Source organism: Apium graveolens, chromosome 10, assembly GCF_009905375.1.
Source record: "Apium graveolens cultivar Ventura chromosome 10, ASM990537v1, whole genome shotgun sequence".
Taxonomy (NCBI): domain Eukaryota; kingdom Viridiplantae; phylum Streptophyta; class Magnoliopsida; order Apiales; family Apiaceae; genus Apium; species Apium graveolens.
Window position 1 is genome coordinate 191,332,441 of NC_133656.1, and position 72,089 is coordinate 191,404,529.

The 72,089-nt window shown below is 34.8% G+C and overlaps 1 protein-coding gene, 1 long non-coding RNA gene and 1 other non-coding gene across 3 annotated transcripts; 2 read left to right on the forward strand and 1 right to left on the reverse strand.

The window, feature by feature from the left end:
* Positions 1-28,601: 28,601 nt before the first annotated feature.
* On the forward strand, positions 28,602-28,708 carry LOC141694561 (small nucleolar RNA R71). The gene has a single exon (XR_012563854.1). It is a non-coding gene; the product is annotated as a small nucleolar RNA R71 (small nucleolar RNA).
* A 3,928-nt stretch (positions 28,709-32,636) lies between these two features.
* Positions 32,637-36,474, forward strand: LOC141689410 (uncharacterized). The gene is made up of 5 exons (XR_012562374.1): positions 32,637-32,805; positions 33,438-33,480; positions 34,298-34,387; positions 35,277-35,351; positions 36,099-36,474. It is a non-coding gene; the product is annotated as an uncharacterized LOC141689410 (long non-coding RNA).
* An 11,878-nt stretch (positions 36,475-48,352) lies between these two features.
* LOC141691496 (uncharacterized) lies at positions 48,353-50,712 on the reverse strand. The gene is made up of 6 exons (XM_074496233.1): positions 50,317-50,712; positions 49,960-50,247; positions 49,289-49,899; positions 49,064-49,190; positions 48,793-48,988; positions 48,353-48,678 (listed from the first exon to the last, which is right to left on the reverse strand). The coding sequence occupies exons 1-6, from the start codon at positions 50,710-50,712 to the stop codon at positions 48,353-48,355; spliced, it is 1,944 nt and encodes a 647-aa protein (XP_074352334.1).
* Between the last annotated feature and the right edge of the window lie 21,377 nt (positions 50,713-72,089).

The window sequence follows — 72,089 nt, forward strand, 5'->3', positions numbered from 1 at the left end:
TGAAGTTTTCCAGTTTCCGGCGAACATCGGAAAACTTCAAAACACAACTCCCTTCTCTACAGACCTCGTTGGTTCATGAAACTTATACGACTAGATTGCAAATTTCACAGAGAACACAACCCACAATAACACAACATCAATCTATCACAGAATAAGAAACCCCCAAATTTCAATTAAGAACATTCATACGGGTTATAAACCCTAATTTTGAAATTCGAAAATTAAACCCACTTTTGAGCACATTATTGAACTCCAAATCAGACGTATGACATATGAAAATCATCAGGAAAACAAGCTCTACAACATGTAATCATCAAATCATATAAACAATCATCCGAACAAAAATTCATATTTTTAATAAAATAAATTCAAAAATTAATAAATTTTTAGAAAAATAACCTTGATTTCTGCAGTGAAACAAAGCTCAGAATCTGATAGAACACCTTAAATCCTTCGTTTTGGTTACTCAAGCTTTGAAAACAGAGATCGGTAACGCCTTCGTTTTGCTATTTGATTCTTAGAACAGTTTATGTAATTAGGGCTTTTCTCTGAAAATTATATAATTATCTCTCTGCAAATGATTTTGATACGAAATAAAATACGGTAAAAGGCTATTTATAATTACGGAAAATTAGTATCCCGTTGGATCATTCCCGATATTAAACGGTACGTTTATTTGTTAAAACTGATCCAAACGGTATCGGTTTTCGGGATAATTATCCAAATCAGTACAATTTGTACTGCGGTCTTGGTCTCAGCCCCTGGTTACACGTATTACGAAGTGATAATTGGGATAGTTTAATAAAAAGCTCCCGTTTATCGAAAATACGGGTTTTATTGATTTACCGAAACGAATATTGTATCGAAAATGTTGCGCCGGGACCCGCGCAGGACAAACCGTACGCCGGATCGAAAAAGTCGAAACATGGAATATGCTTGAAATATTATAATTAGGTTAGGAAGGAGTTCTCGAAAGAGTTTCGGGTTCCAAAAACGTAACAACAGTTGACGTCGGTTGGTTCCCGTTTTTATAAAATAGATTTTAATTACCCAGAAAAAGATTTTAGAAATTTCATATGATTCTTATAAATCCATAAACCAACATAAAAATAATTAGGAAGATATGACAATTATCTATATTTTATTTTGGACATATAAAAATTAAAATTCTCAATTAAATATTATTTTTGAATATTTAAGTACAGATAATACTTAACAATTAGCTCGCAGAATAGATACTGAACAAACATAATAATTATATAATAGCAAAAATAATTACACGATATATCCCGGATATTACATGTTAGATACTGAAAGAGGAAGTCCTAGAATAGAAGACATTTCAATTGTGTGCGAGTTTCCAGACGTCTTTCCAGATGAGCTTCCAGGGTTACCACCAGATCGAGAAATTGAGTTCACAATTGATCTAGCACCAGGTACAGAACCAGTTTCGAAAGCTCCATATCGGATGGCTCTAATCGAAATGAAGGAATTGTCAACGCAACTGCAAGATCTTCTAGACCGAGGCATCATACGACCTAGTGTATCCCCATGAGGTGCACCGGTGTTATTTGTGAAGAAGAAGGACGGCAGCATGCGATTATGCATTGACTATAGGGAATTGAATAAACTCACTATCAAGAACAAGTATCCCTTACCGAGAATCGACGATTTGTTCGATCAGCTAAAAGGAGCAGCATGGTTTTCAAAGATAGATTTGCGATCAGGCTATCATCAATTGAAGATTAAAGCTGAAGATATTCCAAAGACTGCGTTTCGTACAAGATATGGGCATTACGAGTTTTTGGTAATGGCATTCGGTCTGACAAACGCGCCAGCAGCATTCATGGATTTATTCAAGAAATATTTGGATAAATTCGTGATTGTATTCATTGATGACATCTTGATTTACTCCAAGTCAGAAGAAAAGCATGCAGAACACTTGAGAATAGCTTTGGAAATTCTGAGGAAAGAGCAACTATACGCAAAATTTTTGAAATGTGAATTCTGGTTAAGAGAAGTACAATTTCTAGGGCATATTATCAGTAGAGAAGGCATCCAAGTCAATCCAGCAAAGATTGAAGCTGTGTTAAATTGGGAAAGACCAAGGACGCTGACAGAAGTTCGAAGTTTCTTGGGATTGGCAGGATATTATCGAAGGTTTGTCAAAGATTTTGCGAAAATAGCAATGCCGCTGACCAAGTTAACTCGAAAAAGTGAAAAGTTTGAATGGAGTGATAAGTGTGAAGAAAGTTTTCAAGAGCTGAAAAATCGGTTAGTAACCGCACCAGTACTTGTATTGCCAGACGAGCTTGGAAATTTCGTCATTTTCAGCGACACTTCGTATCGCGGGTTAGGATGTGTACTGATGCAGCACGGTAACGTCATCGCATATGCTTCGAGACAACTTAAACCTCATGAACAAAAATATCCCACTCATGATCTAGAATTGGCAGCAATCGTATTTGCATTGAAGCTTTGGAGACATTATCTCTACGGTGAAAAATGTGAAATTTACACAGATCATAAAAGTTTAAAGTATATCTTTACGCAAAAGGAGCTGAACATGCGACAACGTCGATGGCTGAAATTGATAAAGGATTACGACGTCACGATTAGTTATCATCCAGGGAAAGTAAATGTTGTAGCAGATGCGCTGAGCAGGAAAGAAAGATTGAATCGGTTAACTTCATGTGAAGACTTAATCAAGGAATTCAACAAATTGGAAATTGAGATTCGTATTCCCAATGAATCTGCAGAAGTTATCTACACTATGACTTTCCAACCGGAATTGTTAGAAAAGATTCGCCGCTGTCAAAATGAAGTGATGAGTCAAGATGATGACCTGACGGGAGAAGAAATCACAACTCAGAAAGATAATGAAGGAATTTTACGCTTTGCGTCGAGAATCTGGATCCTTAACGTAGTAGAATTAAAAGAAGAAATAATGCGAGATGCGCACAATTCGAAGTATTCCATTCATCCAGGAAGTACAAAAATGTATCGTGATCTGAAAGAAAACTTCTGGTGGCCGAACATGAAGAAGGAAATAGCTGAATGGATAAGTAAATGCTACACATGCCAGCGAGTTAAAGCGAAACATCAACGTCCAAGTGGATTATTGCAACCATTAGACATTCCAGAATGGAAATGGGAACATCTAGTGATGGATTTTGTGGTAGGACTACCAAGGACAAAGGCAAATCATGATACGATATGGGTAATCATTAACAGACTCATGAAGTCGGCACATTTTCTACCAATCAATGAAAGATTTTCACTCGACAAGCTAGTGCACATATATCTCAAAGAAATTATGATGCGACATGGAGTTCCAGTATCTATCGTGTCTGATCGAGATCCTCGTTTCAACTCAAGATTTTGAGACAATTTCAAGAATGTCTTAGAACTAAATTGAACATGAGTACCGCTTATCATCCGCAAACCGATGGGCAAAGTGAAAGAACTATCCAAATGATTGAAGACATGCTACGAGTTTGTGCGATCGATTTTGAAGGCAGTTGGGATGAACATCTACCCCTAGTGGAATTTTCTTATAATAACAATTATCACGCCAGCATTGGAATGCCACCGTATGAAGCATTGTATGGGAAAAAATGCAGATCACCAGTATATTGGGATGAAGTTGGAGAATGCAAAATTTTGGGTCCAGAACTAATTCAACAGATGAAAGAAAAGATTGAACTCATTCGAAGACGACTCGATGCAGCGCAAAACAGGCAACACAAATATGCAGATCAAGCCAGGAAAGAAATGGACTATCAGGAAGGAGAAAACGTACTACTCAAAATATCGCCATGGAAAGGATTAACCAGATTTAGCAATAACGATAAATTGAAACCACGATACGTTGGACCGTTTGAAATTTTGAAGAAAGTGGGAAAAGTTGCATACAAATTAGCTTTACCGCCTCATATGCAGCATATTCACAATGTGTTTCACGTGTCCATGCTTAAGTGATATAATCCTGATTCTAGGCATGTAATCGAGTATGAGCCGATAGAAATCCAACCTGATTTGTCTTTTATAGAACAACCGGTAAGAATTTTAGATCAGCGAGAGAAAGTGTTGAGAAATAAGTCTGTATATTTAGTGCGAGTGTTGTGGAGAAATCCTATGGTTGAAGAATCAACCCGGGAACTCGAAAGTGAAATATTAGAGAAATACCCTCATTTGTTTTCATAGAAGATTCTGAGGACAGAATCCTTTTAAGGGGGGAAGGATGTAACGACTGGGAACTTAACGTTTATATTATATTATGATTATAATAAAATATGTGAATTAATGTGTCATTTATGTATGATTATCTGATAAACCCTAACTGTTACGTGATACGTGTATCCCATGTCATTTCTGTATTTTTAAGGTATTTTCAGATATTTTTTTATGCATTTATAGGTTTTATTTCAAACGTCTTACGACCCAAACGATGATTTTAAAGCCAGTATTTCAAATAAAATAATGGGCCTTATTTTTCATCAAATGGCTTTTACAATCGCCTTGTTCTGAACATCCAGATAATTTATAAATTTTCTCGTTTTGCGAAAAATGATTTTTCTGGGCCCCATTGGGTGTCAAAAACCCCACAAAAATCACATTTTTATTTTTATAAAATTATAGGACTTTCATTTATATTATTTCTTTGCATTTTTGCATTATTCACAATTTTTGGGAATTTTTGGCATATTTATTGCATATATAAAATATTTATAAATTAAATTTTAATACTCAAAAATTATAAAAATTAGGGACCAATATTTTTATTTAATGTATAATTAGCCCCTTAATTTTAATTAGGAGTATTATTTTTACTACTATAAATAGCCTAATTTTTATTTAATTAATAATAATTAATCATTAAAATCTACAAAATTACCAAAAATTCTCTGAAATCGGGTCGGGAAGAACAGGTTCGGGTCGAAGAATCAAGTCGTGATTTCTCACTGATTACAGCATCAAATCGTGTGATTCAAGTACTCAAATCGAAGGTTTTGATCCGTTCTTTCTGTTTCTTGCATCAATTTCACGTTTTATTGCATCGTTTTTGATTTTTGATTTCTAGGGTTTATGTTCGAATTAGGGCTTTTTGATTCTGAGGTTATTTTGATGTTTTGATGATTGATATAGCTTTGTTAGATGATTTACAGTCGATTCATGGTGTTTAATTGAACAAACGATGCTTGGATAATGATTCACAATTTCTAGGGTTTAGGTCGAATTTTCAAAACACAACTCGATGATTTCTGTGAATATTTGGTTCTTGTAATGTTAGGGCTTTGATTGTATATGTTATTAGCTTCATTTTGCACTATATAACGTTTGAATTTATGTACAAATGAATGATTTGGGTTTTTGGCCGGAGTTCATGTCGATTTTGATCAGAGAAGATGACCCAAGGGTTATTCTGTGATGTTATTGCCAGAATTAGATTGCCAGAACGATTTGGAATTGAAACCCTGTGAAAAATGAACCAAACGGTTCCGTTTTTGGCCTGAAAGTGGCTCACCGGATTCTGCACCGGTGGCCGGATTCTGGGCAAAATCCGGCGTGTTCTTCACGACCCGGATTTTGACCCGTTTGACCCATGTAAAATACCCGGGTTTGATCTGATTTTGTCAGGGATGGTTTTCTGACAACTGTTTCTGGAAATTATTTTTACATTTTATTTTTATTAATTTTAAAAATCAGTTTTATTTATTTTGTAAATTGATTAATTAATTATTTAATTAATTAATTTATATTATAAATAATTCTGAATTATTTTCTAAAAATCAGATTGAATTATTTTCTTAATTATTTATTATGTATTTATTACTCACTAATTATTTAAAAGTGATTAATTATTTTGATAATTAATCAAATAATGTTTAATAAATTATAATAAATTCATTTTAATTTCAAAAATTATAGAAAAATTATTTTTAATTCTGATTTTCTAATATAATGATTTAAAAATTATTTTTGGGTTTTAAAAATTAGTAATAATTATTTATAATGATTAATAAATGGAAATTAATAATAATTCAACCGTTAGTCCGTTTTGCGTGAAACGAAAGCCTGTTAACTCAGAAAAATGAATCCTTTTCATTAAAAATAATATCAAAGCTTAATTTCTTTTAGAAGTTAGTTGATTTTGTGACTTGTTTGATTATCAGTCAAGTTACGTGCCGAGACGAGTCCGAAAAATTCCGGAAAAATGGGAAACGAGTCAGATAACGATCAGTTGAGCGATCAACGAGTCAATTTTGGTTTTAAAAATTATTTTAACCATAAAAATGATTATGTGCTTATGTGTATTACGTGGTTAATCGAGTCTTACTTGCTTATATATAATATATGAGTCAGTCATAAGCGCATGGGTAGATGTTAGGATCGGTTTGAAGTCAATTCAAGATGCAAATGAAGTACGACGTGACTTAACCAGTCTGTTTTGCCAACAGAAGCTAAGCCAGCCAGGCCAGTTGAGTCAGTAATAGTCCAAGGTGATAGACATAAGTGATTCAATTGCAGTAAGTCGCGCAGAAGGCAAGTTTTTCCTCTATTCTACTTTCAGAATAGTGATATTGATTCAAATATTTATCACATTTACATTCTCTTGATTATTGTTTTTGATCACTAATATATAATCCCTATTCCTTTGTTCATATTTCATTTCAATTCTTGATTTCTCCGTTTCTTTGGATTCTTGATTCATATTCTGTTGGTAACACATGGAGATTGATATATTCTAGTGTTTGGAATATATCAAAGCATACCGATTGTCCCGGTTGCTAAGCGATGGACTGGATAATGATATTTTGGGATTGAGTGTGTCTTAATCCTGAGGACCGGGATGACTGGTGCCTCGACGTCGGCCGTAGTGCCTGGGTACCCGACTGGATCTATATATTGAGATATGGATCTGCATTATATTCTGACTGATCAGCAGAATATAGATGCAAACTTGTGTCCAGTTTAGTTTATTTGTACTCGCCAGTAATGGCCTTCTTTCTATTCTCGTGAGGTTATATCTTGGCAGATATACTTGGGATGACGGATTCATTTAAAATGCTTTAACCCTGTTTAAATGTTTGTGGACTTGTTGAGCAACTTTTGGCTCACCCCTTTTGTTGTTATTCACCTTATTGTTTTCAGTTAAGAAGGAATATGAAACCAATCAGGATTCGAGTGGTAAAGAAGCGAGTCAAGCCTCGGGATCCTCTTATACCTAAGTTGTTGATCCCAATCCAGGAAGAAAGCTTTGAGTTGCCCGAGCAGGTGGAGTGTTGATAGATAGTATGTATGTGTGTTTGAATAAAAGTTGAACTTAGTTTAAAATGAATTAGACAATGGTTTGTAATAAAGAGAGTTTGTGAGACTTTGAATGTTGGTTTGTAATAAAAGTAGTTAGTGGTTCTTGTTTTCATACTTCAACCTAAAAAGATCCTGGTTAGTGTTAAAGGGGTTTAATTTCATTTCTTTATTAATTGTTAATCAGATTGTACAGGTTTGGTGATTAGCTAGTAACCCCCAGACTTATACCCCGGGTCTGGAGGGCGTTACAAAGATTATCTATGTAATAGCCGTGTTTTTTATTTTTTAATAAATAGAGATAAGACAACAGTTTCTAAGTAAACTGATGTACCCATTTTTTTTTTATTTTTTTAAATAAAGATTAGGCAACGCTTAAAATCAAAACCGATGTCTAAAAGGGTTTTAACATCATTTAAAACTCGACCGATGTTAAAAGTACTATTAACATCGGTGGCTTTCCGAATCACTGTTAAAGGGGTGATGTCTTTTACCCTGTTTCTTGTAGTGATTACCAAGTTACATAATAGTAAGACAAGATAATAAGACAAACTATATCTAGTCTAACTCCATGTTGTTTCCCTACTCTATTCCAGCATCTTTGAATATCTTCATACTTGCATGAAAATGATAATGCTTCTTTGTTCTCAAAAACCTGTAATTAGGCTGCCACATTCCATTTGCTAACACCCGACGCATGTGACTGTATTGTCACTGTCAACTGCTATTTTGAATATGAACATCCGTTGGGACTATGTTGGTCATCTGTCGGGAGCCTTGTTGATTATCCGTCGGTAGTCTTTGTAGATCATCCGTTGGTAGCCTTTCTGTCACTTGACTCTATTTTACTTATACAGAATTACAAGACGTCTTATATTTACAATTAGCCAACCTATTCTGTATATCAATCTAGTAGTCAACATGGCTTAAAGAATCCTACAGAATCTACTAGACTAAATATTATTGTTTGCAGAAATGTGCTACAAGACTTATTGTTACATAAGCTACACTCTCGATGGATGTTCAGTTGTCATCCGTTGGGACTAAAAAGATTATTCGTCGGGACTATGATAAAACATCCGTTGAGAGCTACAAAAATACTAAGTTAAATCTACTAAGGTGTTTTATATAACTTATCATCAAGTTCACAACATAATCCTAACAATCTCCCCCAATTTATGTCTACTAGAATTGTAGCCATAAATTAAGAGAAACTTGATGATAACAAAACACTCTAAATGTACAGATTGAATAATAGTAGATGAAACTAGTAAGTGCTATAATTTATTAAAAATTGAACAAAGTAAAGTGTACAAAGATTTCTCACAATCATTATCAAGATGCTCCTCTAGTCTGAGAAGATGATTTCTATTTCCTTGATGGTCTTGATTTCTTCCCAAGCTTCCTATTGTTTTCTTCTATTTAACTTTGGAGTTGTCTATGAAATTCAAGTTCTTCAGCATTTGATAGATCCAGGTTTTCTTGCATTTCCAATAGAGTCTCATTGCTAGAGATACTCAATTGATCATCCAGTCTGAAGAATCTTCTTACACCTTTATCATCCATGAATTCCATCAGCCAGTGAGGCCTCAAATGCACTCTATTTCCAGTGAAGGGAATTGATAGAGTCCTTGGGAATGCATCTGAGGCTTTATTGCTCCTTATATCTTCTATTTTTTTTAGTACCATTCTCTTAGCAGTCACAATGAACCCAAATATTTTCTTGAATGATGAGAAGATTTTTATCAAAACAGAATAGCTTTCTTGAAGAATCCTATGAAGGGGCCATATGATCTCTTTCCCACCCTTGTACTTGAACACTAGTCTTTCAGGGAGATTCCTGTGAGCATCAATTGCTCTCACTTCTTCTAGTTCATCCATGTAGAGATTTATATCTAAATTTTTTTTAATGTCACAAATGTTTAGAAGATCCCCCTTGTTAACAGTTGATTGAGCTTTGGTTAGGGTTTTGGATCTGAGACTCACATGCTTGACCTTCTTGATTGCTCATGTCTTTGTCTTCTTTAGCTTGTTGAAGATTGGTAGATTGAGTTCAGGAATAGGCAGACTTTCCCAGTCTATAGGCTCATCCTTGGGAACTATTGCCTTACCATGAAAGTTCTTTATAGGATCCACCTTAAAGTCATCCTGCACTTCTGAAGGCTTGGATGTTTGAGTTGAGGTTGTAGACTGTTTGGGAATGTAATCTTCCATTTCCTCATCACTAAAGTCCAATTTTCTCTTGATTCTTTGTTTGTATCATGGTTTCCTTGTCTGTTGAGGTTCCTTTAGCATTTTCCGATCCCGAGCTTCAGAGTTTCACCACAGGTTGTTTTTCAGATTTTTCAATTGCAGCTTTCACAACTTGAAGCTTGTCTACTATAATAGCTTGCTCTTTCTTCTATTTGAGCTTTTTAGCATCTAGAGGAGCTTGCCTCTTGTAATATCCGGGACATGACGTGTAATTATTTTTATCAATAAATAATTTTTATGTGATTTTACGTGATTTTTGGTGAAATATTTGATGATTGTTGTGGTTATGTGGATGTTTATATGTGGTAAAGTCTAGGTATGTTAATTTTATTATGTCCAGAATAAAATATAGATAATTAAGGAATTTTTCTGGTAATTTTTGGAGTATTATATGATTTTATATTGATTTATGAATTTATTAATTATTTTCTGAATAATTACAAAATTATTTTATAAAGCCGGGAATCGTCCAACATCAACCGTTTTTACGTTTTTATAACCCGAAACTCTTCCGAAAACTCCTTCCTAACCTAATCTGGTAATTCCGGACATTTTCCATGTTTTGACTTTTTCGATCCGGATTACGGTTTGACCCGTACGCGGCCCGGCGCAATATTTTCGATACGCTAACCCTTTTCGATAACATTATCTTCGTACAAATCGTTTTATAAAAGCCCGGTTTTGATAATTATCCGAAATAGGATAATGCTTATCCAAAACATGATATTGCTTATCCAAAACAGGATATTGCTTATCCAAAACAGAATAGATTTATCGATCCAACACGATCCAGAACATACTAATATTTCGAAAATATAAATAGCTCTTTTCTTATTTCATTTTACGCATAAAATCATAATCAGACAGTACAAACCCCTGAAAACTATCATGTTCTTGAAAATCAATCGCATAAACGAAGGCGTTATCAAACTCTGATTTGGGCGTGCAATATATCAAAACGAAGCTCTCGAAAGCCTCTTTCTAAATCAACCATTTGTTTTTGCTCAGAAATCAAGATATTTTTCTGATTTAATTATCTTAATTCGAATTAATTATGGGTTAAATTATGAATTTTTGTTCTTGATGTTTTTGATATAATTTGATGGCATAATCGTGTAGATCTTTTCTTTTTGGTCAATTTGGTATATAATATGTCAAAAAAAGAGTTTAATAACATGCTTAAAATGATGTTTGATTCTCTGATTGAAGAACTAGCGTTTATGTTCTTGAATGTTTTTTAATTCGAAATTAGGGGTTTTAATTTCATTGATTCTGGGTAAAATAGGTTACCACCACTGCATTCAGGACGTTCCCAGGAATCAAACCATAATTTTTATTTGATTTAAGGACTCGTAGTTTAGCAGATCGGAAAATGAAGTTCAGCGGCTGCGGAAATTTTCCGTCAAGTTTTCCAGCTGATTCAAAGTTTTTCTGTTGATTTAATTCGCATATTCACGTTCCTGGAAGCTTCTACTTTATCCCCAGTTAATCTGCAGTGTTTCTGGGCGGTTTTGCAGTCGCCGGAAAAGCTTATGGACGGCGTCCATGGCTTCCAGCGAGCTTGGGGGAGATGACTGTAAAATTTACAGTTTAGTCCCCCAAGTTTTGCAAACTTTGCATTGTTCATACTTCTATTTTAAAACTTTCAAATATCGAATTTCAGTTTTAAAAATACTCAAAAATCATATTTCTGTTTTGGTTATTTGCAAAAATTTTATTTTTCTTTTTATAAAAGTTTCAGAAATTGATTTTATTATTTTAAAACTTTAAAAATTTATTATTTCTTTTCTAAAAATCATTTTTTATTTACAAAATAAATCTTAATTATTTAATTAATTGATTTTAGTTAATAATTATTTATTTAATTAGTCAATTAATGTAAATATTAAATGATTAATTAATTTAATTATTTACTAATTAATTTTAATTGATTATTTAATTGGATTTAATTATTTAAAATTGATTTAAAATTCCTGAAAAATAGTTTCGAGCTTTAAAATATTATTTTATATTATTTTCAAAGCTCGATAATTATTATAAAATTATTTTAAAGCCCAATTCGAGTGTTCGAACCCTATTATTTAATTATAAAATGATTCGGAGTTAAATTTTAATTCCGAAAAATATTCAAAAATTCGTATTAAATACTTGGAAAATTATTTTGACCCCGAATCTTCTTTGAAAAATTATTTTGATCAAATATCTTACGTGCTGTATGCTATATGTGATCTGATTGTTGTATAATATGATTGTATGTGCATTGTTTGACTGTTTCTGCTGTAAATTTCAATCCATACGTCGAATTTGGGTGAAACGAAGGGTAGATAGAAGCTTGTATTGAATAGAATGAGATGGGAAATAGTGTTGATGAGTATATGTGATGTCAAATAGAGGAAGCGAGAAGTAGAAAAGGAAAGCAAATGGTCAGTGAGTGGGAACCAATTGTCAAGTGTTAGTAAAGTGAAAGTGAATTGATAAGGCAAGTGTCCCTGAACTTTCTTGTAGTATACTTGCGAATACTTTTGAACTCTTTTCATTATGTTGCAATTATTCCCAGTAATTTCTATTCTATGTTGCAAGTACTTTGAAGTACTTAACCCTAGACCCTGAATCTTATTGATCTTGATCCGCGAGCCTGATTTATTGTAAACCATTGATTGTTGAATTCTTGGATACGAACCACACCTATCCTATACTACTCCACAAATACATATGTAACACATATTTATTGTTCATATGAGATTGTTTATCAGACGAACCTTTATTCCTTGTATAACAGAAGACTATTCCTTGTAACCTTTGCACCCTTGGTCTTTTGCACTCTGATTCTTTCCCTGGATTGAAAGTCAATCTTCTTGTTTACCTTGTTATACCTTCCTGGTGTTGTGAATAACCTTATGCTTCAAGATAAATGTTGTTTATGATTCAGTTTATTGAATTACATTGTTTATCATGTTATTATTATAGAATTGAATTATTTTTAAATATGGACCAGATTCGTGGTCGGACCAGATTCGTGGTCATAATAGGCCAATGCGTGCCTTAGATCCAGTATATTGAGCAAAGCTGGGAGCCTTTCTCGGGGTTAGTGCGTGACTGATCAGCAGCCTAACCTTGGTTTTTAAAATAAAAGTGAATATCTAATTCTAATCATTGTTTATCAGGAAACTTGATTCCCTATATCATTTCAATTTATCATTATTTAATCTCAGTGCTGTCATAATAACTTGCTGAGCTAGTTTGTTCACCCTTGCGAATCTGTTTATGTTCTTTTCCAGTTAAGAACGAAACTGATAATGGCGAGGATCCCTAGTCGAGTGTGCCAGCTAGGTTTTCAAGTTGAAATAGAATAAGCTAGCGGAAGTTGTATGACTTGGTGTGTGCTAAAAAGTTTGTAATAAAGTTTGACTTCAGATGTAAGATAAATAAATTTGGGATTTGGTAGGTTTGTAACAAATAAGATTGTGGCTTGTGGACATACTTTAAACTGTTGCGATCCTTGATCATGGTAAGTAGGGTCATTACATATATTATTATATTCATAAACAGGTTTAAACATGGTGTATGTGTGTGTTGTGGACCCCAAACTTCTGACCCGAGTTTGGAGGGCGTCACACCTCTTTTCTTGCTTGATTATTTCCTTTTCCTCCTTTTTAGCTGCTTCAAACTAAGGGTGTCCAGCTACCACAGAAATCTCTTTTACAATATTCCTGTAGATTTTGTCAATTATCTTCTTTTGTACTGAATCAGTTGGATCTTTGAAGAATGCAATGGACCTTGCCAACAACTTCTTTTCATCTGGTTTTGCAGTCTCAAGCATGAGATCAAAGGAATTTGTTAGTCGCTTAACATGCGTTAAAATACACGTAAGTATACGCATTCGCAAGTAGTATAAGATTTAGATCAAATTCGTTCCCACATAGACTCTTTGGTTAATTTAAGAATATGCACCTATGCAACAATGATATGGTTATTATCCAAAGCTAAGACGATTAACAAATTGAGATTGTTTTAACTAAACTTAAGCCATCAATTATAACTAAGAGAATAAGAATGGTTGAATTAATATATATGAAAAACATGGGATTCTAACTTCATTAGATACTTCATTCAATAGCCTTGTTGTTCTTAACCTTAGCATGTAATGGTGATGACACTAATCAGATAACACGAAACTGAAAAACGCCAACTTTTGTTGTACGAGTACCATACTACTAGACATCCACAAAAGAGATAGAAGCTGAATATACACCAATTATATTGAGACCCTATATGTCTATATAATTTGACAACATAACGGTTTAACACACAAGTTATCTATCGTGATTATATAGGGCAAGTAAGATGGTTAAAATTACTTACGAATCATGCATAATAATAACACATAAACCTATGCTAGCATGGCAAGTTCTAAACCCTTAAATTCACTTTTGCTTTATTAAGAATTAAAACACTATCTTATAAGTCCGTAACGCTCATAAGATGAATAAGCACAACCAATACTAGGTTATCATACAACCACCACACACTAAGGCATCGAAACGAATCAACTATCACAACGCGAGCGCACTGACCTCCTGATTAAAATTATGACTTCTTTATTTTTCCCTGCTGATTTGAGCCGGTTTTCCACGAGCTTTTATTCCAACACCTTCCTAACACAAAATTAGCACTAAAATAATGCTAAATCACCTGATTACCTGGAGGATGCGTAAAAATGCAAAAATACTAGCAAACACATTAAAACACCAACAATTTGAGTACAAATACACCAATTCAAAGCTTTATGATGCGTAATAAAGTGTCATAAATGCCACTCAACATACCCCCAAACTTGAATTGATGTTTGTCCTCAAGCATAAACAGACTCAAAGAACAAGAAATAAAAATGCATGAATGCAACTAAATGAATGCCACGATCCCCATAGAATAACTAAACCAATCAATAAGCAACATCTCAACAAATCCAGTTATTTGCATAAAAATCAATCAAACCCCATAAATCAATCTACAAACCAGAGACGTGCGTGTATGCAAATGCTTACAGATATACTATCGTAACTAGATCAATAATCATAACTCACTACTCATCAAAGCAATCACAAGTTTATAAATAAAATAAAATCTAGACTCAAAATATCTCTTAACAATTCAATTCTTATATCGGAGTTTACATGAATTCACGCTTTTATTCACACAAAACAACACAAGCATGCTTATTTGACCGTGCAATGAGTGAGGTCCACAAAAGACTTATACAATAGTACCCATGTAGCGAGCGTTAGGGTAGCGGATGACTATAAAAACCTTTGGTCACTAGGAACAAAGTCCCCTAAGAACTGAATAACTCGAGTACTAAAGAGCCCACTCGTGATCAGTTATACTTAACACTTAAATAATTTTTTTTCTTCTTTTTTTTTCTTTTTTTCACAAATTTCTGAACGAGTGCATTTCGCTCCATCTCGCTCAACCCTAGACTATTCATATAAATATGAGCCGACTACTAGCCATTTCACACCTAGCCACACAACTAGCAATGAAATCCAATTTTCTCCAAATTTTAAATATCCATATTAATTTATTATTAAGAGAATATCCTAAATTCTAAATATAAACAAGAGATTAAACCTCGACAAATAAACAAACCATGACCATGATCTAGCACTCGAGATACCTATAAGACTTAGTGAAATACAATTGTCTCTAGCATGTAAATTCGATAAGACTTAACATCACTAAATACAACATCACTACACTAGCATCAGCATCACAAATCAACCGGGAAAATCATCTAAGGGATCATGTTATTATGCAAATGCATGAAACTACATGAACAAACTATCATAAAAACTACCAGAAAATAAAGATAAATAATAATAAAAAAACTACTACATAGCAAATATACAACTATATGTACTAAACTATCATGAAATGCAAACTATATACGACTCACACAAAACATATTCCTTTAACTACTACCCCCAAACTTAAAATATTCACTGTCCTTAGTAAAGGTAATAGTAAGGAATCAGGTATACCTACTCCGAATCAGGATCATCACCCTCAACGGGTTGAGTGTCAGGCGTGTCTAGAGGTGGATACACGGAGTCCTCACCAAATACTGGCCACTGGATGTCAACATCTGTGGCTCTGAATGCAGTCCCTAGTGCCTCGGTGAGATCACGTGCAAACCTGTTATGGATGTCATGCATAGCATCCATCCTCCTCGCCAGACACCTATACTGCGTTGTGCTCAAACTAGCTCCAACCTCTGCCCCTGCTTCCTCCTGATCCTGCTGTGACGGACCAGCTTCTGCACCCAATTCAGCTCTCCAAGCCGCCTTGCTAGCCTGCTGTGTACCACCAACATATGACTGAGGAGCTGGATGTCCTCCTGGTAGATGTTCATACGAATAACCAAGCCCCTTAGGATCGGGCTTGCCGCCATACCACTCAACCATGCTCACAGCGTAAAATTGTTGATAGGAGCACTGGGAAGCTGTAGCTACTCATGTGCGGGCCAATGAATACCAACTGTCACGCACAATTTCGTCACAACGGGCACATAGGGTATAGAACCCGTAGTACCTCCTCACAAAAATCTCAAAATCCCCTGATATATAACCATCCCCAAATCAATATAATCGCTTAGAAGAATACCCCATAACAGATGAGCACGCTCCACAATAATCTCATGCACATGTGATGATGGCATGATGTTAGCACATATAAAGGAGTTCCATACACGACGTAGAAAATATGGAGTAATCAGTTGTATCCCTCTTGAACTTCTAGTGAGTCTCAGGCACACACAAAGTTACAACAATCAAATCCAGATTAAAGTCCTCTGGAGTCTTATCATTCCAGGTGTCCTGACCGGGCTTCCTCGCGGGCTGCTCAATCACCCTCCTTATCGCATCAGCACTATACTCTACAGTCATCCCCCGTACCACAGTAAAACCATTCTTCTCTACCTTCGCGTTAGCATAGAACTCTCGAACAACACTCATGGGCACAACAGTGGGAGCCTCGCAAAAAGAAACCCAGCCCATATCTAGAATCATCTCCAACAACTTACCATCCTTTCCTGATGGCAGAAAACCTCACTCCTTTGTTATAGGCTTCGAGAGAAGCCTCGTATACTCCACTTCAGCCTCGGGAGTTGAAAACCTTGGCCTCACACCACCCTCACTCGAAGAATCAGTGGTTCTACTGCTTACTTGAGTTCTTTGTCTCTTGGGTGCCATTGGGATAGAATAAGAGAGAATAAAAGATAAGTGTCTGAGAGAGAATTGTGTTTGAGAATTTTTAAAGTGGTGGAGAAGTTTGTGTATAAGTTGTGTATATATAGGTGGTGAGAAGAGAATTAGATATGGAATAGAAGTGGGAATTGATTATGTAAATCGTGGGAATAATGGGTTTAATTTGGAGAGGGAAATTTGGGATGTGGAAGAGTAAAATTTGGGTAGAAATTGATTTTATAGTAAAAATCCTGATTTTCTCTTCACAAACTGCTGTTTATTTATTTATTTTTTTTAGTCAGAAATCCGGCGCGGCCGCGCGCAAGACCAGCGCGGGCGTGCTCACCTTCTGTCAAATCGTCGCGGCCGCGCGCTAGATCAGCACGGGCGCACTTCGTTTCTGGAAAAATAGCGCGGCCGCACGCTAGATCAACGCGCGCGCGCTCAGCTTCTAAAGTTGGCCCTGAATTTTTTTCTTTTTCTGATTTTTTTGTGTGTTTTTCTCCTTTCTTCTTGCTTCCTCTACCTATTAATGTACAACAAACTTGGGTTGCCTCCCAAGAAGCGCTTGTTTTACGTCGTTAGCTCGACATAGAATCTTGAGATCAAACGGACAATAAAATGACACTAACCACCTCGCGGTTTGTCGTGTCACCATAGTAATGCTTCAACCTCTGACCATTGAACCTTGAATGCTTGGCCCTGATCATTCTAAAAAATTTCCACCGCTCCATTTGGAAACACAGTTTGGATTATGAAGGGCCCGGACCACCTTGACTTCAACTTCCCTGGAAAAAGACGGTGACGAGAGTTAAACAAAAGAACTTGTTGCCCTAGCACAAATGATTTCAGCACTAGACCCTTATCGTGCCATCTCTTGACTTTCTCCTTATACATTTTGTTGTTTTCATAAGCTTGAAGTCGAAACTCGACGAGTTCATTTAATTGAAGCATCCTCTTCTTTCCAGCTACATTCAAGTCCAGATTCAACTTCTTCAAAGCCCAATATGCCTTATACTCAAGCTCCACAAGTAAATAACACCCCTTACCATACACCAATTGAAACGGAGACATTCCCAATGGAGTCTTATATGCTGTTCTATACGCCCAAACAACTTCATCAAGCTTCAAAGACTAATCTTTCCTCGATGGACACACAACTTTCTCTAAAATGCGCTTAATCTCTCTGTTAGACACCTGAGCTTTCCCATTTGTCTGCGAATGATAAGCTGTAGTAATGCGATGATTCACATTATACCTTTGCATCATAGTAGTGAACTTGCGATTGCAAAAATGCGACCCCTCATCACTGATTATGAATCTTGGAGTTCCAAACCTTGTGAATATCTGCTTGTGATGAAAATTAAGCACCACCTTTGCATCGTTCATTGGCAATGCCTTAACTTCAACCCATTTTGACACATAATCAACCGCCAACAAGATGAACTGATTATTATAAGAGGAGACAAATGGCCCCATGAAGTTAATTCCCCAAACATCGAAGACTTCAACCTCGAGAAGAACATTAAGAGGCATCTCATCCCTCTTAGACATATTACCCACACATTGACATTGATCACATTTCAAAATGAACTGATGAGCATCTATAAACAAGGTTGGCCAAAAGAAACCCGCTTGAATAAAATGAGCTGCTGTCTTTTCTCTACCATAGTGTCCTCCATAAGCCGTTGAGTGGCAATCTTGCAAGATCCCCCCCATTTCGCTGTAAGGAATACATCTCCTAATGATTTGGTTAGCTCCTTGTCGAAAAAAAAATGGCTTTTACCATATATACCACTTCACTTCATGTAGAAACTTCTTCCTTTGAGCATATGATAAGTCGGGAGGCATGATATTACTCACAAGGTAGTTCACAATGTCTGCAAACCACGGTTCTTCCTCTTGCACTCCAAACAGCTGCTCATCGAGAAAAGACTCATTTATCAATGTCTTGTCCAGTGTAGTAGCATTAGGGTTCTCTAAATGTGAGAGGTGATCAGCGACTTGATTTGCAGTCCCCTTTCTGTCCTTAATCTCTAATTCAAATTCTTGAACAAAAGAACCCATCTAATCAATCTAGGCTTCGAGTCCTTCTTTGAGACGAGATATCGAATTACAGCGTGATCAGTGAAAACTGTCACTTTAGTCCCAAGTAGATAAGATCAAAATTTCTCAAAACCATAGACAATAGCCAAAAGTTCTTTCTCCTTAGTAGTAGAATTCAGTTGAGCACCATTCAAGGTCTTACCAGCGTAGTAGACCGCATGAAATTTGTTGTTCTTTCTCTGCCCAAGAACTACTCCAACTGCATAGTCACTTGCATCGCACATCATCTCAAAAGGTTCATTCTAGTCAGGTGCAGTTATGACAGGTGCTGTGATTAAACTCTTCTTCAATATCTCAAAAGCGGCAAGACATTCGTCATCAAACCTGAAAGGGACATCTTTCTCTAGCAAACTGCATAATGGCTTCGAAATCTTAGAGAAGTCCTTGATGAAACGCCTATAGAATCCCGCATGACCAAGAAAACTGCGAATTCCCTTAACAGAAATAGGTGGAGGAAGATTTTCAATGACCTCCACCTTGGCTTTGTCCACCTCAAAACCTTTACTAGAAACCTTGTGCCCAAGAATAATGCCCTGTCGCACCATAAAGTGACATTTTTCCCAATTGAGAACCAAATTGGTCTCAACACAATTCTTGAGAACATTTCCAAGATTCTGCAAGCATTCATCAAAAGAATCGCCAAATACAGAGAAGTTGTCCATGAACACCCCCACATTCTCGCCAATCATATCAGAAAAGATGGCCATCATACATCTCTGAAATGTGGCTGGTGCACCATACACACCAAAAGAAACTCGTATAAAGGCGAAAGTACCAAATGGACAAGTGAAGGTAGTCTTCTCCTAATACTCTAGAGCGATACAAATTTGATTATAACCTGAATAGCCATCCAGAAGACAGTAGTACTTGTGACCAGCCAACCTGTCGAGCATCTGGTCAATGAAAGGAAGAGAGAAGTGATCCTTCCTAGTGGCCTTGTTCAGCTTCCTATAGTCCATACAAACTCTCCACCCCATGACTATTCGAGTAGGAATGAGCTCATTCTTCTTATTAGTAACAACTATGATACCTCCTTTCTTCGATACACAGTGAACTAGACTCACCCAAGAACTGTCAGAAATGGGATAGATAATCCCTGCATCCATCCACTTAAGAATTTCCTTCTTCACTACTTTCTTCATGATTGGATTAAGTCTTCTCTACTGCTCCACCGTAGGCTTGCTACCTTCCTCTAGCAGAATTTTATGCATGCAATAAGAAGGGCTGATTCCCTTAATATCTGCTATGGTCCAACCAATTGCCAATTTGAACTCTCTTAGAATCCTCAAGAGTTTTTCCTCGTCACTACCTGAAAGGTCAAATACAATAATCATAGGCTGATTAGATGCATCACCTAAAAAAGCATACCTCAAAAGTTCAGGTAAAGGCTTAAGCTCAAGAGTAGGAGCTTCCTTAATGGATGTCTTGAGGCGTTTAGGAGCGTTGTTCAACTCCTCCATTCCCAGAGATTCAAAAGGCATATCAATCTTCCTCTTCCGAGGAAAAACATTCAGTTATTGCAATTGCTCTTCACCTTCGTCATCTTCATTATCTGAATTTCCCAACAAGGCCTTCTCTAAGGCATCAGAACTTAGCAATTAATCAAGTTCCGATGTCTATCACTGACTCAATCTGCCTTGATGGTTTAGCTTCTGTTAAACAAATAGACTGGTTTAGTCATTTCGTACTTCAGTTGCGTCTTGAATTGACTTCACATCGTTCCTATTATCTACCCATGCGCTTATGACTGACTCGTATATTACATATTAGCAAGTAAGACTCGATTAACCACATAATACACATAAGCACATAAGCACAGAATCATTTTTATAGTTAAAATAATTTTTGGAATCAAAATCGATTCGCTGATCGCTCAACTGATCATTATCTCACTCGTTTCCTATTTTCGGAATTTTTCGGACTCTTTTCGGCACACAATTCGACTAATAATCAAAAAAATAACAAATTCAACTAATTTTTAGAAGAAATAATGTCTTAATATTATTTCTAATAAAATTATTTCATTTTTCTGAGTCAAAAGGCTTTTGTTTCGCTCGAATCGGACTAACGGTCTAATTAATATCAATTAAATACGGGTAAATATATTTATTATTCAATATAAATAATTATTACTAATTTTTAAACCCTAAAATAATTTTTAAATAATTATTCAAAAAAAAATCAGAATTAAAATTGATTTTTCTATAATTTTTGGAATTAAAATGAATTTATTATGATTTATTGAAAATTATTTGATTAATTATCAAAATAATTAATCACTTTTAAATCATTAATAAATAATTAATAATTAATGAATAATTAATAAATAATTGAGAAAATAATTAAATCTGATTTTTAGAAAATATTTCAGAATTATAATAATATAAATAAATAAATAAATTAATTAATTAATTAATTAATAAAATAAATAAAACTGATTTTATAATTAAAATAAAGTAAAAATAAAAATAATTTGCAGAAACATTTGTCAAGACACACTTGATTTACTGGAACTTGGTCGTCATTCGCTAATTTTATAATTAACGTCTCGCCCAACCATTCGATTTCGCATTGTAACTCATTAAGGAATTCTTCAGAAATAAATGAACGAGTAGCTCCAGAATCAACTAATATTTTTGAATCTACAGAATTCACCAAAAGCATACCTGCAATTACACTAGGACTCTGCACTTCTTCTTTCATTATCTTGTTGAAAGTTCTTGCTCTGGGTTGATTAGGCGGCGCTGGAGGAGGTATTGCCAACACTTTACAATTTCTAGCGATATGCCCTTTCTTTACAATTTCGGAATACTAGCTGTCATTGCTGGTCCTTTACAATTTCTAGCGATATGCCCTTTCTTTCCAAACTGGAAACAATTAATTTCTGCTATATTTTCCATTGGACATTCGTTAGAATAGTGCCCTTTCTGCTTGCATTTGAAACACGTCATATCCGCTTTGATACATACGCCAGTGTGCTTTCGTCCACAAGTTCTGCAGTACGGCACTGGGACTCTGATAATCCCCTGCTGTTTGGGGACTTGGAAACGATTACATGTTTTCTGGATACCATGTCTTATATCCTTTTAAAATTCAAATTTGTCAGGGCTTGAAATCCCGCCTTCCTGCTGGAGCGGTCTTGGAAACTTCCCTGTCCTCTATCCTTTTGAGATCTTTCACTTTCCCCTTCGATGATCAAGGCTTTCTAGACCACGGCGGTATACGTCGTTAACTCAAAAACTGCAACTTGTCCACGAATCCACGGTCGTAACCCTTCTTGAAACATTTGGACTCATTTCTCTTCAGTATCAACTTGTTCTAGAACGAACCTAGCCAATTCAGTAAATTTGGCTTCATACTCTGTCACGGACATACTTCCCTGCTTCAGTTCAAAAATTAATTTGCATTTGATTTCTCACATAGCGAGGAAAATATTTCTCTAAGAACAGCTCTTTAAACCTATCCCATACAATAACATCTTCACCCTCTAAAGCATTTTTTGATTCCCACCAATAATTGCTTCTCCTTTCAACAAGTAACTAGAAAAGTCAGTCTTCTGTACTTCACCTACCTTCACTAGTACAAATGATTTCTCTATTTCATTCAACCAAGTGGTAGCCTTAATAGGATCAACTGTCCCATCAAATTCTGGAGGTTTGACCGACTGAAATTATTTAAAAGTAACAATAGGTATAGATGGTGGTATCTAGGGCTCAGGACGAGGTGGCTGTTGTAACATTTGCTGTTGCATCTGCTGCTATTGTTACTGCATCTGTTGCTGCATCATTACCATCTGTTGTTGCATCAGATGGAACATTTGGTTCATGGTATCATTGGTCTGTTCTTCAGAATTGCTGTTGGAAGTCTCAGTCCTAGTCTTTCTCTTTGGTGCCATTTGCTGATAATAAAACAAGTGATGTTTCTTTAACAGTTTAATAGTTAATTGACAGTAGGTAAGAAAACAATTTATCCTGTATTAACAAGGTTTAGATAATGGTTCCAAGAAAGAAAAAAGTTTGCTTAATATAAAACAGGAAATGTAAACAGTTAAATGAAATGTTTGTTATCTTTTTTTTTTCTTTCTTTTTTTTTGACAGAATTTAAAGTACGAAAAGCTGTAAAATAATAAAGTAGAGGTAAATGTGGTAAAAACTATAAAGACTGAAATCTAAACAAAAGAAATTTGAAAAAGTTTATTTTATATATGACACCAGCCTCAGGTGTAAGTGCTTGGTACAAAAAGTCTAGCTCTGCAGGCCATCACTGCAACTACAAGTCAAACTAACTGCTACTAGTCAAACTATTACTACAAGTCAAGCTACTACCACACACATACACACTACTCACTATGTTATACTAGACTGCATCTATATACATCTGTCCTTTGAAGTCAATATCTCAGAACCCTGGCAGAATACGACTCAGCTCCTCCCTAAGTGTCTGAACCAAAGTCTGCGCCAAATGGAATATCCTGTAAAACTCCACAAAAGAAGGCGGTCCTTCATGGGTCAAATCATCCAGCTCCCAAGTAGCACTCATCAAAACCGACTGTAATCTCTGCCTCATAAAATAATCTGGCTGTAGGGCAGCTAACGGTCCTCAGTCTCTCTGGTCAAATAAATGCATAATCTCCCTGCACTGAGCTCTCCAATACTCCACATCATCTCTCATAACCCTGTACTCATGGTATAGTACCATATGTGGCTGTGCAACCTGACCCACTGACTCCTGTGACGGAACCTTCGGTATGCCTGTACCCTGCTGTGGTAACCCCAACTGTAAATCTACATCATGCTCTCTCGTCCCCTCAACTGGGATCATCTGGAATATGTCAGCCTCTGGGGCATGTACTGGTATAGGAGCCAATAATGGTGGTGGTGGAAGCTCCGGCTCAATCCCCGGTATAAACTGATGCTCTACCGGTAGTGGAATCATCGACTCAAAGAATTCCAATGGATCAAACATCTCTATAGGGTCATGGACTATCCCCTGTACTGGAGGTACTGGCTCCTGTGGTAATGGTGGTGGAGGTGGAAGAGGAGGAAACATGAACTCAGATACTGGTGGCACAATTGGTGTGGCTGGACCAGTCACTGTCCTCTCAGAAGAAGCCGAATATCCTGACGACGCCATCTGATAATATACCAAAGAAAGAAGAAAGGAAATTATTCCTAGAACTAATACCTTCCTATCCTAATATTATCTAAATCCTAACACTACTCTTCCTATTTGACTATTCCTATCCTATGTGATCTCCCTATCTTATCTTAACCCTAATGTGCTTATTTTCAGGGACCAAACCTACAGCTCTGATGCCAAACCTGTAACGCCCTCCAGACCCGGGGTATAAGTCTGGGGGTTACTAGCTAATCTCCAAAACTGTACAATCTGATTAAAAAATAATAATGAAATAAATCTAAACCCCTTTAACACTAACCAAGATCTTTTTAGGTTGAAGTATGAAAACAAGAACCAGTAACTACTTTATTACAAGCCAAATTCAAAATCTTACAAACTCACTTATTACAAACCATTGTCTAACCAGTTTTAAACTAAGTTCATCTTTTATTCAAATACACACACTAACTATCTTCACTACACCTGTTCGGGCAACTCAAAGCTTTCTTCGTGGATTGAGATCAACACCTTGGGTATGAGAGGATCCCGAGGCTTGACCCGCATCTTTACCACTCGAGTCCTGATAGGTTTCATATTCCTTCTTAACTGAAAATAATAAGGTGAATAACAACTAAAAGGGTGAGCCAAAAATTGCTCAACAAGTCCACAAAATAAAAATAGTGTTTAAGCAGTTTAAATGAAACAGTAACCTGGGTATATCTCCAAAGATATAACCCTGCGAGAGTAGAAAGAAGGCCATTACAGGCGAATACAAACGAACTAAACTGGACACAATTTCGCATCTATACCCTGCTGATCAGCCAGGATATAGTGCAGATCTATATCTCACTATATAGATCCCGTCAGGTACCCAGGAACTACGACCCATCTCAAGGATCCGGTTATGTTCCGGGCCTTAGGATTAAGTAAACCTAATCCCCAAAGTATTATTATCTAGTCCATGGAATAGCAACCAGAACAATCTGTATGCTTTGACATATTCTAATCACCAGAATACATCAATATTTGTGAGTAACAATTGGAATATGAACAATGGATTCAAATGAAAAGGAGAAATCAAGAATCGAAATGAAATATGAACAAGAGAATCAAAAGAGAGCAAGCGTAATAAGAATTTGAAGAAATATCACTATTCTAAAAGTAGAATAGGGGAAAAACTTGCCTTCTACGTGACTCACTGCAATTATGTCACCTTTGTCTATCACCGACTCAACCTGCCTTGCTGGCTTAGCTTCTGTTAGAGAAATAGACTGGTTTAGTCATTTCGTACTTCAATTGCATCTTGAATCAACTTCACATCGTTCCTATTGTCTACCCATGCGCTTATGACTGACTCGTATATTACATATTAGCAAGTAAGACTCTATTAACCACATAATACACATAAGCACAGAATCATTTTTATAGTTAAAATAATTTTTGGAATCAAAATCGATTCGCTGATCGCTCAACTGATCATTATCTGACTCGTTTCCTTTTTTTTGGAATTTTTCACACTCGTTCCGGCACGCAATTCGACTGATAATCATATAAATAACAAAGTCAACTAATTTCTAGAAGAAATTAGGTCTTAATATTATTTCTAATGATATTATTTCATTTTCTGAGTCAAAGGGTGTTCGTCTCGCTCGAATAGGACTAACGGTCAAATTAATATCAATTAAATACCGGTAAATCAATTTATTTTTTTTGAAAATGGTAAATCAATTTATTATTCAATATAAATAATTATTACTAATTTTTAAACCCTAAAATAATTTTTAAATAATTATTCAAAAAAAAATCATAATTAAAAATGATATTTCTATAATTTTTGGAATTAAAATGAATTTATTATGATTTATTGAAAATTATTTAATTAATTATCAAAATAAATAATCACTTTTAAATAATTAATAAATAATTAATAATTAATAAATAATTAATAAATAAATAATAAATAATTGAGAAAATAATTAAATCTGATTTTTAGAAAATATTTCAGAATTATTTATAATATAAATCAATTAATTAAATAATTAATTAATTAATTTATAAAATAAACAAAATTGATTTCATAATTAAAAAAAAGTAAAAATAAAAATAATTTGCAGAAAAATTTGTCAGAAAACTATTCCTGATAAAAACAGATCAAACCGGGGTATTTTACACGGGTCAAACGGGTCAAAATCAGGGTCGTGAAGAACACGCTGGATTTTGCCCAGAATCCGGCCACCGGTGTAGACTCCAGTGAGCCATTTTTAGGCCAAAAACGGAACCGTTTGGTTCGTTTTTAAGCTGGGATCAATTCCAAATCATTTTGGCAATCTAATTATGGCAACAACATCACGGAATAACCCTCAGGTCACCTTCTCCGATCAGACCGACTTCATCTCCGGCGAAGTATCGATTTTCTTCGTTTGTACATGAAACTTCGATGTTAATAGCTTAAATCAAAGCTTGGTAAACACATAATCAAAGCCCTAACACCCTATATACCACATCTTTCTCTAAATCAAAAATGTACAAATCAAAATTGACTATAAACCCTAGATATCGAACTATCAATTCAAGCAATTATCAGTAAAATTAATTAGCAGAAATCAATCAGAAATCATCAAACAAAGCTATTCATAACATCAATTTCAACAAATAACCCCGGAATTAAAAAGTACCAAATCGGACATAAACCCTAGAAATCGAAAATCAAAAATAACAACTCAAAACTTGAAATTGATGGAAGAAACAGAAGGAACAGATCGAAACCTGTGATTTGAGTACTCGAACTGCTTGATTTGGTGCAACAATCAGATCAAAATCAGTGTTTAATTGTTTAACCTGAATTCAAAACCCGACCTGGTTTTTGAGAGAATTTGCAGAATTTTCAGATTTTTAATTAATTAATTAATAATAATTAGGCTATTTATAGTAGTAAAATTAATACTCCTAATTAAAATTAAGGCCCTAAATTCTATACTTTTTAAAATTAGTAAGCCCCTAATTTTATAATTTTTGAGTATTAAAATTTAATTTATAAATATTTTATATATACAATATATATGCCAAAATTTCCCAAAAATTGTGAATAATGCAAAAATACAAAGAAATGGTATAAATAAAAGTCCTATAATTTTACAAAAATAAAAATATGATTTTTGTGGGGTTTTTAACACACAATGGGGCCCGGAAAAGTCATATTTCGCAAAATGAAAAAATTTATAAAATACCTAGATGTTCAGAATAATTTCGTAAAAGCCATTTGATGAAAAATAAGGCCTATTGTTTTAGTTGAAATACCTGTTTTAAAATCATGATTCGGGTCGTAAAATGTTTGAAATGAAAGTTATAAATGAAAAATAAAATACCTGAAAATATCTTAAAAGTACCGAGACGACACATAATGCACGTAACACATAGCAATTAGGGTTTGACAGATAATTTCACATAAATGACACATTAACACACATAATTTATTATAAATATGATATAATACATATGTAAATTTCCCAGACGTTACAAAATACCTTTCATAAACTTTGCATAACTAGGCATCTGCTCAAGAGACTCAGTGAAAGGTATGTTAATATGAAGTTTCTTGAACACCTCTAGAAACTTCTCAAATTGCTTATCCGGCTTTTTCTACTACAACCGCTTAGGAAAAGGCGGTGAAGGATAGATCTGTTTCTCCCCTTTATTACCCTCAGGAGGAGTGCGCTCAACAGTAGTCTTCCTTGGTTCCACTTCTGCTTCCTGCTGCTCTACGTCTTCTTCAGCCCCAACTTCTTCCTCCGTAACTTGAGTTTGTTCGGGGGTTGAAACCTTCCATGACCTCAAAGAGATTGCCTTCACCTGCTCCTTAGCTTCCCTCTTTCCTGGTACTTCAGTGTCACTAGGTAGTGTACCAGGTTGACGATTTAGCAAGGCATTGACAATATGTCTAATTTGATTTTCCAAGGTCTTGATAGAAACAACTTTGCTTTTGCACATATCCTATAATTCAGATTTTTCATTAGCTTGTTGTAGCTGAAGTTGTTGTCTTGGTGCATATTGCGGTTGCTGGAAACTAGGGGGTTGTACTGCTTTGCTGGGTACTGCTGATAAGGCTGTTAAACAACATTCTAAGTGTTGCTCCAGCTGAAATTAGGATGATTGCGGTTGTTAGGATGATAGGTGGCTTGCACAGGTTGTTGCGACCGCTGAAAGTTACTCACGAACTGAGCTGATTCACTAGAAATAGGACACTGATTAGTGTCATGGGCACCAGCATAAAGCTCACAGACACTAGTGATTTGATTAACTACATAATTAGCCAAAGTGTCCACCTTCATAGTCAAAACCTTAAGTTGGGAAGCTATAACAGTTGCTGCATCCAACTCCAGAATTCCTGCTACTTTTCCCTGAGTCAGTCTCAGGGAAGGATTCTGGTATTCATTAGCAGCCATCAGTTCAATTAATTCATAAGCTTCATTGTAGCTTTTAGAGCACAAGGCTCCTCCTGATGCTGCATTGAGCATCGGTCTAGAAGTAGCACCCAATCCATTATAAAAATAGTTTATAATCATCCAATCAGGCATGCCATGGTGTGGGCACTTCCTTAGCATCTCCTTATATCGATCCTAAGCCTCACACAGAAATTCTCCAGTTTTTTGTGCAAACTAAGTAATAGCATTCCTGATTACAACAGTTTTCGCCATAGGGAATAATTTAGTGAGAAACTTTTGAGCAAGATCCTCCCATGTGGTGATAGACCCTGGTGGTATAGAATGTAACTAGCACTTTGCTTTATCCCTCAGAGAGAATGGGAAGAGTCGCAGCTTGATAGCATCTTCGGTCACACCATTGAACTTGAAAGTGTCGCATATCTCGATGAAGTCCCTGATGTGCATGTTAGGGTCTTCTGTAGGAGAACCCCCAAACTGAAACGAGTTATGTATCATCTGAATCGTGCTTGACTTGATTTCAAAAGTGTTAGCCGAGATGGCTGGTCTGATGATTCTTGACTGAATATCATTCATCTTAGGCTGAGAATAGTCCATCAAAGCCTTATGAATTTCTGCTTGATCTCCTATCACTACTAAAGCTGGTTCCTTGACTTTCTCTTCTTCTGTTACTTTCTCTTTGTCCTCAAAAACTTCCCTTCGAACCACTACAACTTCTTCCTCGACTTGATCCAGAGTTCTCTTACGAAACCGAGAACGCGTATTCATACACGCTCGCTAGAGTACCTGAAATAAGACAATGAAACAGATAAGTAACAATGTCTGAGTCAATGAACTTTAACGACCACTAATGATAAACACATAAACTAAAAATTAACACTGAGTCCCCGGCAGAGGCACCAAAAACTTTTTAGTCGCTTAACACGCGCTAAAATAAACGCAAGTATACGCGTTCACAAGTAGTATAATATTTAGATCAAATTTGTTCCCATAGAGACTCTTTGGTTAATTTAAGAATATTCACCTATGCAACAATGATATGGTTATCATCCAATGCTAAGACGATTAACAAATTGAGATTGTTTTAACTAAACTTAAGCTAACAATTATAACTAAGACTATAAGATTGGTTGAATTAATATATATGATAAACATGGGATTTTAACTTCATTAGATACTTCATTCAATAGCCTTGTCATTCTTAACCTTAGCATGTAATGGTGATGACATTAATCAGATAACATGAAACTGATAAACGCCAACTTTTGTTGTACGAGTACCATACTACCAGACATCTACAAAAGAGATAGAAGCTGAATAGACACCAATTATATTGAGACCCTATATGTCTATAGAATTTGACAACATAACGGTTTAAAACACAAGTTATCTATCGTGATTACATAGGGCAAGTACGATGGTTAAAATTACTTACAAATCATGCATAATAATAACACATGAACCTATGCTAGCATGGCAAGTTCTAAACCCTTAAATTCACTTTCGCTTCATTAAGAATTAACACATTATGTTATAAGTTCGTGACGGTCATAAGACGAGTAAGCACAACCAATACTTGGGTATCATACAATCACCACACACTAAGGCATCGAAACGAATCAACTAAAGAAATCCATAAATAAATCCGTTAGAACCCCACGATGACAATTAGCCCATAATCGGACTTATCATCAATGTGGGTTCCGATGAAAGCATGGTATAATAAACGTAGTCTTTAATTAACAAATAATAAACAAAGTACGAAATCTAGAGTATTAGGTTCAACAAAACAAGAAACGAGCATCGAAGATTACAACTCAAAATAAAGATTCACAAGAATAAACTAGATCGTCTTCGCCTTTATTGAATTGTGTTGTAGGTCTCTTGCCGTCTTCTTCTTCAGCTCCAATACGTCTCTCCTTGAAAAACGAGCTTTAATTTTGTATATATAGCAGCCCCATGCAGAGTAGAAGTCTTCTGGATCAAAATTAGAATAGAAACATAATTGCTTTTCTCGACCTGGCGCGGCTGCGCGCTTGACCAGCGCGGGAGCGCTAAGCTTCTGGACTTTGGGCGCGGCCGCACGCTATTATAGCGCGGGTTCACTGACCTCCTGATTAAAATTCTGACTTCTTCATTTCTCCTTGCTTATTTGAGCCGATTTTCCACGAGCTTTAATTTCAACACCTTCCTAACATCAAATTAGCACCAAAATAATTCCAAATCACCTGATTACCTGGAGAATGCCTGAAAATGCAAAAAACACTAGAAAACACATTAAAATACCAATAACTTGAGTACAAATACACCAATTCAAATCTTTATGAAGCGTAATAAAGTGTCATAAATGTCACTCAACAGGATTCTTGTCTGATGACTTTGGATAATTCCTTTAAGGCTTCCAGACCAGGTTGGCTTTTGGAGACTTAATGCGTGAAGTTTGGCCCTTTTCCAAATAACTCAGACTCATTTCATTCACAGAAATTTTCTTGACTTGAGAGTATTGATAAAAGATCTTGTCTGGTTTCTTTATCTGACCAAATTTCTTCTGAATTTCTTCATCAATCTTCTTCCATTTATCATCTAATTCTTTTTCAACTGCTGCAACATCAAGCTTTTTGAAATCTAGCTTTGAATTTAGCTTAGCGGTTGCTATCTGGATCAAATCAATGCTATCCAAAACTGGTGGCTTAGGATAAGTAATTTTTGGAACAATTACTTGACTGACTTGAATGTTAAGCACATTCTCCCCCTCACTGATTGGCTCTCCTTGACTAACTGGGACAAGTGAATCATTCTCCCCCTTTTTATTAGCATCAAGTTGAGTAGAGGTAGAATTCTGTGCATCCACTAGGTTTTGAAGCAACTGAGTTTGTTGGGCTTAATATAAATGAATTGCAGTGATGGAGGCTTCAAAGTCTTGGATCTTGTATCCAAGGAGTCCACTTTGGTTGCAAGATTAAAGTTCTTCCTCAATTGTCTGTTAATGTCATGCATGGTTGTGTTGGGAAATTTAGCATCCAATCTCTCAGAGACATCCTTCTTAACTTGATCAATCTCTGTTTTAATTGAAGTGACATCCAGATTGTGTTGAAGAGATTGAATTTGGTGCAGGTGGATAGAATTAAGATGTGCTTGAAGAAGCTTCTTGGTGTTAGCATTGGTGGTGGCTTGAATAATTGTCTGTGTTTGTTGAATAATGTGGAAGAGAGTAGTCTTGATGTGTTGCTCATCAAATTCCTTGGAAAACACCCAAGATGGAATGTTTGATCTTGAGTTAGGGCCTGCTTCTCCGCTATATCCATTGGCTCTTATTCATTATCATCTTCATCTCCAAAGAACTCTTTAGAACCCCCAATTCCATAATCAACATCATCACCAGCTGTGGGAGGTATGGCTGAGATGGCATCTTTGGCTCTTTGCATGGAGGCTGTTGTATGCACCAGATTTAGCATACTTGTATCCTAACTCAAACATGATGGCATCACTAAAATTGTAGTACTTATCAGTAAGAAGCATGTAAAGCATGTTAAGCATTGTAGTGTAAATAGAATCAAAGTTACTTATTTTACTAGAAAACACCTTGGTAACTACATCACACAAATAACTCCACTCTTTCCTATGACCTAGCCTCCTAATTTCACTTAACTTAGTGGTAGGAAGTACATAGCCCATATAATATAGCAAATTAACTATATCAGCATCTGTGTGTGGCTTAGTAGTAGTGTTATCAGGAATTTTAAAGCATGCTTTGATAATATCACCATTAGTGCAATGTTCTTTAGCATTAATGGAGAGAGTGAAGGTCTTGTCAATTGCTTGGTATAAAGTAGTAGGCCACATCCACTACACCATATTTGACCTTTAGCAACACTTTTTTTGGTGTTACAAGTAAAAATGTTACCTTAAATCACTAAAATTTAATCTGAGGTAACATTTTTTTTGTGTTACAACAGAGGATTGTCGATGTTACCATAAACATGATAAAATGGCTATTGTAACACAAAATATAGTGTTAGTATTGATATTACAATTAGTGTTACCATACATCTAATATTTAGGCGGCATGTAATGACGGGCCAAATTTTGACCAAATTTAAAGCGGCCTAATAATAAAATTTTGACCCGCTCATTTTATTTTGTAAATAAAAGACACTTTTACTTATACACTCACGAATATACACTCTCAAACGAGAAAACACTCTCACAATCTCTTAGCCGGGGTTGATAGGTTTGAGAAGAAATTGAGCTTTCTTCTCGATCGGGGTCATAGCTTGAAGATTGTAATTAGGAACTTGAAGATAGGTTCTAGCAATTTGGCTTTCTTCTCAAATGAGGTTAGTAATGGAGTTTATAATTAGGGTTCCAGCCGTCGTTTTCTTCATAAATTTGGGTCTTTCTTCTTGTTCAATTTAACATTTAGTCTAGTATGCTCATATTTTATGCTTGGTAGAGCTAATTATAAGCGATTAAATAGTTTCTTATCATTAAGAGGCGTTGGCCTGTTATTAGGTAGTTAATTGTAAGCGCCCCAAATCTCTCTCTCTCTCTCTCTCTCTCTCTCTCTCTCTCTCTCTCTCCCCCCCCCCCCCGCCCCTTCTCTCCCACATTATTTACTTTTAAAGCAAGCATTTTGGTTTGTGGGTTTATGGGTTTTTGCTCTTTTTTCAAGTTTTATATATACACTGTGTGTATTATTTGTGTATATTATGTTTGATGTTTAATATATATGTGTGTGTGTGCATGTTTAGGGGGTTTTAGCAGGACTGATTGTTATGTTCTGTTTCCTTTTGAGTTGGTTGTTCTGGATTAATTTTACGGAAATGAAAATTGTGGGAAGTACATTTTTTGATTATTTTTGGGTCTACGTGCTTGTTTTTCTTGTGGTATTAAAAATTAATAATAACAGGTACAAATAGTAAAAGTGTGTGTTTGATGATTGTTTCTCTTTTGGTAATTTTGGTTGCAGGAAGGAAAGCACAATAAGGCCTAGGGAATTGTTCAAAAAGAAGGTGAGTTTATTTCTTTGTTTATACTATGAATGCTAATTTTGGTTTAATAGAAGGAATACTATTTGAATCTTTATGGTTTTCTTTAGCAAACCATAAATTTACAAGATAAATTTAGGGATCAAGAGTTCATTTTCATTCATTTGTTATTTTCTAGATATTCTGATGTATAGGGGATGTCAATGGGTTTTCTGACTAAATATTTCGCATCACATTTTATTGTTGCCTCACATAATTTTTTATCTCTTGAATTCTGTACACACTGGCGAATTTTTTTCAAATTTTCTTATTCCAATATGAATTAAGTTTGTCCAAGAGTCTATTGTTTTGCTATTTGGTTGCTAAACTTTTCATGTCAAGTGAACGGCTCAAACTTTGATCATATGGCAAGATACGCGGAAGTCAAAGATCAGTAATATTGCTAGTAATGTGATAGATCTATAGCCTTTACTTTAATTATTCATAAAGTTGGCGGTTATAAAATTACTCTAAAATTACTCTAAGCTACTGACCAGATACAACTTTGCCAGGTTTGTCTTCCGCCACTCCAACAATTTCTTTTAATTAGCTTGTGAATGTATGATAAAATGAGCAACATCACCAATGCTTTGAGCCACATTGTTGCTATATGTTCTTGTTGATTTTATTTTTAAATTTCTTGATTACACAAATTCATTCGAATTTAAATGATGTGAATTAGTGAAAATATTTCCTTTGCTTGTTTATATAATTAAGATGTCTAGAATAATAATATCTGGTAATACTCGCCACCTAAAGCATGTCTTTCTCAAGTTATCCTTTCTATTCTATGTCTTAGCAGGTTTTCTTGTGGCATCCACACTTCTCTCCAGTGTCGCGCACTGGAGACAGAACAAATATGAGGCTGGAAACAGAACACTACGTGAACTATGTAAGATAAGAATTTAGGTTTGTAGCTATGACAAGCGGTCTCTGTTATACCTGTCAAATTCCAAATATGTGTAACACGTCTAAGAGACCGACTGAACGTAAACACGGATGTACATTTCTCAATCCCAACTCACATGTGCGAATCTTAACAGTATAATTTTTAAATTTTAATATTTGTCTAATCAATTATTCATATTCATTCCGTTGACATGACTCATTCCTCGAGTAGTATATCAATGTGACTACAACACATAATGTGTCTTCTGCAAATAGTATTACTCTTCTACATACACATAATGTGTCTTTTGACAATCCTTATCATTGAATGACAACATGTGCATATAACCTTTTGGTTGTAATGATCTACCATATTGGGGATTTCAACCAGGTAATATTTTTTTGGCCTTGATAGGGTAAAATTGCCTTTTGTTTCACCACTACTGATGCTTGTGCTTATGTACTAATTTGATATTGGTGCAAATCGCTCTCTTATGCTCTTTTGCGGTGTTTCTAAAACCTTTGTTGTAAATAAGAATGTAGGATTATGTTTGTCTAATAGTTATTTGTTACATCTTTTAGAATAAAAATTAAAAAGGGCAGAGGTTCAAAGGTACCAACATGAAGAAGTAGAAGGAGTACTTGAATTGTAATTCAGCCGAGTGTATTTAAAGTTTTAATTTTATGGAATGGATGGAATGGATTTGTAGCTCATGCCATACTTCTGTTAGAGATTGCTCTTTTGGATGAAAGCAGTGCAACTCATGTTATAGCCTTAATTTCTTAAACTACAGTACTAGACTGATCTGTGTGAATATTTCCTGCTTCCTTTTCAAGTATATTTCACGCAGATGCGGGACGGTATATTTATTTTAATCTTTTTTCCTTTCCAGGATCAACAACTCCGAGTTATCTGACAGCTCCGAATTCAGAACCGACAACTCAGAATTCTCCGACAACACTATTAGGTAATCATTTATTTTTAAGCATCAATAGAACTTGGGGAATTTCTTGTGTCACTTTCACTCTTATTTTGAATGTTATATATACAGTATTGTGCCTCCCTACCTAGACAATTTAATTTGGTGCTAGATCTCATTATAAATACATGATGGTCAGTACATAAGTTTCATGAATGGACTATTTTATTAAGCCCCTAACAGTAGAGCTGATCATGTATCTTTTTACTCGTTAAAAGTCAGAATAGGAAGCATCACATGGTTCAGCCATTCAAGTAGCATTATAATTCGGCAGTTAAATTGTCTTTACAGATCGATCTTGATTACAAATTTGTTTCAATTTTGGTTTGCTATGCAGCACCACAACCATCAAGTGACAGTGGCCGAATCATCGACAACTTATATTTTACACGGTTCAATATTTCTCTAAATTTAGTTTGTTGTTAATTTTAAGTCAAAGTTCATTCTCTTTTTTTGCTAAATAGTCGAAGTTTATTTATTCTTATTTAAGCTTTGGAAGACCAAAAAAACAGATTTACAATACTTAAATGACTTTGATAATGATTTTGCTTTGACCTGAGCTTACATTACAAGCCCATCTAGTACACTGACATAATATCTGTAGTCAAGTTAACGGCTCCATAATCATTATAAGTTGTATTAGTTGAGTGAATTGCTTTTTTATCTTGTTTTGCTGATGCACTTGATTTCTCAGCCTCCCTGCAATACTGATTTTGTTTAAATGTTTGTTTACAGGGGCTGTTAGGTTGTTAAAGTATTGGGGTATAGGGGTAGAGTTAGTGTTCTTTTGCTGGCAAGTAGATGAATTTTGTGATGGTGTGAAGGGGATTTTGGTTGCTGTTGGGCCATATGGGTCAGGGATGTCTTTGGGCTCTCTTTTTTGGAGATGGTGGGCTGGTATTTCTTTTTAGATTGCTAGCTAGTGGGCTTTTGGTTAAGGTTTTTAGCTTTGCCTTTCTTATTTTAAGTTAGGTTTGATTTTTGATGTAATTTATTTTTGTTTTTTGTTTTTTCTCTTTATTTTTCTTAGAGCCTGTTATAAGAGAAATTTTGAGAAGTGACTCGTGTAAATTCTTTCTCTTTTATATATTTTATGAGGCTTAGACCTCATTTACCCAAAAAATACCAGAGTGTTAAAAAAAAATGTTACAATAAGAAATAAAAATATTACCAAAAGATTAAATTGTGTGTTACAATAGCTAATATGATGTTGTAAAAGAGTCTATTCCAACACATATTTAGATGTTACTAAAGGGTTAGGTATGTTGCAACGAAACTGTGGTTACATTTTTAACTTTTTACCATAGAAATTGAAAATGTAACTATAGGTAATCTATTGTAACACATTGAGTGGTGTTACCAAAATTTCAAAAAATGTAACTGTACACCCCTATTGTAGCAGGCTCAAATCCAATACTCCCTTATTTTTAAAAAGTATAACCATAGCCAATAATTTGGCTTTAGGTAACATTTTTTGGTCATTTTAACACTTTTTTTTTTGGTTTTGCTACATGTCAAATATGGTGTAGTGATCTATTCCACAACTTCACAATAGATTGTGGGTGATTCCAGCATGACATAGTTAAGCTTGAATCCCTTCAGAAAATCCATTATTTTATGATAATTCTCAGAGGCTGGAATCTCTTTGTTCACTAGTGCCACAAAATTGTTCTTCTCATATATGAATCCAGACTGAGACATGATTTTTTCTACTGGTGCCATTGTTAAAGTAAGAAAAATTGCAAAGATAAAAGGGGTTTTGCTTTGAGAGAAAAGAGAACAGTTAATTGCAGTAGAGAGAGATAAAAGCAAAAATAAACTGAAGTTAGGCTTTTATGTACTCTCAAATAAAATGGGATAAACATTAAAGATAAAAATTAAAGACCCAATGAGAATTTCCCAAAATAGTCGTTTAAAAATAAAATAAACTGTCAAAATTCTGTCAATTATCCGTCGTGATATACTTACATGTTAGGTCACACAACACTGTAGAAGGGGGTTGAATATAGTGTAGAATACAATCAAATCAATTTAGAATACAACAGAAAATAGATGTATTCAATATAATAAAATCTGTTACAATGGAACTGCCCTCTCTCAGTGATGAACAAATATCACGAGAGCTGCTAGATTACAATATATAATCTTCCCGATAATGATAACACATATAGTGTAAACCTATGTCTGTATTTATATAGTACACAGTTACAAGATAACTTCAAATTGATACTGAATATAATTCTGTCTCCTAAAATATATCAATCAGATATCTTATATAATTCTTCTAGTCCTCTAACTCTTTCCTTGCATATCTTCTTCTGTATTAGTCTCGATCTTCTACTGTTAATCAGCTTCCTTCCTTAACTGTAAGTCCTCTCGTACTTAAGTTCTAATATGACCTTAAGTCCTGATATGACATTAAGTCCTGACTTCCAGTAAATACTGATTCCAGTAAGTACTTATATTTCCTGTTTGTTAAGATCTGAAAACTAAACATAAAACATATTAGACATGACATCTCATATATATCCAACAATCTCCCCCAACTTGTAAATTATGCAAGAATGTACAAGTTAATAGATTTGATGATGTCAAAAACACTTAAGTTCAAATGCAATAAGAGTTAAATAAGACTATAAATTACAACTTACAGAACATCCGGCTTTACCAACATTACTGGATCAATCTGAATCCATAATGATTCTTAACAAAATATTTTACCAGCTTATCTTCAGCTTTCCTCAGAACTTCAACTAACTGTGCTTTGATTGCATCAGTTCTTCTTCTTTACTATCACCAATTTGATAAATGGTTGTTCTGAGAGCTTGAATGGATGTTCTTTCAAGTCCATCACCAAGTCTGATAACTTTAGAATGTGAAGAGTTTTCATTATAACATAAACATTTTCCTTTCAGAATTACTTCCACCTTAGTAGAATTCTTCAGCATAGGAATTTCTCTTCCATCATCTTCAGTAATCATTGGACTGTAATGAGAAGTCTTTGTACCAGAGATTTTGAGTAGATCTTTTATAGCCTTCAAAATATATTCTGACCATCTTCTTGTAACATCAGATTTTACTTCCAGAAGATAGTGAATATATTGAAGCTCTCTGACAGACTTCTTTAGTACATCAGTATCAGCTAGTCTATAAGTCCTTCCATCATTGAGAAATAATATCAATTTCTCTTTTAGATTCTCCTTATCATGAGCATCTATCACAACTTGAGTAGACAACACCTTGTCAAGGTGCTTTTGTTTGATTTGTTCATATGGTTTGTCTTTCAACATGAAAGGATCTCTTAGAGTAACTTCTACTCCTGTTTGAATCTTCTCTTCGTCAGAACCTAATCCAGCTCTATCTCTAGGTTGCTTGGCTCTCAACCCAAATGTAGTGAGTTGATTAATCATGAGATTGAATTTTGGCTCAACTGGAGTAGCTTTCTTCCATAACAGCTTCTTCTTTTCAGCAATTGTCAGTTTATTCAAATCAACTTGATCAGAATTTGTTGTCTTCTGTAGCTTGCTGTCCTTCATTCTGAACAACTTGAGCAATGCCAAAGGTTGTTTTAGATTCTTCATATATCTTTCTTCTTTTCAGAATTTGAATAGTTTCATCTTCAATAAGATTATCATCAGTTACTTGAACCATTTTGCTTACTGGTTTCATCAGAACTTGAGAAATTTTCATCTCCAGTGACTTAATTGGTTCAGCAACTTTTCTTTTCCCTTTGTCTTTGGGATTACTCTCAGTCTGTGATCTAGTATTGAACTTTGAATTTTCAGAATTTGACTTTTCCTTGATCACAATGCCCTTTTCCTTAGGCCTTGGAGGTTTCTTTGTATAAGAAGCTTTAGACTTAGGATTTGTCTTCTAAGTTTCAAATCTAGCTTCTTCCTTCTTGAGAGCTTCTAAATCCATTCCTGGATTGTGTTTCAAAAATAATCTTCTTGCTATCTCCTCATCAAGTGTCTGGATTTTAGGATCTTTGTAATGAACAGTAGTTTGCTTCCCTTTTAGCTTTAGAGTTTGCATAAACTTCTGAGAGTCTTTTTATCCTGACTGAATCAGAATATCATAACTTGACATTAGACTTTGTTTATCAGCACTTGACTTCAGACTTTGAGCATTCACATCATCAGAACTTGACTTGTTCTGTATTGAAGATTTTCCTTGAACTTTTCTTTGACCTCTGCTCTTTTCAGAGTTTCTCTGGTCATCACCTTTATCCTTGTAAGTCATATGTCATAGCCTATTTGTATATTCGAGGATTCAACTCAACTTAAATAAGAATGTAATAAGTAAATAGTGGATCTACCGTCAAAAGAGATCTCACAGAGTAATATCTGTCAAAGGATTCAGAAACAAGGTTCATCTACAGACTTGAGGAATTAATTCACTGTAAGAAGTTCAAGAAATTGATCATGCCTCAGTGATATAAATCAAGAGTGTGGATTTAATCAAGTGACAGAGATCTCGTCAGAGTATCATTAATTACAAGGATTTAATCTGAAGAAAATCAAAGTATCAAAGTCAAGACATGAAGAAACGTCACGGAAGTTAGTCACTCATGAACCAGACAGTACATCGAGTGTCAACGTTGAAGTGGTGGAATTGATTCATAATTCTCAGTGATTTTCAGAAGATATTCAGAAGATTGGTTGCTGCTCAGGGTTAGTATTAATTCTCTATTAATTAATTAAGTCATATAATTTAATTAAAAAAATAAATTATATCTGCAAAGATTAATTTATTTGATTAATTAAATTAATTGATTAATTAATTCAGAATTAATATTAAGGATTTTCAGAATTTAAATTGGATTAAAAATAGTCATTAAATCAGTAAGGCAATTGAAAATGAACCAGCATGACAATCAGGCTTGTCATACCGATTGTCATGCCATGCCATTTTCAATAGTCTCACCGAAAGTTACACTGGGAGGAGATTGTCTTGCTAGTTCATTCTGATAGTCTTGCTAGTTCATTTGATTGTCATACCGAAAGTCTTGCTAGCTGTTGAGATTGTCTTGCTAGTTCAAAGGATAGTCTCACCGAAAGTCCTACCAGCTATGGGATTGTCATTCCAGTTCATTCCATTCTGTTGATTGATTAAAAAGACAGAACCATCCATTCAAGAATTAACAATTCAACAAAAAAAAAAGAAGTCAAGAACATACAGAGAGAAAAAGCAGCCAAATATTTCATCTTATCTGCTAATTCAAGATCACAATTTCTAGTTTGTAATGTTAAATCCAATCAACTAGAAATCATTCTCTTGTTCTTGTGTAACAATCTTGCGGATCAAAATCCCTAGAACTTAATCTCAAATTGCGTTTAGCATTTGAATCTTTTTATTACAAAAATAGAAAAAGTTCATGTCGAATTTATTCTAGATTTGTGATAATTAATTTGAGATTAATTCCTTGTAATCGATACAGTTGTTGTAACACCTTTCAAGTTTAATAATATTTTTATTTAACTTGAATTTTGTTTCACATTTTTTATTCCGCATTTAATTCGATTATTCGGTACTGTTTGTATTCAACCCCCCTTCTACAAACACATTGGGACCTAACAATTGGTATCAGAGCCTTCTGATTAACGAACAAATCAAGATCCTAGACTTTTGTGATTTTTCAACTCCTTGAATTTTTATTCATTCAAAAATTCATAATGACTTCACAAAAAGTTGGAACCGTTAAAATTCCACAATTTGATAAAGAGAATTATATTATGTGGAAGAAGAAGATGCTCTTGTTTTTACAAGTGGCAAATCCCAAATATTCAAACTTGTTAAAGAAGGGGATAAAAACTCCGATGGTTATTGAACCGGAGGTGATAGTAGATGATGTTGTAATCACCAAAGCCAGAACCTATCCTAAAGATCCTGAGGATTTTTCTCCTGCTGAAAAAGATGAAGCCTCCTTGGATGCCAGCCTTCAGTTAATTTTAATTGATTCCCTTGATCCCTTGATGAACAGACATGTGATGAACTGTAAAAATTCCAAACATATGTGGGAAACTATTGAGGTGATCAATGAAGACACAGAGGAAGTTAGGGAGAACAAGTTGGAGATCCTAACTTCTGAGTATGAATATTTTAAATCAAATCCAGGAGAAGGAATTACTGAAGTGTTTGAGAGGTACAATGCGTTGATCAACAACCTGAACATAAATGGGAAATATTATTCAATCAGGGAGGTCAACAAAAAGTTCCTTTTAACACTGCCAACTCATCTTGAACATAGAATCACTGCCATTAGAGAAGCTAGAGATCTGAGAGAGATTTCTTTGGACAGGCTCTATGGAGTGTTAAAAACCTATGAGTTGGAGCAGATTCAACAGAAGGAAGTCTACGGGAAGGATAGAATGGTCAGCACATCTATTGCACTTGTAGCTGAAGGTCAACAACAACAACAATCTCAATAATTGGAGAGAATGGTACAGTGTTCCAAGGCTGAGGAAAATATGTTAGTAGCAGAATATGATCCTCCTACTACAAATCAATCAAGTGATGATTTTTATTCCTTGGAAGAGCTGGAGCAATTGGAAGACGAGTCAATGGCCAAAATTGTCAAGAGATTCTCCCATGTCAGATTCAAGAGGAATCCCAAGCTTAAGTACAAGTCCAACTACAACAAATTCCAGAAAGGTGGATCTTCATCCTCTAACACTAGCAGTGGTGGATACAAAACAGGGATGGTTGATCGGAGCACCATTAGATGCTATAACTGCAATGAGTTGGGACACTTTGCCACAGAATGTAGGAAGCCAAAGCAAGTAAGAAAGAACTCCGAAAGGGCTTATCTGGCAAAGGGAAGAAGCTGGGATGATACTGACAGTGAAGATGAAGATGAAGGAAATCTTGCTCTTATGGCTATTGATGGAAAAACTTCATTGTCAAGAATAGAGGTAAAACTTTCTGATGCTGAAATAGTTTATCATCTAAGAGGTAACTTAGATTGTGCACGTCGTGATAATGAACTGTTAAGTTTACAGATCACAAACCTTGAGAAAGAGGTCAATGAATTAAGACTTGTGCACATTAATCAAGACAAATTAAAAGAACAAGTATCTTTTCTAGAGAATAGAGTTGACTGTTATAGAAAACTCGAAATTATTCTCAAAGACAAGATCACCGGTCTTGAGACTAAGGTTAGAGCCTACTTCAATTCTTGTTCGAAGGCTAAAGAGTTCTACAGTAAGCAATCTGTTAATCAAACATCTGGAATAGGTTATGATTACAATGTTGCTATTGGAGAATTAGGCATAAACTCCCCTCCTCGTGTCTGTGCTAAAGGGAGGGAAGTACCACATGTGCTTAAGGATGTTGATGAACCCCTCTATAAACCATCAATTGCTGAACCATTTGATGCGACCTCTTCTGTTATTCAGGAAGAAATACGTGCTGAAGATCATGCTAATGAGAAGGTTGTTTCCAAGTCAAGTGTGTCGAAAGTTCCAGTCAAAGTTGTGAAAGCAACTGAGACTAACTCAGACACACATGAGTTGGATAACAAAAATGCCATGTCTGCCATGCATAAATTGCCTACTATTAATCACTCTCATAAAGCATGTGGTGTTTCTAATTGTATGTCTTGTGCTTTTAATATGATGTATGCTTATTTTAATGGTAAGCATATTTCTAATCATAAGACTACTCCTCATCAGCATGTGAATAACAAGAAGCATGATAGGTCTAAGACTGCTAGTCCTTCTAAGGCTAGAAAGGAGACATTTGTGCCTAAGCTTAAACATAAATTTGTTAAGGCTGTTTACAAGGTCAAATGTTCAGTCATTGAGAAAGTTGAGGCAATTAAAATTAAAAATGTTATTTTGCCTGACAAAGGACAGTTCTACAAGTATGCCGGGCCCAACCAAGTTTGGGTTCCGAAGAAGGTCTAATCCATTTGTAGTGCAGGGCATTAAACAGGTGTAACCGGTAGTGTGTATTCTTGACAGTGGATCATCAAGACATATGACCGGAGATAGAGCCCTGCTATCAAATGTGGTTGAGAAAGCTGGCCCCATGGTTACCTTTGGAGATAACAACAAAGGTTTATCTGAGGGATATGGCTTTTTGCACGCTGGTAATGTTATCATTGAACTTGTAAATAGTTTCTATATTTTTGCTATATTTATATAAGTTTTTATTTGTATTTTCTGTAAGTGTAAATATTGTATGATATATGAAATTGAATGCTGATATCTTGTTGATAGATATTTGGTATTTAATTCATTGATATTTGTTTTTATTTTTATTATTTGTAGTGTATTATTATGTTTATTTATTTTATTTTTATTTTAATTTTTTTAAATCTTATGAAACATAACAGTTGGTATATAAAGTACCTGACAAGTATTGGTCAATGATATTTTGTTAACATTATGTTGCAGATATTTGTGGGCTTTTGATATGAATGAGAATTACTTAGACTTTACCCTAAGTGATCAATGTTTTATAAAAAAAAACTCATTCATATTGAAATACAAAATCAAACTTCTTTCTACATTAGTGATTTCTTATTTCATGTAAAATCCTTTGAAATCACTATTGTACATCATCTCTCTCAAAAGATTAAATGTATAATTTTCATTCATTATAAATCTTAAATACATTTTATCTCTATAGTGCCATATATTCTGTGTTACAGGTTCAGTCTCCAATGACTTTCTTTCATTGACAGTCATGAGGTTGAAAACCCACAACATCTATCCCAGACTGTAAAGACAAACACAGAAACAGAACCAACCAACACTCTCTTACCACTAAATGTAGTATGAATGAGTGTGAGGGAGATAGTGCCTTAGTGCACCACATAAGGAAGGTTCTGTAGTCAACCCAGTAGCTCTGTCTCCTATATAGATGAGTAGTATTTAAACCGAGACAACTGCTAGCCCCCATACATCTTCTCAAAAAGATGTAATGACTGAAAAGACACAAAAACAGTTACTAGATTCATTCTCTCAACAGGGTGCGTCTATTGAATTTTGCCTGTCGGCCAAGGCATCCGATGTAGTGTCACCACTTCAAATATAAACAATTATTGATGCACAAGGAGAGGTTACATACACAAAGGATGAGTTGACGGAAACAAGAGTTTCGACCATTTTAAGGTCAGATTCGATTGTTTAAGGTTCGTTAATGGACCTATTGCCTTTACAAGTGTGAGGAGAGGATACTGATCCAAAAGCCATATGTCAGTGGTCAGTGTCTACCTCCCCAGGCTTAAATCCCCTGGATGCATCTGCGGATAATGGATCTGACATAGGCGCAGATCGACAACTTGTTGACAATGATTCAGATATTACCTGATGAGTCACAAGGAAATGTCTTCACAGACATTAGAAGGGAACCTTGATCTTTATGCTAAATTCTTTGGATCATTGTTTACCTTCCCAGAATTCAAATCTGGAACCCTAAAAGGGAAACTAGCAACTTGTAAATTATGACTCAGATTCATCTGACGAGTTTAACAAGGATGGGGATTTGTGAACTCCCATTGCATCACCTGTGACCTCCTTAAGGATGGCTAAGGTGATTTTCCTTGCAGGTACAGCTGGATTATGGAGCTTTGAGAGAAGAGTGATACACTTGTGAGAATGAGTGTAAACACGAGTGGAGAGAAGAGTGATACACTTGTGAGAATGAGTGTAAACACGAGTGGAGAGAAGAATGAAACACATGTGAGGTACACTAAAACAGAATCACACACTCACAGTGAGGAAGTAAGAGAAACTACTTTTTATTTTTGTTCCAACCAAGTGAAATATGAGAACTCCTTCAGACAACGACATACATTCCTTCACTAAGGGGGAGATAAAAGCTTAAGTAATAGTTTGGAGGATTCCTCAACTAAGGGGGAGAAATAGCAGGGAGTAAGAAAAAGATCCTACATGTACACTACACCACACCATTGTTGTTTGTAACTACGGATCCTATTGTACGGGAGAGGTGGTAAACACAAGGTGATTTTCTAAGTAAGGGAAGAAGCTGTTTTCAAAAGGGGAGTACCATTGGCTTTTATCTGCGGATCCTATTGTACGGGAGAGGTGGTAAACGAAGGTGATCTTCTTTAATCAGTTGATTCTCATAGGGGGAGAAGCAAGAGAGATATGGGCTTCTCAACAGGAAATGTGGTTGTATAAATGAAGATGGAACTACTTGAAGATATGTTCAGTCTAGAGGAACATCTACTTGGAATCTGGAAAATGTTAAATCTAGTCCAGAACTTTTCTACTATTTACTTTGTATTTCTTTTTATATCTTTTTCTTATTTGTTAGTTGAGTTATCCTCTAGGTATTTGTGTGTTATTATCTAACAAACAAATAGGGGGAGATTGTAAGTCATATGTCATAGCCTATTTGTATATTCGAGGATTCAACTCAACTCAAATAAGAATGTAATAAGTAAATAGTGGATCTACCGTCAAAAGAGATCTCACAGAGTAATATCTGTCAAAGGATTCAGAAACAAGGTTCATCTACAGACTTGAGGAATTAATTCACTGGAAGAAGTTCAAGAAATTGATCATGCCTCAGTGATATAAATCAAGAGTGTGGATTTAATCAAGTGACAGAGATCTCTTCAGAGTATCATTAATTACAAGGATTTAATCTGAAGAAAATCAAAGTATCAAAGTCAAGACATGAAGAAACGTCACGGAAGTTAGTCACTCATGAACCAGACAGTACATCGAGTGTCAACGTTGAAGTGGTGGAATTGATTCATAATTCTCAGTGATTTTCAGAAGATATTCAGAAGATTGGTTGCTGCTCAGGGTTAATATTAATTCTCTATTAATTAATTAAGTCATATAATTTAATTAAGAAAATAAATTATATCTGCAAAGATTAATTTATTTGATTAATTAAATTAATTGATTAATTAATTCAGAATTAATATTAAGGATTTTCAGAATTTAAATTGGATTAAAAACAGTCATTAAATCAGCAAGATAATTGAAAATGAACTAGCATGACAATCAGGATTGTCATACCGATTGTCATGCCAGGCCATTTTCAATAGTCTCACCGAAAGTTACACTGGGAGGAGATTGTATTGCTAGTTCATTCTGATAGTCTTGCTAGTTCATTTGATTGTCATACTGAAAGTCTTGCTAGCTGTTGAGATTGTCTTGCTAGTTCAAAGGATAGTCTCACCGAAAGTCCTACCAGCTATGGGATTGTCATTCCAGTTCATTCCATTCTGTTGATTGATTAAAAAGACAGAAGCAACCATTCAAGAATTAACAATTCAACAAAAAAAAAGAAGTCAAGAACATACAGAGAGAAAAAGCAACCAAATATTTCATCTTATCTGCTAATTCAAGATCACAATTTCTAGTTTGTAATGTTAAATCCAATCAACTTGAAATCATTCTCTTGTTCTTGTGTAACAATCTAGCGGATCAAAATCCCTAGAACTTAATCTCAAATTGCGTTTAGCATTTGAATCTTTTTATTACAAAAATAGAAAAAGTTCATGTCGAATTTATTCTAGATTTTTGATAATTAATTTGAGATTAATTCCTTGTAATCGATACAGTTGTTGTAACACCTTTCAAGTTTAATAATATTTTTATTTAACTTGAATTTTGTTTCACATTTTTTATTTCGCATTTAATTCGATTATTCGGTACTGTTTGTATTCAACCCCCCCTTCTACAAACACATTGGGACCTAACAATCCTCCTTCTTCAGTACTTAAGTAGGTGAGCATTTGGATTTAACTATCTTCTCCCCCTTTTTGGCATCATCAGGAAGTAAGAGAGAGAGAGAGAAGAAGTTCAACTGAAGATTGGATTTCATCCAATTGAGCTTTCTGAGAAGCTTGATTAACCAGAACCTCAGCAAGTTGGGCTTGTTGCTCCTCTTGAACCTTCTCAATGGCTTCAATTTTCTCAAGAGTAGGTCTGACATACCTATTCTTGTCATCTTGAGCTATAGATCGAGCTTATCAGCTTGTTCCTGAGTGTATCAACTTTAACATGAGTAATAGAATATAGACCATGAAGACCTCTTGTACCCATAGCTGTAACCTTGAGTTGATTCTTGAAATCAGAATTTGATAATAACTCATCAGCTTTTGATACATGCTCTGTCAGAATTTTGGTGCAAGGAATAAAATATGAGTCATTCCACTTCTTGGTCCACTCAACTCCCCTGTGAATTTCTTCCCAAGGTACAGGTGCATCCTGTCTAACAAATTTCTTCACCAAAGCTTCCTTTCCCAGAATAGGAACTGGAGTTTCAACAGAAATACCACTATAAGAAAAACGCGATCATACAACACCCATCACACAACGCTTGGCCGAAAAAGTGTTGCCCAGAATTTTTATACAACAGTTTTTCAAAAACCAAAAAACAGGTGTTGGCTGATATATATTACTACAAGCAAAACAAAATTGTTGTCTAGTAAAACAAGTCAGACAAATCTTTTCATAAACCTCATGTTGTGTGAATGACAAACTTATAGCATTACCACAACGCTATAAAATCCATTGTCTAGTTCTTAGAGGCAGACAACACTTTCTAACATCATGTTGTGCAAGTGAGTAAGTTTGCACAACGGTTTTTAAATGATATGTCTGAAAGATATTGAGACAACGTCTCAATTAACAGTTGTAAAAATGAAACAAGTGTTTTTTCTGTTGGTATTTTAAGATGGTGTCAAACAATGTACAAGTATAAGTGTTGTCTGAATTAAAAACGACATACAAGTGTTTTTCTATGTTGTAGATTATACTTTCAGACAATGGGCTAATCAATAAAACCGTTGTCTTACTCTGGTGATTTTTTTTAAGAACATTACCAGAAACAAATCAAACGTGCCAAACCAAAGGCAACAAGGAAAACCACCCAAACCAGATGCAACAAGCAAATCAACCAACAATCAAGAACTGAAAATAAATAACAGAACCAAGCCAAAGTTATTATGCATGTTCATACAAAGTATAGTAATTGAAAGTACAAATAAAAATACTTCAAGAAAGTTGAATTAGTTCATCAACATCTCGCATGTAACTATCCATGTCATCACCACTATCATCTATGTCGGGAAAATTGGGCATGAAATAGTCATTCTCGAGTTCCACTTCGACGGATTCCTCATCTGCATCATCATTATCTTCATGGTACTTTTTCTCGGGCAATTTCAACACCACCGACCATAATTTTTCAGAGGGATCGTCGATATAACAAACTTGTTTAACATGTTTTGCTAAAACAAACGGATCATTCAAAAAACCCAACCTATTCAAATTAACCGATGTATATCCCAAGTCATCGACCTTAATCCCTTTGTTTATATCTACCCAATTGCAAAGAAAAACAGGGACCCTAAAGTGATTATAGTCCAACTCCCATATACTTTTTATAACTCCGTAATATATATGTGATATGTGCGCAATATTTTGATCCTTACCCTGCACAACCATTGTGTCTGCTTCTACACACACACCACTGCATTGAACTTGACGCATATCATCACGATCCTTGGTACTAAAGGTAACACCATCCATTCTGTAGCCACTGAATGTAGGAACATCCTTGTTGGGCTCATCTGCAATCCACCTTATCTCGGCCGATATCTCTTTTTCATCGGCCAAATTTGAAGCAATCTGAAAAAAAGGAATTCAAACATGTAAAATAATTCAGGTGAGGTAGTAAGTTGTAAAATAGTGGGAAAAAAATACATCAAACGATGCACGTAATATCTTTTCCTTAAACCATTTTGGGAATGTCTCATTTTGCTTGTTTTTAAGCCACATTTCATCATTTTCATATTTCGGATAATTTGTCATTAAAAAGGCCATGTGTTCACTGCATTTAAAGATAAGACAATATAAGTTGGTTGAACTAATAACAGAAAATATATATGCAATTTTTCAAGTAAAGAGAGAGAAAGTGTAAGAAGTTACTCAATATATGGCCTAACAGCAGTGGTATTTTGTAGAACACATAAATGTGCTACGTGCAAATCAGTACATCTCGGGGTTATAATCGTTGCACCGGATAATGGCTTGCAAATAGAATCCTTGGTATGCCTACCTTTTTTTGGTACCCCAATTGTCACTTCTTCATTATCCACCAAACATTCAACTGCCTCTTCTGCAATATAGGCCTCAGCGATGCAACCTTCTGCACAAGCTCGATTCCTTATATATCCCTTGAATGTCTTCATGTATCTCTCAAAAGGATACATCCACCTAAGGAAAATTGGTCCACAAAGCTCGACTTCTCTTACAAGATGAACCGAGATATGAAACATTAAATCAAACAATGAGGGAGGAAAGTATTTTTCAAGCTGACAAAGAGTTTCTACCAGTTGCGATTGCATATTCTCCAGCTTATCAACCTCAATAACTTTACTATAGATCGCTTTGAAAAATAGACAAAACTTGATAATAGTTTTCCTGACCTGTTTTTGTAGTGACGAGCGAATCACAATTGGGAGCAAGTGATGCAAAATCGTATGGCAGTCGTGAGATTTCATTCCGGTAAGATGAAGATTTTCCATTGAAACCAGGTTCTGAATATTAGAACAAAAACCATCAGGCAACTTCATGCCAAGGAAGGATGATCAAACAACCTTTTTTTCAGAATGGGTTAGATTCCAAGATGCCAATGGTAACTTCTCCTTTATCCCCGGAGTTTTTGGCCTTAGTTCTGTTCTAATCCCCATTTCAGCCATGTCAATGCGCACAGATTCCTTGTCTTTCGTCTTTTTTGGTATATTAAGCATCGTACCGAGTAAAGATTCACAAATATTTTTCTCGATGTGCATCACATCGAGAACATGTCGAACCGGCAAAGATTTCCAATACTCAAGTTCAAAAAATATAGAAACCTTCTTCCATACAGGTCGAGCATCACCTTTCTTCAATCATGGTTGGCGTTGTGTTTTACCATAGACATGTCCCTTTAAATGTTGCACTCTCTCAAGTACCTCCTCTCCGGTTAATGGAACTGGAGCTATTTCTTTTTCTACGGTGTTATCAAAATCTTGTTTCTTCTGACGATAAGGATGATGAGGGGGCAACCACCTTCGATGCCTCATGACCACGCACTTACGATAATTGACAAGCCTTGTAGCTTTTGTTTGATCAACACATATAGGACAACCATTATACCCTTTGATTATATTTCCCGACAAGTTACCATAGGCTGGATAATCACTAATAGTCCATAACATGATGCTTCTTAGCAAAAACTGCTCATTCTTGTAAGCATCGTACACTTGTTTCCCATGCCACAACTTTTTTAAATCATCTATAAGTGGTTGAAGAAACACATCAATATCATTTCCGGGTTGAGTTGGTCCAGATATCAACAAGCATAGCATTATATACTTCCGTTTCATACAAAGCCATGGTGGAAGATTATAAATTGACATCAAAACAGGCCAACATGAGTAATCAAGATTACAGCTACGAAAAGGATTGAATCCATCAGAAGATAGAGCTAACCGTAAGTTTCTCATATCACTAAAACATATAGTTCTTAACATCCGTACGGTTGGATCATTCATAAACTTTTTTAAACAAATAGAAACTTTAGTACGAGACTAAACACAAGTTACAAGTACCGGTCAAAACACCGGTTAACTTTTAAAATAACAAAACAAACACATTTATTTTTTTTTCAAAATTTTCTCATATCACTAAAACATATAGGTCTTAACATCCGTATGGTTGGATCATTCATAAACGTTTTAAAAAAAATAGAAACTTTAGTACGAGACTAAACACAAGTTACAAGTACTGGTCAAAACACCGGTTGACTTTTAAAATAACAAACCAAACACATTTAATTTTTTATCAAATTTATCTCATATCACTAAAACATATAGTTCTTAACATCCGTACGGTTGGATCATTCATAAACTTTTTTAAAAAATAGAAACTTTAGTACGAGACTAAACACAAGTTACAAGTACCGGTCAAAACACCGGTTAACTGTTAAAATAAAAAAACAAACACATTTATTTTTTTTTCAAATTTTTCTCATATCACTAAAATATATAGGTCTTAACATCCGTACGGTTGGATCATTCATAAACTTTTTTAAAAAAATAGAAACTTTAGTACGAGACTAAACACAAGTTATAAGTACCAGTCAAAACACCAGTTGACTTTTAAAATAACAAACCAAACACATTTATTTTTTTATAAAAATTTTCTCATATCACTAAAACATATAGTTCTTAACATCCGTACGGTTGGATCATTCATAAACTTTTTTAAAAAATAGAAACTTTAGTACGAGACTAAACACAAGTTACAAGTACCGGTCAAAACACCGGTTAACTGTTAAAATAACAAAACAAACACATTTATTTTTTTTTCAAAATTTTCTCATATCACTAAAACATATAGGTCTTAACATCCGTATGGTTGGATCATTCATAAACTTTTTTAAAAAAATAGAAACTTTAGTACGAGACTAAACACAAGTTACAAGTACCGGTCAAAACACCGGTTGACTTTTAAAATAACAAACCAAACACATTTATTTTTTTATCAAATTTTTCTCATATCACTAAAACATATAGTTCTTAACATCCGTACGGTTGGATCATTCATAAACTTTTTAAAAAATAGAAACTTTAGTACGAGACTAAACACAAGTTACAAGTACCGGTCAAAACACCGGTTAACTGTTAAAATAACAAAACAAACACATTTATTTTTTTTTAAAATTTTCTCATATCACTAAAACATATAGCTCTTAACATCCGTACATTTGGATCATTCATAAACTTTTTTAAAAAATAGAAACTTTAGTACGAGACTAAACACAAGTTACAAGTACCGGTCAAAACACCGGTTGACTTTTAAAATAACAAACCAAACACATTTATTTTTTTATCAAATTTTTCTCATATCACTAAAACAAATAGTTCTTAACATCCGTACGGTTGGATCATTCATAAACGTTTTTAAAAAAATAGAAACTTTAGTACGAGACTAAACACAAGTTACAAGTACCGGTCAAAACACCGGTTAACTGTTAAAATAACAAAACAAACACATTTATTTTTTTTTCAAAATTTTCTCATATCACTAAAACATATAGGTCTTAACATCCGTACGGTTGGATCATTCATAAACTTTTTTAAAAAAATAGAAACTTTAGTATGAGACTAAACACAAGTTACAAGTACCGGTCAAAACACCGGTTGACTTTTAAAATAACAAACCAAACATATTTACTTTTTTATCAAATTTTTCTCATATCACTAAAACATATAGCTCTTAACATCCGTACCGTTGGATCATTCATAAACTTTTTTAAAAAATAGAAACTTTAGTACTTATACTGTAAAATCGTTATCCTAGTACTTATAATACTATTTTATTAGAATACTTTTTTGCTGGGTAATTATGTTTCTTGCAATACTATTTTATGTAAATCTTTTGTCTGAATGTGTTTAAGACAAGAGTTTAAAATTTTTGAATTTCAGCCCACAATTTTTTATACCATTTTCTAATTTACTTTTTACTTTATTTGTTTTGCTGGCAACATTATATACCGTTGGATTAAAGTAGTTTAGCTGGAGTGCATCTGAGCCGTTAAATTATTTCACTTCCCCCTTCTTTTTTCACTCCCCACTCCACTTCCCTCTCATTCTCCATTTTCTCTTTTCTTTCCTCTCAGAGCTCTCACAAGTCACGATACAGGTTCAATCTCCCTCTCTCCTCTCTCTCTCTCTCTCTCTCTCTCTCTCTCTCTCTCTCTATCTATCTCTCTCTCTCTCTCTCCTCCTCTCTCTCCCTCTCTTTAAATTGAACATCGATATGGGTATTGAGTTGCATGCTCTTATTTTTGTGATTTAGGTATGAAGGTAGTATATTATAACTGATGTTTTTTGATTTATACTTGGGGCTTATTTATGATCTGGGTTTATATTTTATTTTAAATTGAACATCGATTGGGGTATTGATATGCATGAACTTATTTTTGTGATTTGGGTATGATGGTAGTGTAGTATAACTGATGTTTTTTTTATTTATACTTGGGGCTTATTTATGATTTGGGTTTATTTTTTATGCCTTGAATGTGATGTTTTTTGGGATTATGAAATCTGATTAGGGTTTATTTAATAAGTTAATGTGTTTATATTTTGGGTTGTGAAAGTTGTAGATTTAGGTTTATTTCTCTGAAGTGATGTTTTTTTTTGGTTGTGAAAGTGGTAGATTAGGCTTAATTTTTTTTCCTTGAATGTCATGTTTTTTGGGCTGTGAAAGTTTAGGAAAGTGATGTGTTAGATTGTGTTGCCGTATGACTGTCTTACTGAGGGGAATCACGAGTTTGCCTATACTTGATTGCTTCTCAACTATCAATATGTATTATGTGCATAATGCAGAAGAAATGAAAACATTTTAGGTGCATTAATAGAGATGCCACATGAGTGTCCTTAGAACCTCCATTAATATAATTGTAATCAACTAATATTCATGTAGTTTTTTGGCTTTGTGTGAAGCAATTAGATTAAACTTAATGTTTTAAGTGTAGATTAATTATGGCGCCTTCAAGAAAAACAAAATCCGATCCTCGTAGAACTAGTGAAAACCTTATCAAGGCACTAAAAAAGAACAAGGCAGATGTAAGGAAAAAGACAGAGGATCCAAAAATGAGCAAGGCGGTTAAGTCCACACCTGTGAAGAACAAGACAGAGGAACGAAAAATGAGCAAGCCGATTCAGCCTGAACCTATGAAGAACAAAACAGAGGAACTAAAAATAAAGGCAGGGGCGCTAGAAAAGAACAAGGCGGTGTCTGAACCTATGAAGGAAAAGCCAGTGGAGTCTTGCCTTCGGAATTCATCCCCTGAATCAGTAAAGAAGAATGGAATTTCTAAGAATTTAAAAAGCAAATTATCTAAAAAAAGGAAACGAGTGGAAGAAACAGCAACCAAACAAGAGGGACTTAAGCTTCTAAAACGCGGAGCAGTTACGATGCATAGGATTCTTAGGCGTAAGATGCTGGGAATTAAGCTTGAGGTGCTATTTAATAAAAAGGGTGAGGCATATGGGGATGCTGCTAAAGAAATACAGTCTTATATTGGGGTTCTTGCCAGAACAAAAGCCCCGATATGGTATGACAGTTGGTTACGTGTTCCGGTAGAAAGAAAAAACAAGATTTGGGATTATGTGCAGGTAAAAGAAGTTGCATCTACAAAACCAACTAAGAATTTTACTTGTGTTAAATTATGACTGCCAATTGTAGTTAACACACATGTGATAATAAAATTGTTTATTTATGTACGTAGATGGCATACATTGTACTACCATCAGCACGAAAGCTTGTTCTGTAATCGGCATGCCAGAAATGGAGGGAGTTTAAAAGCCGTTTAACAACTGAATATATCATTCCTAATAAAGATCAACCTGAGTTGTTAAAGTTTCCTCCGGCTGACTACTCCTTTATTGAGAAGGCACACTGGGATATTTTTCTTTCAGGCCGTCTAACTGATGAATTTTTAGTGAGTTTTTTCTTTAATCTTTTTTATTTTATAAAATTCCCACGTAGCATAAGTAAATAGCGAAAGAAACTATGCTGCTAACATTTATGTGTTTTTTTATCCAAGGACATCCACGAAAAACAGAAACTAAGGAGGAGTCTTAATTTATATCCATATTGTATTTCTCGAAAGGGCTATTCTAACCTAGAGCATGAAATGGTTAGTTATCATGAAACATATTTCTTTCACGCGTACATCATATAATTTTTTTCAATTCTTTTGTTTCAATTTTATTGTATAATATTTTAAACATGTTCATACAGATGGAGACTCAAGCTGACCCTGAAATGGAGATAGATAGATCAGATAGCTGGATTCGTGCAAGGAAAGATAAAGATGGAAACTTCAAGTCAGAAGCAGTTAAAGAAATTGCTCAGGCGATTGTAAGTTTTTATTTCTGTTGTTAATATATTCTTTTATCACCAAATATCTGTTTTGTTGGTTAATTACTTCTATTATTTATCAAATTTTTAGGGGAAAATGAAACAAAGAGTTAGTGAAGGGGAGGTGACTGTGGAAGGCAGTGATGATATCTTGACCAAGGTGCTTGGTAGCCCTGAATACAGAGGACGGGTGCGTGGACAAGGGCGCTTTGTGAAGCAGTCTACATACTTTCATCTTCCAAGGCAGAAGAAGACATGTAGGACAATAGAGGAGAGGATTCAAGAGGGTATTCAGAAATTTATGAAAGAAGAGACAGAAAGGATAGTTGAAAAGCGAGATGCCTTTTGGGCTGCAGAGTTTCAAAAGCTGAAAGTTGGTATAGGAGGGAAGCTTATTGAAACTGGGTTAAGTCCAAATATTGGATCTCAACAAGGAAGTTGTTCCAAGGGAGCACATGACATTCTGAAGGACTTTGATTTGCAAGTTGTAAAGAAAAAACTGGATCTCATTCAAAATGTGGGTATCGGTAAGGAAACACATATTGAAGAACATATTCAGGAGAAACCTTTGGTGGATGGCGAAGAACATATTCAGGAACATGGCGAGGCTCTCAAGGTTGTTGATGTTGAGGATAATCAAATGTTGGTTGAGGATGTGTGTCTGGAACCTAATAATGAGGAGGTGTTGGAGGTTAAAGGATGCACAGAGTGGGAATTAGCAATTGGCTCCCCGACAAATATCGTTGCTTATGCAACAGTTGATACTAAGTGTCAGGTTCTTCATGGGAAACAACTGGAAAAAGAAAATGTACGGGTCTCAATCACTCGTGTACTCCAAGGATCTGAAAAGATTCCCTTCCCAATCCAAGATGAGATCGTGATGGTGGAACAAGCTGTGGGAACATATATTGCATGGCTGAGAAACCTCATAATGGAAGTGAAGACAAGCGCCGCTGCAGTGAAAGGAAGTCCAAAGGTTAAATTTTCTCTATATATATATGCAAGTATATTTTTAAACTTAGTAATCTAATTTTTACAATATCGGGTCTATATATAGGTAAGTTTTTGCGATATTGTTTCTCATGTTTAGGTTGAATAATTGTTTGGTTCAGTTTTATATATAATAATTTTTTCCCCTTATTTCAGTGTTGATTTTGTGGTGGTTGTAACATATTTATTTTTGTTAAAACGTTGGAAATAGGTTTGATAATTAAATTAATAATGATGCAATTTTTAATTTGTTACGTATTAATGAATTAAATCTGTTTATATTATAATTCTTTTGAAACTTATGTTGTTTTTTAAAAGTAAAGAATAAAAACATAATTTTGATTTTCAATTACTTAACATGTCAACTTTCTTTAACTTTGCATTCTCTATTTTCTTTTTATATTTTCAATTCAAGGAGGCAAGAAAACTACTGGGAAAAAATGGAAGAAGGTAAAAGATTGTGTCCCGGAACCAGAGTATGTATTGGACATGGGTGCGAATTATCCCCCTGTTTTGAAACGTCTGTGGCTTTGGGCAAAAAATGCCCTAACTGATGGACAAGTAAACTCTCTTTATCTATGCCAAGAAGCTTTTGGAGTAACCGCTAAGAAGGCGCTGTTTTTATCGGATGTGCACGCTTTGTGCTCTGGGGGTGAGATATCCGGGTCCACCATTTTCATTTTTATCAAGTAAGCATTTTTCTAAAGTTTTGTTGCCTTTATGAATACTTATTGAGTTTTTTTTTGAATTTTTCATAATCTGTATCTCCAATTTTTAACAGTTTATTGCAAGAGAATTTGAAAAAGCGCAAGATGGTTGACATGATAACGTTTGTTGATCCTGGGATGATAGGCGCACTTGGTTGTGGTAGTCCAGGAGAGAGGTCAAAATCCTTATCTATTAGATTCAGGAACGCTAAACCAGGACAAATTTTCCTGCTACCATATAATGCTGTGTTAGTACCTGTTATAATAAATAATATATTCCTTACTTAAAGATTGTTTTTTGTATATCATCATCTCTGTATGTTATTGGAAATTTTGTTGTTCATAAATTATCAGGAATCATTGGACGCTCACTGCTGTAAATCCAGATTCACAAACTGTTTACCACATGGACCCATTGAAGCGCAGGATTGCAACTGAAGAATGGACAGAAGTGATTGACAAGTGAGTACAATATTAAAATTTTATTTCAACTACAATCACTTTAATAATTAAATACAAATATGACTTACAATTGATCTATATTATATTTTCGTAGTGCCATCAAACTCTACCAGGAAAAAGCAAAGAAGTTCTTAAAGAAGAAAATATCTTGGGAGAATCTTGGGGTAAATATAGTATATTTTATCAATTTCTCTATTCTACAAGAATAGTGTAGCTAGACATATATAAAGTTTTTAATGTTCTCCAGGGGTACCTGTCCAAACTGGGAGCAAAGATTGTGGTTTGTTTATAATGGGTTACATGAAAGAGATTTGTGCCGATATGGAATTAAAATTTCATGAGAAGGTAATGTTATAGTTATCTTTCTTTTTTCTATATCCAAGTGTATTATGGTAAATAAATGTGATTTTTACATCCATATTTCAGTGGTTACGCAGAAGCAACCTAAGTTATGGCATGAAAGAACTGAACGAGATAAAGACTGAATGGGCAAAGTACTTCATGAAGAAGCATGCCACTTGAACTTGCATACAGTGCTGCTGGGTATTTTGAGTTGTGAACATATTTTGTGTTGAAATTTGGGAGTTCTAGTCATGGTAGTTAACTCTATTTAAACGTTGTTTCTAATTACTGGCGTTTTTGTGGATATGTTCACCTGAAAATATTTTGCTTTCTACTTGAATGGTCTTGTTTTGTTTAAGAAAAAACTTGGTTATAAGTTAGTTCTTGGTTGCAATGGTTAAATATTGGTTTAGTGGATTCATGTAATGGAGGGTTGGTTGATTGTTGGTGTAATAGAAGGATTGATGGTTCATTGTTGGTGTTATGGTGACAATTTGCTTGTAATCTGAATGATAGTTTAGGTTTTAATTTTTATGGCATGTTCATTTTATAATGTTGTTGTGTTTAATTTTAATTTGAAAAACCATTGTTTGAGGAGCTTTTAGCCAATAAAGTTATACAATAACTATATTATATTGTGTCTCACACAACACTTATAAAGACCAAGCTCATCATGTTTTATAACATATAACAATGCTATTTAAAACTAAACATTGTTAAAAGAAGATTCACACAATAAAAAACCATTGTCTGAACAAAACTAACTATTATCCATTGTCCAACAATGTTATTAAGAATAAAAAGAATTATGCCTTGAAGACCACACAACACTTTCTACATTAAAATATAAGTGCAAAACATAATCATACAATACCAAGTGATAAAAAAATGTTGTATAAAGCAATTCCAACAATACAAATTTAAAATAAAGGGGTTGTCTGTATGGTTGTAAGATAACAAAATTTTATCTTTTGAAAATTGTGTGTTAAGGTGGAGGACAATAAATAATAAGGGTTGTGTGTTATGTTCTACTCCTAAACTTTTAGTAAGAACATACACAACGTTTTCAAGAGAACTTGTCTAAGTATACTTGTTATAACAGAATATATAGAAAATACTTGTTTGTTATGGTTGTAATACAACGGTGGTTATCGTTTGAATTATGTGTTAAGGTAGAGGACAATATATATATCTGAATAAGGGTTGTGTGTTATGTTCTATTCTAAAACTCTTAGTGACCACATACACAACCTTTTTAACATTACTTGTCTAATAAATCTTCTTACAACAGAATTTATGGAAAGACGTTGTTTGTTCTGGTTGTAATATAACGGGGACTCATAGTTGGTCGTTGTCTTCGATGACTCACACAACTGTGTCTAATCGTTGTCTGATCCATGTAAGAGACGGCGGCTCAATAGACAATGGGTTTTCAGGGAATCAGATAACGGGTTAAAATACTTGTCTGAGCCAGTTTTCCTTGTAGTGTACTGTCTCCAGAACTTGAGGAAGTTTCATCATTTTTTTACAGTACAAGTGTGTGTGATTCAACTGGAGATTCAAGAATAACATCATCTAAATTCTGATCATCAGAATTTATCTCCAGAGCTGGTCTCTTTGATGTAGATGGTATCTCAGCATCTAAGATTGGAGATTTGACTGCAGATGGCTGAACTTCAGTAGTTGGAGCTTCCAGATAAAGAACTTGAGGTATATTCAAATTGTGAATATCTATCTCAGAGTTGTAAGTCTGTTCTTTAGCATCATCTGTAGCTTTTATTGGAGAGTCAGGAGGGGTAACCACTGTATCAGTAGCGGTATCCATGGCTTGAGCTGAAGAAATAAGAGCTTCAGTAATGATTGGTTCTTCTGAGATCGGAGATTCTTGATCCCCTTCCTCTGCTTCTTCATTATCTTCTGATGAAGATTTAGCCAAATACCTCCTAGCCTTCATTTTCTTCAATCTCCTTGCCAAAGAAGGAGTTGCTGTTGCAGCATCAGAATTTACAGATTTCATTTTCAAAGTATCAGAACTTTGAGCTGCTGTTTCTTTCTGACAAGTAACATTCTCAGCCTCATTTATCACAGGTTCTGATGCAGGAACCTGTGCTTCAATTATTTCCTCCTCACTATCAGATTCATCTATGAGGATCATTTTCCTTATCTTTTGTGGAGGTTGAGGAACATAATTTGTCCTCTTAAAAGATTTGGAAGATGAAGGTCTGATGGTAGATTTTGGTTATGGTGCAGAATTTTGAGGTGTTTGTGTAGAGGTGGTAGGTGCTGATGGTTGTGGTTCAGATGGTTGAACATCAGGATATAATGCAGTATAAGTAACTGAATCATAGGTTATTAAGGCCTGTTTGACGGATAAAGGAACTCAGAGGGGTCTTAACACAACCTTCTTATTATCAGTAGATAATAAGTCATTAAAAGCTCTTTTTGCTAGTCGAAAAGATGGAATTAATTCACTAGCAGATTGGGGTTTATCATAACAAAAAAAAAACTATAAATAAGCTGACAGAATCTAGCAAAATAGACAGTATTCCTATCTTCTGTCATCCTATCCCCAATAAAACCTAAAACATCACTTGCATAATCAAAATCAGTTTGATTAATGAGAGCATACCCGATTTGTTTACCGAGTATGGGGATTACATCAAAATTAGAGCATTTGTTGGCGAAGGTCTTTATAATGTAGTCAAAGAAGAAACTCCATTCCCTTCCTATGTTGGATCTCTTCAATTGACCCAGCTCTTCCAATGTCTTTTCATATCCCAGACTGGCCATCATATTCTGAAGAACTGGTTCTTCAACAGTTGAATAAACACAGTTCTCAGGTAGCTATATTGCTTATCGAACCATGGTTAATGTCACGACATGCTCATCCTCCCCTGTTGAAAAGATAATACTTGGGGACCCTTGAGCACCACCATCATCATATACTCCACTTCTCCAAAACTCTAGCACTTGGAATCCAGAGACTGCGTCAGGTTGGGTCAGAGCGTACCCAATATCAGAATTAGCAAGAAAGTCCTGAATGAAGTGAAGTTCCGATGGAGCTTCAGCCTTGCTAAGATTAGATGAGTAGTTGTTGGGAACAAACTTAGCTTCATTAAAAATTACGTCTTTTGATGACATCTCTGTAAGAAATCTAAGAAAGATAGTGTTTGCAAAGTGTTTGATAAAAGTATTGTAAGAAAATGCTTCAGAGAATATTAGAGAGAGAGAGAGAATAAAAGAGATGAAAAATAGAAAAGTAAATAAAAGATTAGAAAATCTTTTAACTCCCATATATATACTCTCTCCGCTCAACAGTTATATTTTTGAAGCATGGGATACACTTTACACATGGCAACATGTGAACAGTCAGTAAACGGTTAGAACAGTAGTTAATGGGCACGTAAAATAAGCAATAATTACCGTGCACATGCAGTTTTTCAGGACCAACATGTTAACCACTAACCCATAATGATTATGACTGTTTTTATTTTACCCAAATATATTCTGATTTAAATATGACTATTTCAGATTTTACCACAAATAAGTCAAGTAAAGAATAATGCCACATAAGCATGAAAGATTCCATCAGGATTTAATATTAGAACTTAACTTATATCAGATTTTACCAGACATCAGAATTTGGCTTCTGTACTCAAAAAGTGAATGTTTGTTTTTGTAATTCTTCGTACAAAGACTGACTTGTTTTCTTCAGAGTTTAGTCATCAGAACTTCCATCAGAACTTGTCTTCAGAATTTATGCAAATGACACTTAATTGTTTGTCAAAAATAACTTAATCACCACACTAATTTTCATCATTCATATGGAGTGAAAGTGTGTGCATTTAGCAAAATATCAGATAAAGATTAACTGATAAACTTCAGTATATCTTAGAAATAAGGCATTACTCAGAAAAGTGCTTAAAATCTGTCATCAATCATGAAGTCTACTATAGAACAAATTTATGCATGAGTCCACCTCAACTGTTTGTGCTCATTTTATGCATCTTTTGAAATTCTTTTTTACAGTGGCTTCTCAGTGTAAGTGAGTCACGACTGCTTATCAGAATTTATGCTGTTATTAGAGTATTTCTCCAGTAATCAGAGAATGTGAAAAGTCACCAAGAAAATTTATTTGCTTTTCTAATGCATATTACTTAATACCAGCAATGCACTTGGGTCTTCCCTTCCACATATATACTCTAGATCTCAAAGGAGTACTTGAATTTATTATTTTTTTGATAAGTGAGGCTTATCAGCATGTAATTCATCCTTAAGATTTACTGACATCAGAATCTAACAGATAAGATGTGGCGCCCTCCAAACCCGGGTCAGAAGTCTGGGGTCCACACACACACCTTACTAATAACCTGCTTATAATAAGGATAAAGATAATAATAATGATATGTAGTGACCCTACTTACCAACTACCACGGACCGCAACAGGTTAAAGTATGCACACAAGCCAAACACACTTACTTACAGTACAAACCGTTCAATTCCCAACTATCCAAACTCAGAACTGAGTAATAAACATTATTATAACCTTTTACAAACTTAGATTATTCCAAAAGAAGCCTACTAGCTCAACTCGATCAACCTGAACCCCTAGCTCTCGCGCTGGACTGGGGATCCTCGGTACCAACCGGTTCCTTCTTAACTGGAAAAAAACATAAACAATATCGCACAAATGAGCTAACTAGCTCAGCAAGTCATAATGACAAAACTGAGATTAATGATCATCAGGTAAATATGGTTATGATAACAAGTGAACAATGGGTTATGATAACAAGTGAACAATGGATTATGATGTAGAATTGGATATTATATTTTCATTTTAAAAAAACCAAGGATAGCCTGCTGATCAGTCACGCACTAACCCCGAGCAGAGCACACAACACTGTTCTAACTACTGGATCCAAGGCACACATTGGCCTAACTTGACCATTATATGGTCTGACCACGAATCTGGTCCACAATTTTATAAAAACAATCCAATTCTAACATAATAACAGAATAAGCAATAATAAACAATAAACAAAATCATTAACAACATTAGACGTTCAATAATGAAATGGTTTCAATCTGCATAAGGGTCAAAAGAGCATTTTCAAAGCTTGGATGCTAGGTAATGAAAGAATTGGATAACAATGAATCAATATTTCAGGGTTTCAAGGATTTGGTCTTTCAAAGCATAAGATACAATGGTTTGAATGTGTAAGCAATCTGGTTCAGTGTTTGATATTTAGTTTGTATGTATTTGTGGAGTAGTATCGCATAATTGAGGTTTATATTTGGGTATACAACAATTGATGGTCTAAAAAGAATCAGGTTTACGGCTCAAGATCAATAACTGGAATCAGGGTTTAGGATTCAGTGCTTCAAAGCACTTGCAATATAAAACAGGACTATCAATTACTACAATATCTCGAGAAAGTTCAGAACACTTGCCTGGTACTAGCTTATTATACTGCACTCGCTTTCAGTCATGACTGTCTTACTCCTCGACTACCTGTTTCCCTTTCCTACGCCTTGCCTCTTCTGCTCACATATCATAAGCATTTATCAATATTCAACTCATACGATTCTATTCGACACATACTTCTATCTACCCTTCGTTTCACCCAAATTCGATTGAGGGATTGAAAGTTACGCAATAAACAAGTAAACATCGAATATATACACCCACAGTTAACCAACAAGTCATATATAACACATAACATGTCACATAATCAATGATATATCATTTATAACGATGTCTCGGGTCATAAACAGGCTTTTAGATATTTAAAATGATTTTTAAAACATTTATCATAATTAAAACAGGTCGTTGGATCAATTTCGAAATAGTAAACAGGGTTCGGTTGGCCAATTCTGGCTTCAAAACAATTTTATAATAATTATGGAGCCTTGAAAACAATTTAAAATAATATTTTAAAGCTCGAAACTATTTTTTGGAATTTTTAAATCATTTTTAAATAATTAAATCTAATTAAATAATTAATTAAAATCAATTAATAATTAATTAAATCAATTAATCAATTAATTTTTGAATTAATTGACTAATTAATCAATTAAAAATTAACTGAAATTAATTAACTAATTAATTCAGATTTATTTTTGAATTAAATATAATTTTTAGAATTAAAATAATAATTTTTTGGAATTTTCAGAAATTAAAATCGAATTTTATAATATAAATAAATGGGAAATATGATTTTTGAATATTTTTAACACAGGAATCCAAAATTTGCAAGTTCTGGAAACCTCAGGGACCTAACTGTTTCTTCCCCAAAAGATAAGGTACTAAATTGTAATTTTAAAGAGGGGTTGCCGGAAAATGCCATGTCTCGCCGAAGAAGACGATCAAGGGATGCTCAGGCCACCACCACCTCCTAATCACATCTACAATTCATCAGGAACATAACTATGCCATCAAATCGACCTAACAACCCCTGAGTTGGCCGGAATTTGGCCGAGAAATTCACCGGTTTCCGGCGAGTTCGACGTAAACTTCAAATGACAACTCCCTTCTCTACAGACCTCGTCGATTTGTCAAACTGGTACGAATAGATTGCAAATTTCACAGAGAATACAACCCACTATACCACAACATCTATCTATCCCGAAATAAGAAACCCCTAAATTCAATTAAGAACATTCATACGGGTTATAAACCCTAATTTTAAAATTTGAGAATTAAACTCAATTTTGAACATGTTATTGAACTCCAAATCAGACATATGACATATGAAAATCATCTGGAAAACAAGCTCTACAACATGCAAGCATCAAATCATACAAACAATCATCCGAACAAAAATTCATTTTTTTAATAAAATTAATTCGAAAATAAATAATTTTTCAGAAAATAAACCTTGATTTCTGCAGGGATTTGGAACACAAAATCTGATAGAACACCTCAAGACCTTTGGATTGAGTACTCGAGCTTTTTCAAACGGACTCCGATAACACCTCTGATTCTTGGTTTGATTCTCAGAAGATTATATGAATATATGAATTTTCTCTGGAAATTTATATAATTACTGACTGCAAATGATTTTTGATACGAAATAAAATACGGAAAAAGGCTATTTATATTTACGGAAAATTAGTATCCCGTTGGATCATTCCGGATATAAAACGGTACGTTTATTTGTAAAAAATGATCCAAACGGTATCGGTTTTCGGGATAATTATCCAAATCAGTACAATTTGTACTGCGGTCTTGGTCTCAGCGTCTGATTACACGTACTACGAGGTGATAATTGGGATAGTTTAATAAAAAGCTCCCGTTTATCGAAATACAAGTTTTATTGATTTACCGAAACAAATATTGTATCGAAAATATTGCGCCGGGACCCGCGCAGGACAAACCGTACGCCGGATCGAAAAAGTCAAAATATGGAAGTTGCTCGAAATATTACAATTAGGTTAAGAAGGAGTTCTCGGAAGAGTTTCGGGTTCCAAAAATGTAACCACGAATGACGTCGGTTGGTTCCCGTTTTTATAAAATAGATTTTAAGTACTTGGAAAAAGATTTTATAAATTTCATATAATTCTTATAAATTCATAAATCAACATAAAAATAATTAGGAAGATTTGACAATTATCTATATTTTATTTTGGACATATAAAAATTAAAATACTTAATTAATAATATTTTTAAACATCCAAACACATTTAACACTTAACAAATAATTCACAGAATAGATACCGAACGCATACATTAATTATTTATTAGAAAAAATAATTACACGATATATCCCGGATATTACATAAGAAACAAGATTCTAGTTTGTGACTAAGTAATAAGATACACAAAGTAAACTTGACTAAGCTCAATATCAGAATTTGCTTGTGTTAATGAGTTTCCACATGAACAACTAATTCAAACATGGGATATCTAGTATGTTAAAGACTACTAGGTCAGCATCTAGCATAGTTATCCTCATTGGATTGAATAGTCACGGAACATTTAAAACACTTATCAGATTATAGAGATCCACATCAGATAACAATCAGCGTTTAATGAATTTCCAAATTTTAAGCACAGATTACATAGAGATAATACAATCTGTAAATACTGATCATAAAGTCTGATGAATGTGAACAAAAACTAAGCAGATTTAGAGAAAAAACCTGAAACCATTCCAAGTTCATTTACCAATCTTATAAAAGTAGCTTCACATAGTGGTTTTGTGAAGATATCTGCTAGCTGTTGATCTGTTGGAACAAAATGCAATTCCACTGTACCTTCATCCACATGTTCCCTTATGAAATGGTACATAATGCTGATGTGCTTTATCATTGAGTGTTGAACTGGATTACATGTCATAGCAATAACACTTTGATTATCATAGTAAATAGGGATTTTAGAAAATTCTAACCCATAATCCAGTAACTGATTCTTTATCCAGAGAATCTGTGCACAACAACTTCCTGCAATAATATATTATGTTTCTGAATTTGATGTGGAAATTGACTTCTGTTTCTTGCTAAACCAAGAAACCAATCTGCCTCCAAGAAACAATATATTCTTTTCCTGTCTATTTTGCATCCTACAAAATATGCATCTGAGTAACCAATTAGCTTAAAATCTGATTCTCTAAGATTCCACAATCCCAGATCAGCTGTACCCTTAAGGTACTTAAAAATTCTTTTCACAGTTATTAGGTGAGGTTCTCTTGGATTAGCTTGAAATCTTGTACAAAGACAGGTAGCATACATGATATCATCAACATATATCTGTACCAAAAGTAAGTCATTTCTATGGTTGAGGTATAATAAAGTCTTGTCAATTGTGCCTCTATGAACTCCACTTTCCAGAAGGAATTGAGCTAAAGTCTTATACCATGCTCTTGGAGCTTGCTTAAGGTCATAAAGTGCTTTGTCAAGCCTGTAGACATGATTGGGAAATTTAGGATCTACAAAGCCTGGAGGTTGTTCAACATATACCTATTCTTCCAATTCTCAATTATGAAAAGCACTTTTCACATCCATTTGAAAGACTTTAAACTTTTTGTGAGCAACACAAGCCAAAAAGATCCTTATGGCTTCTAATCTAGCAACTGGTGCAAATGTTTCATCATAATCAATACCCTCCTGTTGAGAGTAGCCTTTAACAACTAGCTTTACTTTATTCCTTGTAATTATGCCATCACTATCAGTTTTGTTTCTGAACACCCATTTTGTTCCCACAACAGATCTATTCTTTGTTCTTGGCACTAGGGTCCAGACTTTATTTCTTTCAAATTCATTTAACTCTTCCTGCATTACTTGCACCCAATCAGCATCTTGAAGAGCTTCTTCCACTTTCTTTGGTTCAGTTTGAGATAGAAAGGAATGATAGAGATATTCATTTGAAGTTGCAGTTCTAGTTCTGACAACTGCTTCAGGATTTCCAATGATTAAATCAGGTGTGTGTGATTTAGTCCACTTCCTTGCAGATGGAAGTTGATCTCTAGAACTGGATCCTCCCCCATGATCCATGCTGTCTCCATCAATATTTTCTGATGCTCCCCTTGTAGTTATGCTCTCTGAGACTTCAGAATTTGAGTTTGATTTTTCAGGAGTTGAAGAAACAGAGTTTCCATAATTATCAGAATTTAGCTCATCAGAACTAGATGAATCAGAACTTGAAGAGCCAGTGACAGGTTCTGATGCTTCTACAGAGTCTTGAGATGTAGTAGGATCTTCAGTTTGCTCCCCCTGGACAGGTGCATTTTCCTTTGGAATTGTTACCATAGATTCAATGACATCAGTACTTACAGGTTCAGAGTTTGTCATCAGAATTTACAGAATCAGGATTTAAGTCTTCATTCTCAAATCTCAGCTGATCATGATCATTGAAATCTTCAAGTCCAGTAATCTTCTTATCATAAAAAAAGACATTGATAGATTCCATGACAACCCTTGTTCTTAAATTATAGACTCTGATGGCTTTTGTGGAAAGTGAATATCCAACAAAAATTCCTTCTTCAACTTTTAGATCGAATTTTGACAGCTGCTCAGGATGAGTCTTAAGAACAAAACACTTGAAATAAAATACATGAAAGTATTTCAGATTTGGCTTCTTTTTCTTCACCATCTCATATGGTGTTTTTCCATGCTTGTTTATGAGTGTAGCATTCTGTGTAAAGCAAAAAATCTGCACAGCTTCAGCCCAAAAATAGGTTGGCAGCTTTGCTTCATCAGGCATAGTTCGTGCAGCTTCAATGAGAATCCTGTTCTTTCTTTCTACAACTCTATTTTGCTCAAGAGTTCCAGGTGCAGAAAATTCTTGTTTGATTCCATGCTCTGTGCAGAACTTTTCCATAATCGAATTCTTGAACTCAGTGCCATTATCAATCCTTATTATTTAATAGAATCTTTGACCAACTTTTCCAGCTGTCTGACATGATCAGTTAGAGTAAATGCAGTTTCATTCTTCTTGTGCAAGAAGTACACCCAAGTGATAAGGCTCAAGAATTGATGACTCAGTTTTGCTCTTGAAAGAAGATTTTCTTTGTTTTGCCTTCTGACATGAATCACAAAGGACATCAGGAGCAAATACTGATTTTGGCAGTCCTCTCACAAGATCTTTCTTTACAAGCTCATTTATGTTGTTGAAGTTTAAATGAGAGAGTTTTTTGTGCCAATTCCAGCTTTCTTCAATTGATGCCCTACTCAACAGACAGATTGCAGAACCATCAGTACTTGTTGAAAGTCTAGCTTCATAAATGTTATCATGCTTGTAACCTTTCAGAACCACTTTTCCTGTAGAATTGCTTACAACTTCACAGTGTTCTTCAAAGAAATCCACATGATAACCTCTGTCACAGATATGACTTATACTCAATAGATTGTGTTTAAGTCGTGAGACCAGAGCTACTGTTTCAATGATGACATTCCCAAGATTAATATTGCCATATCCCAGAGTTTTTCCCATGTTTCCATCTCCATAAGAAACTTCTGGGCCAGCTTTCTCCACAAAGTCTGAGAGCAGGGCTTTATTTCCAGTCATATGTTCTAAACATCCACTATCCAGTACTAGGATGTTTCTCCTGTTGCCCTGCAATCACAAAGACCACTAATGTTTAGTTTTAAGGACCCAGACTTGCTTGGATCCTTTGGCCTTATTAAGTTTGTTAGCATTTGCAGCGGATTTAATATCAGAGTTTATGTTAACATGTTGTTTATCAGAACTTATATCAGACTTTGCTTCAGGTTTTATACTAGAAGGAATTAAAGCAACTTTCTTTAAAGAAGGTTTTCTTTAATAATAATCATAGTATAAACAATGATATTCTTTAAAAGTATAAATGGAATGCCATAAACTACCACAATGAAAACAAGGATTTTTTGGCTTAAACCTAACAAACTGACTCTTAACTCCTGACTTAGGAGATAAAGAGTTTATATTCTTATTCTTCCTGCAAAAAGAAGCAAGATGGTTAGAGTTTCCACAGTTATAACATTTCTTTCTAGGAGCATTAGGAACAGGCATAAAATTATTGCTTTTATTCACATCTTCCTTTCCATTCCTATTTTTCTTAGCTGCCTTAACCTTGTTGACATTCCTTATTTCTTCCAGCTTATGCTTAAGCTGCTTCTTTGTCACTAAGCCTATATTGACTTTAGCTGGTTTATCCTGTTCTAATTTGTCAGAAGTTGACTTCTCCTTAACTTCTGTCACAGACTCTTTCCTCTTTTTAGAATCAGACTTTATAGTTTTAACTACAAATTAAACAGGATTTACCTTTGAATTAACAGTTTATTTAACAATAATTGGCTCAATTTGTTCAGTTCCCTTTTCACTTTTGTCATCTCCATAACCTAAGCCCTATTTCCAGTTTCCACTACTTAATAAATTATGAGTTGTTCTGCCAGAGTTAGTCCAAGTCGTGATAATCTCTTTTTCTTTTTCTAACTCAGTTTTTAGAGATTTATTCAATTTCGGCAATTCATCTCTAACATAAAAAGCATCATCTCTCTCTTTCTGAGTTTGATGGAACATAACTAACTCCTTTTCTAAATAATCATTCCTTTTCTTAAAAGCAAAATTTCAGAAGTTAATCTTTCACATGTTAAAGTTTGATCTCTGTAGCTAATAAACATGGTTTTAAGATATAATCTATACTCAGTAATATCATCGGTATGAAAGGCATAAGTTGTTTGAGGTACCTTTAACTCAGTAGTTTCAGGGCTACCATCAGCATTTACCATCAAGGCGTAGTTCACCTCATCTTCAGAATCTGAAGTGTCTTTCCTGCTTTTCTTCTTTGTGACAAGTGCCTTGCCTTTGTCACTCTTTCCTTTCTTGCAGTCAGGAGATATGTGGCCTCTTTCACCACAATTGTAGCATTTGACATTTGAGTAATCTCCTCTGCCAGACTTTCCTCCTCTGTCTTCAGATTTTCTGAATCCCTTCTTATCGGAACTTCCACCTTTCTTGAAAAACTTCTTTCCCCTTCTGAATTTCCTGTAGGCTATCTTTGTGATACCCTTCACAATAAGAGCACACAGTTTCATTATCTCTTTATCAGCATCTACTTCAGGTAAACTTTCAGTTTCTGAATCATTATCATCAGAACTTGATGATTCTGAATCAGACTTTGTGATAAGAGCTTTTCCTTTGCCTTTCTTTGAGACACCCACTTTGGAGAATTCCTCCTCAGCCTTAAGAGCAACTGTTCTTGACTTTCTCCATTGTCTCTTGCTTCTTTGATCCATCTCAAGTTTTTAAGTCTTGAGCATACCATAAATTTCATCAGGAGTAGTTTCATCAAGAGCATAGTTGTCTCTTATAATAGTAGCCTTAAAATCCCAACTTTCAGGAAGAGCTAAAAGGAATTTTAGATTTGAATCTTCAAGATCATATTCCTTGTCCACCAGTGACAGATCATTCAAGAGTTTGAAAAACCTGTCATATAAGTCAGTTAATGACTCATCACTTTTTGAGTCAAAGTGCTCATACTCTTGAGTGAGTATAGTCCTCCTGTTCTTCTTGATTGCATCAGTTCCCTGGCATCTTGTCTCCAAAGCATCCCATATCTCCTTTGATGTCTTGCAGTGAATTACCCTATTTGACATGACATTATCAATGGCACTATGCAGCAAATGCCTTACCTTTGCATCCTTGGTAATAGATGAGATATCTTCAGCTGTATACTCGCTTTTCTCCTTTGGTACGGTCTGTGCTGGCTGATCTGCAACTACAACAGAGAGCTTGGTTGGCTTATGTGGTCCTTCATTAATTTTGTTAAGGTATTCTGGAATTGTAGCTTCCAGAAACATAGCCATCTTCACTTTCCATATGGGATACTCAAAAGGTCTCAACATGGGAACCGTAATAGTCTCATATCGACAGTGGGTTTGAGTCTTTGGAGTTTCTTCAATTTTGGCGGGCTTGGTTGGATTTTCTGCTTCTTCAGACATGATTGTTTTGGATCTTTACTGTATGTGTGGTAACAAATAGGCTCTGATACCACTTGTTAGGTCACACAATAATGTAGAAGGGGGTTGAATACAGTGTAGAATACAATCAAATCGATTTAGAACACAAGTAACTGAAAACAGATGTATTCGATATAATAAACTCTATTATAATGGAACTGTCCTCTCTTAGTGATGAACAAATATCACGAGAGTTGCTAGGTTATAATTTATAATCTTCTCGATAATGATAACACATATAGTGTAAACCTATGTCTGTGTTTATATAGTACACAATTACAAGATATCTTCTAATTGATATGGAATATAATTCTATCTCCTAAAATATATCAATAAGGTACTTATATAATTCTTCCAGTCCTCTAACTCTTTCCTTGCATATCTTCTTCTGTATTAGTTTCGATCTTCTATTGTTAATCAGCTTCCTTCCTTAACTGTAAGCCCTCTCGTACTTAAGTTCTGATATAACCTTAAGTCCTGATATGACATTAAGTCCTGACTTCCAGTAAGTACTGAATCCAGTAAGTACTGATATTTCCTGTTTGTTAAGATCTGAAAACTAAACATGAAACATATTAGACATGACATCTCAAATATATACAACATTACAGACTGTAAGTATATCCGATGGATAATGGTCAGTACTTTTAACTGCTAAGTTGTAGACAGTATGACGGATGAGAATAAAGAAATTATCCATCGGATTTAAAATAATCCAGAAAATTAATTGATTTTTACCAGGCTATAATATTTCGATGGATGATCAAACGATGTAAATTTTGACTTAGCTAAATTTCATCTAAAACAAAAAAATCAATTAAATTTCTGGCTGCATTACAACTTGCGAAAGTATCAGAAATAATTTAAGAATAATT

What these genes read in the sequence shown, in the direction of transcription:
- LOC141691496 (XM_074496233.1), bottom strand. Translation starts at nt 50,712, where the DNA reads ATGCTATGCTTGTTGATATCTGGACCAACTCAACCCGGAAATGATATT. An exon ending in TTCCATTAACCGGAGAGGAG is followed by an intron (nt 50,248 to 50,316) that starts GTACTTGAGAGA and finishes CCATGATTGAAG; the next exon opens with AAAGGTGATGCTCGACCTGT. An exon ending in GCTGTTAGGCCATATATTGA is followed by an intron (nt 49,191 to 49,288) that starts GTAACTTCTTAC and finishes CTTTAAATGCAG; the next exon opens with TGAACACATGGCCTTTTTAA.